The sequence below is a fragment of the Meriones unguiculatus genome, assembly GCF_030254825.1.
Source record: "Meriones unguiculatus strain TT.TT164.6M chromosome 13 unlocalized genomic scaffold, Bangor_MerUng_6.1 Chr13_unordered_Scaffold_41, whole genome shotgun sequence".
NCBI lineage: Eukaryota > Metazoa > Chordata > Mammalia > Rodentia > Muridae > Meriones > Meriones unguiculatus.
The window spans coordinates 1222368-1294456 of NW_026843650.1; the positions used below are offsets into that span (position 1 = coordinate 1222368).

General features: G+C 41.4%; 1 protein-coding gene across 1 annotated transcript; it reads left to right on the plus strand.

The window, feature by feature from the left end:
- The first annotated feature begins 32984 nt into the window (after positions 1-32984).
- On the plus strand, positions 32985-33756 carry LOC132651204 (pro-adrenomedullin-like). The gene is made up of 3 exons (XM_060376456.1): positions 32985-33073; positions 33225-33374; positions 33564-33756. The coding sequence occupies exons 1-3, from the start codon at positions 32985-32987 to the stop codon at positions 33754-33756; spliced, it is 432 nt and encodes a 143-aa protein (XP_060232439.1).
- The last annotated feature ends 38333 nt before the right edge of the window (positions 33757-72089 follow it).

A 72089-nucleotide genomic window follows, 5' to 3' on the forward strand; every position in this document is an offset into this window, starting at 1 on the left:
TCTTTTTCATGTATCATTTACTATACTGGCCTCTTAGTCTGGCTTTCCCCTCTCTCCTCCTCCCTTTCCTCATAAGTCATATCCCCTCTGGACTCTCCCAGATGTCCCTGCATCTGGCTATGCTGTCCCTTTAATCTATAATAAACTTTCTATTCTACCATACGTAGAATCATCCATGTCCTTTCCTACTTCTTTCTTTTTTTTTCATTCTTTTCCTTTTCCCACTCCTTTCTTTCAAATTCATGGTCACTCTTTGCTTTAATTGTTGTTACTGTTTGACTTTGATTTGTTTGGCTTTGGGATTTCTCAGATATGAGGTTGAGATAGCTGTCCTGAACACTGTTTACGTGTTTGGAATGTGCACACAAAGGATCCTGTGACTTGGAAGAGGAACTGTCTCCTTGGAGACTGGAAAGTTGTCCTAAAACACAGATTTCTTAGAGTAAGGCTCTGTGTGCCCCTAAGGTGGAAGGGCCCACCTGGGAAGGCCTCAGATATCTGAGTCATTTAATCTGATTCCCCAGTAGAGGAGTTGCTACTGTCCTGAAGCCCAGCTGGGTGGTCAAAGGAAATGAGGGACTCTGGGCAGACCTACCAATCAGAAGCACCAGTGGGAGGTAGGTAGCTCATAGTTTCTTTCCAGGATTCTTTTCTGATGCAGCTGAAGAGAACTGTGAGGGGGACCACAAACCATGCAATGGTGAGTGTGTGGGCCACTGTCCCAAAACTAGGAGGAACAGGTCTCCTAAGCTCTCAGAGTCTAATATGGTGGTGCTGAGACTGCCGGTCAACTGTCATTCTGGTGATTTATGTGGTGACTTGGGCAGTGGTCCTTGGTCTCTCACTCTTCCTTGAGTGTGGATTCCTTGGGGGCGGTGGGTGGTGGGCTAGGAGAATTTGTCAGCAGCCCTGGCAGTTTAAAGCTGTGATGCTTAAAATACCGCTGTCCAGTATGCACACACACACATTGCTTTTGGTGTGTAGTGGGAAGACAGATTGGAAAACTGATGATCTGCTCTCTAGAAGTTCTGAACCTTCCATATTCAGTTTTGTTTGGCAAATTTCATAAATAGCTTTGAAGCTGGTAGACAGGAGGCAATGTGCATTCTTCAGCAATTTTTGTTTAGAATCTTTTCATCTGTTTTGCTACTTTCAATCACAGTGGTGTGATTCAGGCAAATTTAATTTCAGGACACAAAAGGAATTTCTGAGATGCAGAATTTTTTTAGAGTGTGCATGGTCTTGGATTGGTGGATTATGTAGATTCCATATCTTGTGGCACAATCCATGTTGGAGTAAGAAAACATGAATACATTGACAGCATTGGTTTGTGTGTGGCTTTCAGTGGGGCTGGGTTTGCCTGAAACCACAAGAAGGCATGAGGGCCTGTAGAATCACTTTTTCTACAGACAGCTCGAGAGCATAGAGCATGTAATCTCTCCTTTTGGAAGAGTGATCTACAGTAACTGGTGGGTCAGAAATATAATACTTTAGGGGTCAGTTTGTGTTGCTTTTGTAAGAGTTTTGAAGTCTGTGTTTATTTAACTTCTATACACATATAACCAAAGGTAACCTTGATAAAGTACACAGTTTTCCTGGCAGAGTTTCCTTAGGTCTTTTGAGGCAAACTTGAATATATTTTTAGACTTGTGATTTTGGCATTTCTTTTCGTCTCCTAATTTTCTCACATCTGTTGTACACATTCTTGATAGTAGTAGCTCTGAGATACATTCATAGGTCACAGCTGCCCATGTGTTTACTTTTACTTCATAATCCTGTTCGGAATTCTGTATCATTTTTCATGGGACATAGCTTTGGAATCAGCTTTCCTCTTAGAATTTCATAAAAATTTTCTTTGGATTCTGTTGAATTCATGTTGAAAGAGAAAATAGCCAACATCTTTGTTTTTGAAATACATCATTTTATTGGTGTTGTTTATTCTAGTATAAAAGGGTAAATGATATTATCCTACATATACATTTGTTTAGCAAACTACAGTTAGTATATAAAATTGCAAGTGATATGAAATAATTTACACAGCCATAGAAAGAAGACTTCAGTATAGATTTTACTGACACAAAATATATTGTTATGGTCAGAAAAGCTATTTTACCCAGGATAATTTTAGAAGACAAAAAGTGAAAATAAAACATGGTCCAGAATTAAACAATAAATTTGAATGTGATATGGGATCGTGTATTAGCATACAAAACAAACTCTTGATAGCAGAATTTGTGATTTCCCACGGATATGAACTAAAATTAAGTAACATCAAGTTGTGTTGTTATAGTCTATGTAAAACTGCAAGTATTTAGTGTATGTAATCTGATACATTTGTAGATATTACCTACACCTACACCCCCTCATTAGCAAAAACGGCCCAATAAACCATGTTTTTCACACATTCTCATTGTATCCATGTTTATGTGTGCCTACATTGCACAGAGCTCTCATAAAATGACAGAGTTGCTATGGATCCCAACCGTCTTCTCAGTAAATTTTCATGTACTTTAGGTTAGTTTTAAAGAAGTATCTAAATTCTCATGCTTAGTGCATTTATATATGTAGTGGCATAACTTTTAAAATAAGCTAATTTCTCATTTGTTGAGGTCACACAGAAGGACAGTATGATAAATGAATGAAGACAATAGCAATGGTTAAAGGATTAGACACTTATAAAAGACTCTCACAGTCATTGCTGTATTGGTAATGAAACAGCACATAGCACAGCATAAGCAGTGTCAAATCAAAAAACCTCTCTCTGATTTCAGTCTTGCTGCTTTCCCATTTTTCCATTGGGTAGGAGAGCTTCAGTGATCTTTTCTACTTTATAGTTCACAATAGAAAATGAAGGGCAGAAACAACACAACCTAGCTGAAGCAATCACTTTCAAAGAATTTTTGTAACATATTTTTAGTTGGCATGTGGAGAAGGAAAATCAAATATCAGGCTTTTTAGAGCAAAAGTTGTTATAGAAATAAAAAGCAAATGTACTTTTACAATATGCTATAATAATGCAGAAAGTGGGTTTATTTTGATGGTATAAGAGCTTTCTGCCAATGAGTCATGCTGCATGAAGTGAAAATGAGTTAAGAAACAGAATGACTTTTGTTTGAATTGAAATAATGACAATAAATTACAGTTGAATAAAAATGTAATAGTCTTAGACAAGTAACACTTTTCTTCGTTTTGTTTTGATCAGCTAACCCACCTTAGATGATGATAATTTTATTTGTATTAGGAAAACATGTTTAAACATTTAGCATTTTAAAATATCAGTTTGTATATACTTAATGTATAAATAGTATATAACATTACATACTTATTTCTATTATTGTGAATATTATTCAAATTTACTTTTTTGTTTTTTTAAAGACTATATATTTAATTAATGTTCTATCAGCATTTGTACCTGCATGCCAGAAGAGGGCAACATATCTCAGAATAGATGATTGTGAGCCACCATGTGGTTTCTGGGAATTGAACTCAGGACCTCTGAAGGAACAGAGAGTGTTCTTATCTGCTGAGCCACCTCTCTAGCTCCAAACTTTAGTTTTTATTATAGAGAAGAAAGAGTACTCTTTTGGAATTAAGTGAGCAGGGACTCCTGTAATTCCACATAACAGCAGAAAATTACCTCATTTTACCTGTATGATATATATTTCACATTGGTAAGAGCAAAACATCTGATATCATAGATCTAGATAAGACTAAAGAATAAGCTTGTTAAACTTCTGAGTGATGTTTCCCCTCTTTGCACACAGAATAATAACTGTACATCATCAGTTGTACAGTTGTACAAACCTGGATTTGTGTCCAGGTTTCTTTTGTGGTAGCCTGTACAGTATTGTCTCACCCCAAAGAGACTAGAACATAGGGGTGATATCTTTCAGCCTGCACCTGGTCCACCTCTCCACTTTCAGTGCACTGTGTAGTTTTTGTTTTCCTTGTCTTCATTATTTCACTTCTCTTTGATTGCTTCTCTTCTTTGCATTTTTAGGTAGGAAAATTAAATTAATGCTTTTTAATTGAAAAGGATTCTTCCCTCATACAATATATTCTGACCAATGTTTTCCCTCCCTCCCCTTCTCCCACATCCAGCATACCCCCCTTCTTCCCCATAACTACTTCCTTCCTCTGTATCCATTTCAGAAAAGAACAGGCCTCTAAGATAGGACTGCCAAACAAGATACAAAAAAGACAAGGCCAACAGACCTCACAGTGAGGATGGACAAGGAACCCAATAGGGGAAAAAAGAGTCTCAAGAGCAGGTGAGAGAGTCAAAGCTATACCTGTTCTTAATGTTAGGAGTCTCACAAAAATATAGAATTAACAGCCATGACATCTCAGCAGTGGACCTGGAGCGGACACATGCACACACAATCCTTGCTGTTTATGTCTTGGAGACATTCCTGGCCATCAAGGGAGTGGGTTCCATCTCATGGATTGGGCTGCAAGTTTAACAAAACATTAGCTCACCACTCAAGCAAGTTTGGGTCCATCACTGCCCCTTTACATCTTGCACGCAGTATAGATTTTAGGTGGAGGAGTTTTTATTCTGGATTTGTGTCCAGGTTTCTTTTCTGGGAGCCTGTACAGTACTGTCTCACCCCAAAGACACTAGAACATAGAAGTGAAATCTTTCAGCCTGCACCTGGTCCACCTCTTTGACTTCAGTATACTATGATAAGCTTTCCTCCAGAGTGTGGCCCTGCTGTTGTTTTTCAGAGAGCAATGCTCTCTCCTAACATCAGCCTGGGATTTAGGCATCCTCATACAACCTCCTGGGACAACAACTCAGTTGTGTGAGAAAATACAATGTTGGCTGTATTTGTTTGCCCTCCAACCAGCAATGGAGGAGTGTTCCCCTTCCCCAACACCTTTGTCAGTATGAGTGAGCTGTCACTCGTCCTGTTAAACTTCACCATTCTGACATGTGTAAAATTAAAGTTCAAAGTAGTTTCCATTTGCATTTCCTTAAAGGCTAAGGATGCTGAACCTGAACAGTGTTTCTCAGCCATCTGAGATTCTCCTGTTGAGATTTCTCCATTGAGGTCTGTTCTCTGCTTTTTATTTTATTTTTTTAATATTAGTTACAGTTTATTAATTTTTATCCCAGTTTTAGTCTGCTCCCTCACTCCCTTCCAATCCCACCCTCCCTCCCTCATTTCCTCTATGCCCCTTTCCAAGGCCACTGAGAAGGGAGGTGGTCCTCCCCTTAAATCTTACCTTAGCTTATCAGGTATCTTCAGGACTGGCTGCAATGGCAACCTTTGTGGTCGAGCAAGGCTGCTCCTCCGTGGGGGTGGGGGGAAGATCAAAGAGCCAGCCATTGAGTTCATGTCATAAACAGTTTCCATTACTAGAGAACACACTTGGCTACTAAGCAACCATGGGCTCCATCCGAGCAGGGGTTCTAGGTTATAACCATACATGGTCCTTGATTGGAGATACAGTCTCACAAAAGACCCCTGTGCCCAGATATATTTGGTCCTTGTAGAGCTCCTGTCCTCTCCATGTGATACTAATTCTCTCTTCTTTCATGTGATTCCTTGCCCTCAGAGGATCAGACCCACAGTGCAAGTGATGCTCAGCACAGAACTCACTGCCTGGGGAGATGTTTTTCCAAAATTAAAATAAAATTTCTTAAGCTTAAGAATAAAAGCTCTGATCTCAGAAGGTCTGTGAGGATGGCAACAATGTCTGATTTAATGCACGCATAGACACATACAGATAATAATAAACAGAGGTCCCCGTATACACCCACTCAAAAATCTTATAAAAAATTAGTTATATAAGAAACCCTCCCTTAAACAAATCCTTAAAAGTCTAAGGTCTTGCCAGCCAGGCTTGCACAAGCCTTTAATCCAGGCACCTGAAAGGCAGACACAGGCTTTTCCCTGTGAGTTCAGTGTTGGCCTGGTTGACAAAGAGAGTCCAGCACAGACAGGCCTACATGATGAAACCCGGTCTTAAAAAAACAAAACAAAAAATAAAATTAAAACAAAATCTGAGATGGATTTAGTGGCATAGACCTTGAATTCAAGCCCTTTGGCACAAGAAGCAGGTCAGTCTTAGTGAGTTCTAGGTCAGCCTGGTCTACACATCTAGTCCAAGACAGCCAGGGCTAAAAGGAGAAGCCCAGCTCAAAATACCAAATCATATATACATACATACATACATACATACATTTGTGTGTGTGTATTAGCTGTATACATACAGAGAAATTTATTCTGTCAGTTCTTTTCATGTAGAGAGCCTTCACTAGTACAGCTTTCTGTTTTCTTCATCTTCCCATTGAGGAAGAAGATTTACCTGATGATAGTACTCCAAAGTGTCATGTTTTTCCTGCCTTTCCCCCGCTGGGGTTGTCTCTTACCTTCTAGGAGAAAAGTGGTTGCAGTTTACCTGACCCCAGTGTGAAGGCACAGAACAAAAATCTCCTTGCATTTTCTAAAATTTCTCTGTAATTCTTAATAGTTTTGGTACCCTTCCACCTGTGGAACAGACTGTTCACTCTGATACAGGTTGAATAATGGTTGTGCAATATTCACCTTGATTCCAGGAGGAAGAGGGGAATTGCATCCTGAGTGCTGGAAGACAGAGGGTAGGCTAGGGGAGGATTGGCACAAATGATGATGAAAAGGAAATCTGCAGATCTGAAGAATATTCGGTATGGAAACGGAAGCCTGGGCCAATAATCACTAAGCCTTATCCCTTCAGTACAGTGTAACCCAAAGGGAGGTGCTCATGTCACTCAAGACTCACTGGCCATTCAGGATCTTCCATCCCTCCCGTAGAGGAAGAGGCGCGTTCTTCCTGGTACCGTGGTGCATGTTCTCTCTATAGCTGAGCTGGATTGAATGGTTGGTGTGCTCTGGTATGAGCACAGCTGCTGTGTTCTGTGAGGGGATTTCAGACAAGTTCCAAATTCTCAACATGGTGATTATGTGGTCAGTGTCCCCAACCTTATGGAGCACGAGGCTGAACAGCAGGAGCTGCAGTGTAGGATCTTTCGTAAGGCTGGATGTGAACAAGCAGCCAGAATCAGCCATGGGAGAGGTCCCTTTTCCTATCCCTGAACAGAGCAGAGCATCTGAATATTTTGACTATGTTGGCTTTAGGTTCTGAGCAGAGAAAACTCATTTCTGGAACAGAAGGTTAAAATTAAAACTTTATTTATTGTGCTCAGGGAGGCAGCCAGTTCAGGATCTGAACGGTGCCCTAGGGTAAGCTTTATTGTATATTTCAAGAGTTAATCCATAAGGGGAGGTTCCCTTGGAGAGTCCTGGGTTCATACAATCAAATTTTAACATTGTGGGTTAGACAAGGGAGTTTATGTTGGAGGCTGTGATGATCCAGGCCACTGGTCTCAAGGCCTTTAACTGTTTTCTAAGACATTTGGTCTGGATTCGAAGGCCCTTAATTTATATCTCTTGACATTTGGTCTGGAGCACAAGGTTATAAAGAAAAAAAAAAGATGTGAGTGCTCTGTCTGTAATAAAGCAGGGCTTTGTAAGTGATATATTTTTACAATTTAGGCACGTTGGTTAAGGTAACAGCAAGTTTTACCAGTTAACTGATAATTAAGAAAATGTTTCAATGGGTTCAGTGGGAGATGGCGCTGCAAGGTTTGGAATGTGAAGTTAGTTTAATCTTTCTAGTAAAGTGGAAGAGTTGCTTAGAGAGGGCTGGGACACTGGAGGCTTCCTCCTTACACACTATGGGCTTGCATGTTTACAAAGTATTTGCAGCAGGGGCTTGAACACAGAAATGTACTTGGTAGGATGCAAACTCAGAGAGCCTAGTTTCTAGTATCTTTTCTAAGTTCTGGCCTTGGCATTTAACATTCAGGTATAAGATTCCTTTGGAGTTGATTTTGTGGAGGTTGTAAATAACATATGTGTTGAGTAGCATTTCATTATAAAGTTGTGATGTAAATGCCTAGAATTGCTGATGTAAGGGATTTACCAATACTTAGGTGAAAGGAAGTCACACCAAGTAGAATTTAGCTAAGGGCTAAGTAGATAAGTAGCATGCTAACCAGGCATGCTTGAGATTAGAATGCTAGGAAATACATGTTTGCTTAAGACGATAGTCAACAAATTTGTCTCCAGCCATAACCAGGGAGATAGCCCTGATTCATATGAAACACTGTCCCATGTCTGTGTCAAAGAACAGGCATCTAACAAGCTGCTTAATTGTCATTACAGACTGACAGCCAGCATTAAAGACTGTTGTGCCATAAAGTTGCAGTTTTCTTAAGAAAAGCATAGCTCTGTCACATGGGGAAGACATCTGGTGAAAACCAATTGAACAGGGAAAACACTTCTCTGACCAAACAAAGCTTTTTCCAAGAGCCTCATGTATGGAGAGTGACCTAACTTCTCACACTCCTCACGTATGCTTGGCAGAGCCAGATCAACCTGTGGCCTAGACTTTGGGAGATTTCCCCAAGATTATGAGGTATTTAAAATAAAGCACTGTTCCTTTTCTAAAACCAGGAATAAGGTGAGCTGCAGGGTCAGGACATTTGAGGGGGGTTTCCTTCAGATTCTGAGAACTCAACTCTTTCTAACACCTGGAGATACCCTCATCAGTTCCAAAGTCACTGTGGTCTTGGTAAATAATGTTCTTGATATCATGTGTTCCCCTTGTGCAGTGTTGTTTTATTAGACTCCTCATGGTTTTATACCATTGTATGAGAGTGTCTGATCAATTCATAGATGTCTCCTGTTTCCTTCCATTTCTCCCCAAGAAGGAGTCTACAATATGCTATGCTCCTTAAGAAGCTTACTTGGGATAAGATACAGTTTGTGCAAAACCTTCCCACCCTAGCTTCTACATTTTCTACCTTCTACTTTTCCTAATATTTGAAACCTCTGAGACATCACCTATACCATGCCACTGAATACCTGCTGTATTAGAGAAGTGGAGTACATAAATTATTCTAAGAATATGTTTGCTATGTAAATCTCCCAATTGGCTCAGTGGCTAGACTTGAACTCTCTAGTCCATATTGAAATTGTTTAATATGTAAACTGGAGCCTAAAAAAGACTTAAGGAAGACTGCATGTATGGAGTACAAAATCAGTTTTAGGCTGTCTTCTCTTATAGCATTAACTAGAGCCAGATATATGCTACTATTAAAGAAAACTTTTTAAATTAACCATTTAATTGTGTGCGGTGTACATTCTTCCTGATGGTGGATATTAATTCTAGAATAGCTGCATTTTCATTCTTTGGAAAAATATTTCTGAGACAAGTGTTGTTGGCTAAACCACATTTATCCCAGTCTCTTGCTCCCCAGATGCATGACTTTGCTTTCCTCTTGGTTAAAATTCCTAAATTCTCAAGTTAAAGGGTGTACACATCAGAATCTTTAAAATTACTCATTTGAGACATACGATGAGCTGTTTATTGTGTGTGCAGTAGGAAGACAGCTTGGAAAAAAATGAAAGTCAGATATCTGGAAGCTTTAAACATTGTTTCCCAATTCAATTGTTTTGTGATAAATGTTACAAGTTTACAAATCAGTTACAAAATGGTGTCAAGGTAGAAATGTAGATCAGTCTTCAGCAATATTTGATTAGCATCCTTTTACGTTTCCACTAACAGCAGCCACGATGATGTGACTTAAAAACAGAATTCCAGGATTAAAAGGACTTTCTGAGCTGCAGAGATGTCTCAAGTGTACATAGTGTTATGCAGTTACATAGGACAGATTTCACATCTTGTGCAGGAATATATGTAGCAAGAACGAGGCATAAAATTACTATTTAACATTGTTTTGTTTATAGGATTCAGTAGGACTGTGTTTACCTTCAAACACTAGGGGCACATGAGATACAACCCCATAGCCCACCTTTCTGGTGACCTCCATTTACAGATAGAGCATGGGTATTTTCTTTGAAAAAGAATCAGTTGTATCTAGAAGATAATTTGAACAGTGTACAGGTCACTTTGAGTTATTTTTGTGGGTGTTGTGATGTTTCTGTTTATTTAATTTCTATATGTATACTATCATAGGTAACATTGGTCTACTTCAGAATGTTCTTGGTTGAGTTTCCTTAGGTATCTTGATGAAATCTTGACTATATTTTTGGGCTTATATTCTTGGTATTTTTGCTTTATTCTTTCACAAAAATTGTGCACAATTTTCATTGTTTTGGTTGTAAAGTAAGTACAGAAGTCATATTTTGTCTCTGTGTGTAATATATCTTTATAATCCTGCTGAGAATTCTGAAGTTTTTTTTTTTTTGCACATGGTAAATTCAGTTGGGAGCATGCCATCATAAAATGGCTTGTTGCTACCATCTAAAGAGCATGCCTGGGCTAAACCTAGGTACCATATGCATATCTAGCTGATGGGCAGCTTTGTCTTCATGTTGGTCACCTAGCATTTGAAATGAGAGCTGTCTGTGACATGGACACAGTTGTCTTTTTATGAGTCACTTTGCCCTAGCTGGGCTACCTTGTCTGGCCTCAGTGGAAAAAGATGCACTTAGTTCATATGTACCTTGATGTGTTGAAAAGAGTTGATATTGGGAGGCTCCCCTTCTCTGAGAAGAGGGGGAGGAGGGGTATGGAGATAGGGGAAAGGATGATACCAGGAAAAGAGGAGGTACAGAGCTGCAAGCAATGTATAAATGGAAAAAATAAATAACTAATAGAAAATGGCTGGTTTCTATGTAAGTTTAAGATTGTGTTCACTAATGATTTCTATAGATGGCTCTTCAATTGAGGGTGACAGTATCCCTGAGCAAGTGTCCCTGGGCTGGATAAGAAAACTAGATGACACATGAGACGATGAAGAAACAAGAGAGCAAGGCAGGAAACAATATTTGCCATGGTTTTTGCTTAAGTTTTCTTGAAACTTGAGATTCTATCCTAGGATTCCAAAATGATGGAGTCTGATCTGACAGGACCACAAGTAAACTCATTCATGGCCTGAGGTGTTTGTGGTTAGGGGATTTACTCAGAGCAGCACAGTAGCAGATTAGAAGAAAAAAAATGTATGCCAAAAGTGACCTTGCTCCTGGAAAGACCTGAGAATGCTCTCTTTTTTGAGGAATGTGAGATGGCAAAAATCCAAAACTTTATTGGCTCTTCCTGTAGTACCTGGAAGTTCAGAATATTGAGTGTAGTGAATACAGAGGAAGAACTCAGTGGAAAATAGGCTCCATGAAAATTAAGCTAGAGGTCATTTGTGTGGTAATTTGGCCTCAAATCGTTCTTATTCTACTCATGATCTAAAAAAATATGTAAGGGAGAATTAAATTTTGGGGACTGATTTCTTAGATGGTGATGTTTGTTTTCATACCTGGCTTGGATGTTAGTAATTAGTCAAAGCTACATTTGAATTCTTGATTCTCATGTGTCAGCTTTCTGAGTACAATTGCAAGGATGGAAAATGTAGTGTACCCCCAATGTGTTCTGTTTTGTCAACATATTTTACCAATGTTAATACTAAAATGCTTAATAGAATGTATATATGTATTGTTTGAAGTTACAGGCTTCTTTATGTTCTCATTAGTTACTCTATGGCACATTATGCTGAAGTTCTGCATTGTACTAGAATTTTCTAGAGGTTCTATATGCCACAACAATGAGATTTGTTTCAAAGAAAGCATGTTATATGTGTAATATGACTGTGTTCTTAGGTTATGACAGATATATGAAGATTTAATGACAGTTTTGGGGGTTTCTTTTGACCATTCTAATTTGATGGTCAAGGTGATGTTGCCAGTTTTCCCTCTGAATATTTCAAAGAATGTGTTAATATTAATCTTTTTTTTTCACTTTTACTTATTACATTTATTTTGTATCCCACCTATAGCCCCCTCCTATATCCCTTCTCAAGCATACTGTCTATCTCTCTTAGTGTATTAAAATTTTTAAAGAGATTAGTTTGGTTTTTTACTTTACATCCACAGGGCAATTCCTCTTTCCTCTGCTCTCAGTCCATTCTCACCCTTCTTTCTCCCCTCCCAGAAAAATGGAGCCCTAGTCTCCCTGTATCACCCCATTGCAGCACATCAAGTCACATCAGGACTGAGCATATCCTAATCCACTAAGACCAGTCAAGGCATTCCTGACAGGGGGGAAGGATCTAAAAGCAGGTAGTAGAGTTCACCTCCACTTACCACTCAATCCACATGGACCAAACCGCCCTTAGTACAGATAAGTCCAAGAGGCCTAGGTCCAGAACATGCATGCTCCTTAGTTGATGTCTCATTTTCTCTAAGCTCCCCTCCCCCGGGTCTGGTTTACTTGTTGCAATTGGTCTTCTTGTGGCCTTCTATCACCTTCAGGTTCTTCCATCATTCCCCCAGTACTTCAATAAGACTCGCAGAGATCCACCCCATGATGAGTTGCAAGTTCCAACATCTGTCTCCAATTGCTGCTGGGTGGAACCTCTGAGATAACAGGCATGTTTAGGCTATTTCTACAAGCTCAGCAAAGCAACATTTACAATATAATTGGCTGATTCTCTAGTGTAAAGTAGGTCTCAGATTGGCCCAATTATTGGTAGACTTTCCCTCCGTCTTTGTTCCATCATTATCCCTAAACTTATTGTAGGCAGAGTAATATTTGGATCATGAGTTTTGTGGTCCAGTTGTTGTTCCTTCTCTCCACTCGTCCTGACTGGCTAGAAGGTGCTCACTTCATTTTCTATGTCTCTTTTCCCCTGCCAGCAGTAAAAATAATGACACAGAGGCTTTTTAATATTTCAAAGCTTAGGCACTTTAACTGGGTAGATTCTGAACCCTTTTTTCCCCTGAACACAAACCTATCACAGTGTCCGAATGCATGGCCAGCTCTACTTTGTTCATGGTCATGTCCATCTGTGAACCTCACTGTCATGTTGGTGAACGGTGTGTCATTTGCTTTCTTCTTCCCAGCAACCCTCTCTCACTCAGAAGTTCTGTCCTCCATTTTGTGCCCTTCTATCACTTGTTAGCTCTTTATTATTTCCAATAGATAAGTAAGGAAGGACAAATGTTTACAAAATATATGACAGGTGATCAGCCATAGAACTAACAATACTATGATTTCATCAGTATTTAGCTGATTGCTGGCTCAGCAAAACAGCCAGTAGAGGAGAACAACGTGAATATAAAAATAATGATGAAAACTCAAAATGTAATTCTTCTTTACCTTTAATTCAAACTGCAAAATTAAGTCATGTGGCAAAACATCCATTAGTGTAATGAATGTGGAAAAGCTGTCATATGTGCCAATTATCTTTGCAGGTATGAAAACAATCATTGTGCTGACAAACTCCCTGAAGATACTGAATATGAAGTCTTTGTACATCACAGTAGTCCCCACACGTGTAAAAGTATGCATACTGGTGTGGATCACTATGAGTGTAGCCAATATGGTAATGCCTTTGCACATAAAAGTCATATCCTAAGACATAAAAGTATACATATAGGAGAGAAATCTCATGAATGTAACCGATGTGGTAAAGGCTATGCATCTAACAGTGGTCTCCTAAGACCAGGAACTCACACTGGAAAAAAAAAAACTTATGGAAGTAATCAATGTGGTAAAGCCTTTGCATGTAACAGTAAACTTTTAGTACATAAACGAACTCACACTGGAGAGAAACATTATGAATGTAACCAATGTAGTAAAGCCTTTGCACAGAAGAGTAGTCTCCTAGTACATAAAAGAACTCACACTGGAGAAAAACCTTATGAATGTATCCAATGTGGTAAAACCTTTGCATGTAACAGTGATCTCCAAAAACATAAAAGAACTCACACTGGAGAGAAACATTATGAATGTAACCAATATGGCAAAGCCTCACTCATCTAGTACATAAAAGAACTCACACTGGAGAGAAACCTTATGAATGTAACCAATGTGGTCAAGCCTTTGCATGTGACAGTACTCTCCTAGTACATAAAAGAACCCACACTGGAGAGAAACCTTATGAATGTGACCAATGTGGTAAAGCCTTTGCAAAGAACAGTTCTCTTCTAGTTCATAAAAGAACTCACGCTGGGGAGAAACCTTATGAATGTAACCAATGTGGTAAAACCTTTGCACATTACAGTGTTCTCCTAAGACATAAAAATCGTTGTTGTAGAAAATTCTTATGAATATAACTAATATCATGAAGTCTTCATGTAAGACTTATCTTGAACAAGAACATTTATTGTAGTGAAACCCTATGAATATAATCAATGTGTCAAAAACTTTGCATGCCATAACCTTCATGTATGTAGAAGAAGCACAATGGATAGAAACTTTATCAATACAACCAATGTGATAAAGCATTTTGACATAATAGTAATCTCCTATGACATAAAGAACGCATACTAGAGAGAAACCCTATGAATGTTACTAAGGTGGTAAAGTCATTGCATGTAACAGTAGTCTCCTAATAAAAAAAAAAAGAACTCACACTGGAAAGAAGTCTTATGGATGTAATCAATGTGTTAAAGCCTTTGCATGTAGCATGTAACAGTCATCTCCTAATATACAAAAGTCCTCACCCATGAGAGAAACCTTAATAATGTAATCTATGTGGTAAAGCCTTTTCACATAACAGTTATCTCCTAATAAAAATTTGCTCTTCACAATCATCTTCAACGTCATGAGAGAATTCATACTGAAACAAAAGTCTATGAGTGTATTTGCATGGTGAAACTACTCCACATTTGTATAATCTTCGTCATCATGAAAGAATTCATACAGAGAGAAAATTTATGAATGTGTTAAAATGGGAGGCCTTTACACATATCTATATTCTACATCATCATAAAATTTTTATAAAGGAGAGAAAAATCTGAGAATATAATCAATATGGTAAGGCTTTTGTGTTCTTCTGTCCACTGAATCCAATATAACTCAAACAGGTCAATACAGATAAAAAATATATTGTCATCCTGTTTGATGAAGGACACATAATGTTGAACTGTGATGCCTACCCATCCAATGAGCCAGAAAGTTACAGAGGTTCTGAGCTTGAAAACCATGAACATCTTTACTGTTTTACAACTGAATTATTTCCATCAGTCATGGTTTAGGGATATGGGATTTGTTTATGTCTTTGAGGAAGTCACCTGATGCAAAATGTAGGTTTAACAGTCAAAACAATCATATCCATTTGTTCTTTTGTGGTTAGGAAAAGGTATTATGTTTTAGTAAAGAGAATCTGTGGTTTGGGTCAGTCATTGTTAGGGGACCAGAAATCATGGTATGGAACAGTCATGTTTTGGGCAACAAAAGCTAAGTAATTAAAGCCGGTCAGCTATTAGGAAGTCTACAGCTTTCCTAGGGACTATGAACTTAAATCCTATAAATCAATGAATGATGGTAACTAAAAGGAAATACTTAGGAGAAATTGCTTTTGCATCTTCCCACATACAATTTGCATTTACATGTTTTGCATATAAAAATCATCTTCAAGTATGCAAATGAACAGATAGTAGAGAGAAACCTTACACATGTCTTCAATGTGATAATGCCTTTTCTTAATACAATTATCTCCATATACATAAAAGAACATACACTGCAGTGAAACCCTCTGAATAAGCAATGTGGTAAATCCTTTTCACGGGGTTTTCTTTGAAATCATGAGAAGAACTCATGCTGCAGAGAAACCCCACAAATGTAGTCAGTATGGTAAAGTTATCTGCTTCATGCTACCATTATATAAGAGTAAAAGCTTTACTCTGTGGGCTATATCTGAAAGCCTTTACATATCACAGTAGTCTTTGAGAACCTAAAGGAACTCATTATGTAGAACATCTATTAGAATAAAAGATTTGTTAAGTTCTTTGACCCACCAACTTGCATTCAATTACACTAGATTATTTTGGAGAAAATTCTAACAAGTGTCAACAATGTACGCATGTGTTTGTGACATCCATCCTTATTTTGTTTCCAATTGAAATCTCATGGACCAAAGGCATATGAATTGAAACAATAAGATAATCTATTTTTATTTCACAATTCACTTTAATTACATGAAATAAATCATCCAGTTGTAAAATTTATGTGTGCACATTAGTGCATTTTCTGTGACCAAACACAATGTCTAAGGAAACTTCCAAATGTGATGACTTTGCCTTATGATATGGTAGAGGATATGGGATCACTATAAATTGGGCAAGACAAGTGTCATGCGTGTCTGCTAAAGTAGGAAGCTTGGAGCTCACAACCTTCATCTGCAGCATGAAGCAGTGAGTGGGAACTACAGATGGTATGCAGCTGAAAACTATCAAGCCCACCCCAAGTAACATACTTTCTCCAGCAGGGATACATTTTTTTAAACATTCCCAAAGGATACCACCAACTGAAAAGGATTCATTTCTCTGATTTCAAACCTACATGTTTGATTTCTGTTACATGAAGGAATTCATGATGAAGACATTTGTAGATAAGCCTGTAGTTGCCTCAACACCTGAGTTCAGTAATGAATGCTTATACAAGTAAAACATTCATGAGTAAAAATATATTTAAGAATTTGTTTTAATTTCTCTTATGTGATAACAGTTTTTCTTTGTTTGTTTATGTGCCTGTCCATTCTAGTTTCCAAGTAGACTAGACCCACTGATTTTCTCATACCGGAATTATAGAAAGTTGTCAAAAACCTGACCTAGGTCCTGGGAATGAACTTGACTTAACTGCAAAACCATGTATATAGTACTGTAAATATCTTAAATCTTAATATATCACCTTTATGTCAGGACATAGAAAAGAATTCATAGAAGAGAGCAATCTTATTTATGCAAATGCGTTATTACTTTGGACATAAAAATGTATTCATTTCCAAGAATAGAAACTATTTTGAATCTGTTTTTAAAAGAGCCTCAGAGAAAGTAATTATTTACCATGTTCACTTCATTATAATGGAGGAGATCACCAATTGTGGTTGTGGACTGAATTTTGAACCATTGGAGTAGCTATTGAATTTGCTGTGTGTGTAGCAAATCCATTCACAGATGTTTATTAGGTTGTTCTGATATTCCCTATGTGGCAGCTGTTCATCTTCTAATGCATTTCCACTTCGTGATAGTTATTTTTCTGCTGCAGTGTATAGAATGGAATCCCCATCTTCTATGTGGTCCATTGCTTATTTATATCAGGCAGTGTGAGATCATAGTTTTCAAGGAAGGGTCTATGAGAACTTGTACTTTTTTATGTTTTCACAAATTAATTTAAGATGTTTGTTTTTAAGCCTTTCTTGGATATCAATAATTAATTGATGCTTTATAGTATGTGTGTACACAGGTATGTATATATTGTTTGAAATTTCATGCTTCTACATGTTCCCATATTTACTATACGGCACATCATCTTGAAGTATTGCCTTTATAGAGATTTATCTAGAAGTGATAGTTAATGTAATAGCAACACGATTTATTTCAAAAAGACATGTTATGTATGTGATGGACTATTCATTCTTAGGCTATGACAGATATATGAGGAGTGTGAGATCTATTTTCGTCATGGTTCTATGATCTTCAAGGTATGTTGTCTCTTTTGCATACGACAAACACTCCCCACTAAGCTCATTGAGACTCATAAAACTTACTTGAAAAATTACATCAGTACAGTATTGTCTTCTATTCTGATTATGAATATATTGTCATCTGAGGATGGAAGAAAATGAAATTATTTGATTAATAAATGCTACTTGCAAATGAAAATTATACACTCCTGTCTTGTTTTGGAATGTGTTAGTTCTTTCTTAGGAGTAAAGACTTATTCTTAAGAATTTCTCAAAACTGCAAGTGAAGGTCAGAGAATTGTCTCAGTGGGTAAATTTAGTTATTGCTAAGCCTGATGATTTGCACTCAATCCCTGAGTAGTCCATATCACTGTTAGAGATTTTTCTAATGTTTTTATAGTTGAGCTACTGTGTATGCAAATTCACACACTAGTAGATATGTTAATATATTTTCACGCTAAATAAGGGCCAGTGTAGTCACTGGCCAAAAGACTCTTTGTGTTCCATGTGAAGAACTTATATATGGGATGTAGAAAATAAATAGCAATAAGTTGTACTCTTAGTAGCATGTATACACCATAACTTATGTATGTACACACAAACACACTCCAGCATTTTTAAATTATTTTTATTGATTACAGTTTATTCACTTTATATCCCTGCTATAGATCCCTCCTCATCCCCTCCCAATCTTACCCTCTCTCCCTCTTCTCCTATGCTCCTCCCCCAGTCCACTGATAAGGGAGGTACTTCTCTCCTTCCTTCTGAACCTAGTTTATCAGGTCTCATCTGGACTGTCTTCATTGTCTTCCTCTGTGGACTGGTAAGGCTGTTCCCCCCCACAGGCAGAGGTGATCAAAGAGCCAGGCACTGAGTTCATGTCAGAGACAGTCCTTGTTCCCATTACTAGAGACACTAAGCTGCAATGAGCTGAATCTGTCTGGGGTACTACATTATCTCCATTTGTGGTCCTTGCTTGGAGTATGAGTCTCCAAAAATCACTGTGCCCAGATATTTTTATTCTATTGTTCTCCTTGTGGAGCTCCATTCCCCTCAGGTCTTTCTATCTCCCCCTTCTTTCATAAGATTACCTGCACTCTGCCCAAAGGTTGGTTATGAGTCTCAGCATCTGTTTTGATACCCTGCTGGATAGTCTTTCAGAGGTCCTCTGTGGTAGGCTCCTGTCCAGTTCCCTATTTTCTCCCTCTTCTGATGTCCATCCATTTGCCTATTTGAATGAAGATTGAGCATCTTACCCAGGGTCCTCCTTCTTGATTAGCTTCTTTAGCTGTACAGATTTTAGGGTGATTATCCTATATTATATGTCTAATATCCGTTATAAATGATGAAATTAACAAAGCAATGCAGCCACTTATAGATGACAGAATTATTTGTAGAATTTGAAGACTTATTGCTGCTCATTAAAAGGAAAATAGTTCCTTTGTACATCTTATTTTATCCTTTAATTCATTGATTCAAGGATAGAACACTTAAAAATCATAGCTTGGCTCAGAAGTGCATCCCTGTAATACTAAACCTAGGATTCAGTGGCAGGTTGATCTCTCTGAGACTGAGGCCATATTGTTCCACAGAGTGTGTTCTTTGATTGTTTGTTTTTGAGACACAATTTTTGTGTAGCTTTGGCTGTTCTGGACTCACTTTGTAGACCCAGCCCTCCTCAAAATCACATAAACCTGTCTGGCTCTTTCTCCTTGAGTGCTAGGATTACAAGTGTGTGCCACCATGCCCAGCTCCATGGACAGTTCTAAAACAGCCATGGTTATGTAGAAATATGATGTGTCAAAATGATTTCAAAATGCAGACTATATTTCAAGCTATAGATTATTTTTTTCCTGAGGGATAGTGTACACAGGGATGTTAGAAGTTTCTGTATTTGTGCTCTCTGTCCTTTGTGTAAGTGAGAACTGTAGCATTGAAACATCTCCTCATAGATCAGACATAATAATTACCAGATGGCATTGCCTCCTGAGCAATCTAGTTTCATGGCCTCATTTACCTCATTTTCAGTTAAGAACTTGTGGTCACAATTAAACATCTCAGGGGCATTTCTGTCCATTTTAAAAATTTTACATATATTTCCCCATGACTTTGAGCCAAGAGTGCCTTTATGTCTCTGATTTTACATTATGTTCACATTCAGTATAGGACTTAATTTAGCATGGCTCTGAGTAGGGAACCCACATTTGAACATATCCATATGCCCTAAGTTAAATCCTGGTGCTTGCTTTGTTCAAGAAAACCATTGCTTTGGAAAGGACACTTATGCTCTTTTTGCCTGTGTCAGGAAAATATCTTTCTCCGGTCTTGTGTCTTGGCTGTGTAACAAAACACCAACAGCACAGGCTCTAAGGGCAAAAATCAATAAATGGGACTTCATGAAGCTGAAAAGCTTCTGTAAAGCAAAGGACACTGTCTACAGATTGGGAAAGGATGTTCACTATATCTGACAAGAGGGCTAATATTCAGAATATATATAAACAGATGAAGTAATCCAATTAAAAACGGGATACAGAATTAAACAGAGAATTCTCAATAGAGGAATGGCAGAGAAACACTTAAAGAAATGCTCAACGCCCTTAGTCATCAGGGAAATTCAAATCAAAACAAATTTGAGATTTCACCTTACACCCATCAGAATAGCTAAGATCTAAAGCTCAAGTGTCAATACATGCTGAAGAGGATTTTGAGAAAGGGGAACCCTCCTCCACTCCTGGTGGGAATGTAAACTTGTACAATCACTTTGGAAATCAATGTGGCACAGAAAATTAGAAACAGTGCTTGCTCAAGATTCAGCTATACCACTCCTAAGCTTATATACTAAAGATGCTCAAGTATACAACAAAGACATTTGTCCCACCATGTTTGTAACAGCTTTATTTGTAATAGTCAGAAGTTGGAAACAACCCAGATGCCCCTCAACTGAGGAATGGATACAGAAATTGTGGTACATATACATAGTGGAATATTACTCATCAATAAAAAAAAGAAATCATAAAAATTGCAGGCAAATGATGGGAACTGGAAAAGATCATTCTGATTGAGGTATCCCAGAAGCAGAAAGAAACACAGGGTATATACTCACTCATAAGTGGATATTAGCTATATAATATAGAATAAATATACTAATATCTGTACAACTAAAGAAACTTATGAAGGAGGAGGACTCTGGCTAAGATGCTGAATCCTCATTCAGAAAGACAAAGAGTATGGACATCAGAAGAGGGAGAAAACAGGGAACAGGACAGGAGCCTACCACAGAGGGAATCTGAAAGGCTCAACCCTGCAGGGTATCAGAGAAGATGCTGAGACTTGTAGCCAAATTTTGGGCAGAGTGCAGAGCACTTCATGACAGAAGTAGGAAATAATAAGCCCTAGAGAGGACAGGTGCTCCACAAGGGGAGCAAGAGAACCAAAAAAAAAAAAATCTGGGCACAGGGGTCTTTTCTGAGACTGATACTCCAACAAAGGACCATTGATGGAGATAAACTAAAACCCTGCACAGATGTTGCCCATGGCAGTTCAGTGCCCAAATGGGTTCCATTGTAATGGGAACAGGGACTGTCTCTGACATGAACTGATTGGCTGCTCTTTGATCACCTCCTCCTGAGAGGAAAGCAACCTTACCAGACCACAGAGGAAGACAGTGAAGCTATTCCTGATGAGCCCTGATAGACAATGATCAGAAGGAGGAAGAGGAGGACCTCCACTATCAGAAGATTTGGGGAGGCACATGTGTGGAGAAGGATGAGGGAGGATGGGATTGGGAGAGGAGAAGGGAGGGGGCATGGAGGGATTCAAAGTGAATGAAGTGTAATTAATAAAAATATTAAAAAATGAAAAGAAAAAAGATACAGAAGCCAGATATATATGTCTCATTGGTCAAATGACAAAACAACTTAAACATCAAAATGATCTGCATATCTATGTCCTCCCAAAATTCGTACGTTGAAGTCCTGAAAGCCAAAGCAACAGAACTGCATGAGATCTTTGGGAGGTGCTCAGGTCTGGGAGGTGAAGCCCTTATAAATAGGTTCATAACCTTATTGAAGAGATCCTATAAAATCATGTGGCCCTTTAGAACACTGAGTTTAAAGTGAGAACAGGACTGTAGACAAGCATGGCCCAACTAGACCTTATAATTTAACTTTAGACTTTCCAGAGTTCACAACTGTGAAAAGTAAAGCCTGTGTTTATAAATCATTTGTCACTTAGCTCCAACAGACTAAAATAAACAGTAACAGTCCAGTCCACTACAGAAGGCACATAAATCATGAATCCATATTGATGTAAGTGTATGGCAAATGCATTAACATTCTGATGAGGACCAAGACACAAAGTGTCAAGGCACTCATGGGGGTGCAGGGTATTATCTCTGTAGTAGAAAATCCTGGAAAACACTGATTACAAGTAATCAAAGTCAAAATATGTACCACCTGATAGGACACAGTGTGTTATACTTTTGTGATACCCTTGTCCCAGTTTATGTATTGATCTATGAGAACACAAAGAGCTTAGAGAGAGTCTATAAAAATAACTAACCTGGGATATTAGCCATATAGCACAAGATAACCATGGTACAGCCTACATACCTAAAGAAACTAGGTAACATGGAGGGTAGAAGAAAGGATACTTGAATCCCACTAAGAAGGGGACAGACATGGGAAGTGGAGTGAGAGAAGAAGTGGGTGGGAGAGGGGGGTGAAGAGAGGAACAGGATGGGGGATCATGTGTGGGTAAAGTGGATATGGGCTGTAAGAGGGCTAAGAGAGAAGGGAAATTGGTGTTGAGGCATCTCTGAGACAAGATGAAGACCTGGAATTTTGGAGGTGCCTGGGAAGAGATGAGGTTGAACCTGGTTGAGACTCCTAGCAGCAGGGATATTGAAACTGAAGTAGACACATCCTGTAGCCAGAGGAGGGAGGGGGACCCCAACCAACTCACAAATCCCTCGACCCAAATTTGTCACCTACAAGATATGCAGGAATAAAAGATGGAACAGAGATTGAGGAAATGGCCAACCAGTGACTGGCACAACTTGAGACCCAACCCATAGAAAAGACTCAACTTCTGACACTATTAATAATACTCTGCTATGCTTGTAGACAGCGCACTAGCATAACTATCATCTGATAGGCTTCATCCAATAGATAATGGAAACAGTTGCAGAGACCCACAGCCAAAGAAACATTAGGCAGAATTTGGAGAGTCTTGTGGCAGAGTTAGAGGAAAGATTTAGGGAGCTGGGAGGGGGTAGTACACCACAAGACTTACATAGCCAGCTTACCTGGGACCATGGGCCCTCATAGAGACTGAACCACCAATAAAAGAACATGCCTGGACTAGTCCTAGGACCCCTTCACATATGAAATTGATGGGCTGTTTGTCCTCAAGTGGGTCCCCTAACAACTAGATCAGAGGCTCTCTCTGTCTTGGGCTCCTATCTCTGTTGCCTCCCTCTGGATCCCATTTTCCTAGCAGGGCTTCCTTGTCTTGCCTCAGTGAAAGAGGAGGTACTTAATACTGATGTAACTTGATGTGCCAGGGTGGGTTGGTTGGGGGCTATCTGGGGAAAATGGGCGAGTGGGATGAGGGTGGGAGTGGGGTTGTGAGTGGGATGTAAAATGAACAAATAAATAAATTAATGAAGACAAAATCCAACTGACCCACAGTCATCAAAAGTGACAGGATCATGAAAAAGATGATGGAACTATTCCATATTGAAAGAGACTAAAGAGATAAGGAAACAATACAACACTTAAATGTATCAACTTCCTTGACAATTATGTGAGTAATAACATTGTCAACACAACCCAAATTAAATGCAATACTGTGTCAGCGTGAATTATCAATTTTGATAACTGCACTGTCATTATGTAAGACAAAGTTCTTGTTTGTATAAAATCAACACTAAACCATTCTGAGTGACAGGGCATAAGAGCAGCAGCTTCCTCTCAAAATGTCCAAAGTAAAAGTGCAATTAACTATACATACTTGGAACTATCTTCAAGTTTGTTATTGTTTCAAAATCATTATGGGGAAGCTGCACGTGGTCTTTAACTCCAGCACTTGGGAGGCAGAGAAAGGAAGATCTCTGTAAGTTCAAGGCCAGCCTGGTCTACATAGGGAAGCCCAGGACAACCAGGTTTCTGTAGAGAGAATTTGGGTCAAAAAACCAACTAAATAAAATTGTAAGGAGAACAATGTAACTGAAAACTGAACAAGATTAAAAACAATGCTGATTCTCCACACTGGCAGTCTGGGTAAGACTATGTCTGTAAGAGACTGAAAAATGAAATGACATGACATTTTGGAGCAGCAAGAAGATTCTCTAACTACAGCCCACAGTCTTTTTTTTTTTTAATTGTGTATGTGTGTGTATGTGGGGGGGAGAGTTCATGATGCAGGTAAAGGATGAATACTAGTGAGCACATGGGAAGGTCAGAAGACAACTGTGCAATCATTTTTGCCTTCCACCTTTTCAGGAATTCAGGGATCAAACTCAGGTTTCCAGGCTTGCCCAGCAAGAGCCTTTATCTGCTATGTCATCCTACTGACCTGCAAGCGATTCTCTTAAATGACCTCAATTGGGTAATAGTGAGAAAAAAATGTGAAGGGTCCCTTCTCTTAAACAATTTCTTAGGGATGAATAAATAATAAAAAAGAGATGAGTAGAATATTAGTACATTACTGCTATCAACGACTAACAATCATCCAAACACAACCTAAGCACCTCCTGAGACAAGGGGCTACAGGGCTGGTAGCTAAAATTCCTTGCAAGTGTAAAACTGGAATAAACCTGAAATAAAAGAGCTTTCCCAGCTCTACAGTAACCTTGTTATTACATCCTGATTATCTACACATAGCAACCCAAAGAAATACAAATAGGAAAATAAGTCCGCATGAACCCTGTATACTCCTGGTAGTGCAAGTCCATCAAAGTATAAACAGCAGTGTATCTACCAAACTGTTCCTTATGAAGAATTCTCTGATGAATAAAGAGAACAATTAAATCACGGGTAATCTAAGTGAGAGAGAGCACCTGCAGTGGCTGTCTTTACTTAAGAAGAGTCATTTCATTCTGGAATGCTGGCACATACGTCCTGAAAAACTTTTCCTAGAAATGTGCACGGATCCTGTAGCCTTTTTAAGTACATTTTTAAGGCATTCATTCGACTGGAATGTCCAAGCTCCCCCACTCTACCCGACGTAGGGCAGGCAGGAGGCAGCACCGGACTCTCTGCACTTCCATTCCTGGAGGACTGACCCCAGCATCACTCTTCCTCAGGATGCAGGGCACAAGTGTATCCCTCGGAACTCCACACACTGTGCTCCCGCCCTCCCAACCCCTGCGGCTAGAGGACACAGTCTCGGGTACCAGCAGCCAGCACAGAAGCTCTTGTCTGAATGCTGGCAGGCTCTCCCGACCCACCCACCCCGCCAGCCCCCGGTTGTACCGCCCCGACCTCGCCCCACGACCTCCATCCTGCGGGTCCCTCACACACGACCACAGCCAGCCAAGCTCGACTGCACCGGGATGGCTGATACCCATGGACCTGCTGCTCCTACACCTCGGGATCCAACACTCTCTCCTTCCCGCCTAGCACCACCTAGCTCACTGGATGGCTGCTGGGGGCTGAGGCAGAGCTCAGAGGCTGAGGCGGGGGAGGGGGGAGCACAGGGAAAGGAGGCGGAGCACGAGGGCAGCAGGAGACATAGCCCGGAAAGTAGAGAGGCAGAGCCCGGGGATGGAGGCGGAGCCTGGTAGGGCGGAGGCAGAGCCTGGAGGTGAAGGAGGCAGAGCCCGAGGAGGCGGAGGCTGAACCTGGGGGCGGAGCCTGCGGCAGAGGCGGAGCCCGGGACGGGGCGGGGACAGAGCCCTGGGGTGGAGGGAGGATCCCGGGGCCGGGGGTGGAGCCCAGGGCAGAGGCGGAGCCCGGGGGCGAGGCAGAGCCCTGGGGCGGAGGAGGAGTCCAGGGGCAGGGTTGAATCTCAGAGATGGAGGCGGAGCCCGGGTGGGGGAGGCAGAACCTGGGTGGGCAGAGGCGAATCCCGGGGTTGGAGGCGGATCCCGGGGTGGAGGCGGAGCCCTGGGGAGGAGGCAGAGCCCAGGCGGCGCCCGCCCCACAGCCTTACCTGGCTTCTCCCTGTCTCTGCCTACCAGGATGAAGTAGTCCACTAGCTGAGCCGCAACCACCGCCACCGCGCCCGGGAAGCGGGTTCCCGTTGCCGCCCTCGCCACCACCGCCCACCAGGCCTGGGAGGAGCTCAGCGTTTTTACCTTCAGCGTCTGTAGCCATAACAACAGCGCTTCCATCACGCATGACAAGGGAGGCGCTCACTGCGCCTGTGCTGCACCTCGCGCAAGCCCCTCCTCCACTCCACGAGTAGGTTCTGCCTTCTGGGTCTGGACGCTGTGAGGCCTGAAATTTCTGAAATCTGTTATTAATTCTACAGGACAAAGGGATCTTTGAGATAAGTGTACCTCAAAGCATTTCTCTCCTGTTTTCAAACCCCTTGTCTTAGTTACTTTTCTATCACTGTGCTAAGATATCATGACCAAGGCTGCTAATAGAAGAAACGGTTGGTTGGGTACCTAGAGTTTCAGAGGGTAATTCCCTGAGCATCATGGCAGGGACCATGGTGGCAGACAGGAATAGCAGACGGAGCATCAGAGAGAACAGTGGCTGAGAGCTTACATCCTGATCTACAAGTATGAAGCAAAGAGCTAACTGAGAATTGTGTGGGATTTTAAAACCTCAAAGCCCATCCACAGTGACACACCTCTTCAACAAGATCACACTTCCTAATTTTTCCACCAATGGGGGACCATATTTTCAAACATATGAGACTTTAGGGGTCATTTTCATTCAAACAACCACATTCCTTAATAGCTTCCTATGTAGCCAAGAATTAAGATAAAATATTTGAATGTCCCAAAGCATCCCAGGCACTCAGATTCTTGTGCTGTTTTGTTGTTGCTGCTGCTGTTTTGTTTTTAGGCAGAGTTTCATATAGTCCAGGTTGACCTTCATTCCTGAACTTTCTAATGCTCCATTTACAGGCATGTGTCAACACACTTGCTTTATGATCTTGTTTATTTTTGTATTGTTTTGCTTTATTTTCTTGTTATTGTTTTGCTTTTCAAGACAGGGATTTTCTGTGTAGCTTTGGCTGGTCTGGACTCACTCTGTAGACAAAGATGGCCTCAAACACAAAGATCTGGTGGGTGCCACTATGCCTACTGACCTCCTTTTTTGAAGGGGGGGTATTTTTAAATTTTGTGTAGATCAGTGATAAGAGTATGTTACTTGTATGAATATAAGTGTACCACATGTGTGCTTTATATTCCAGGAGGTCATATGGCATCAAGTTCCCTGAAACAGGAACTAGAGGAGATTGACAGCCACCATGGACATGCTAGGAACTCAGGAAAAAAAAGCAAAGAATGTTTTGTTTTGTTTTAAGATTTATTTCATATACAATGTTGTGTTTGCATGTATACCTGCATGCCAGAAGAGGGCACCAGATTTCACTATAGATGGTTGTGATCCACCATGTGGTCGCTGGGAATTGAACTCATGACCTCTGGAAGAACATCCAGTGCTCTTAACCTCTGAGCCATCTTTCCAGCCCCACAGAAAGTATTTTTCATCACTAAGCCATCTCTTCAGTCCCTCTGGCTTCCTTTTCAATTATTATTATTATTATTATTATTATTATTATTACTATCATTCCTTTCTCCTTCCCTAGTATATTCCAAACAAATTCACTTTCTTTCATTTCCCCTACTGAACTAAAATGTTCTTACCTCTAGGCCTTTTAATATATATATTCTTTATCCCTTTTGGGATGTTAAGTACCTCTTGCTTTTCTTTAGGTTTCATGGTGTAATTTGTAGCAATGTCAGCATTTCTACGCATTTCTATAGGTTTGTTTTTGGTAGATTACCCCACAAGACTGTAAGCTTATAGAGAAAAAAAAATGATGTTTGCATGATTCATTTTTGTGTGTTCAGGACTTAGCATAGTATTGTGTACCTAATTCACAAACAGTAACTATCTGCAGAAGGACAAATAACCTTTTAAATAGTAAATACCTTTAACAAAGTCTTCATAATCTGAGAGTAATACAGAATTCTCACCTAGAGGATGGGAGCATGTAGCATTTTATTTGGTAATGCCAGCCATTGTGCTATCTGTAATAAACTTCTCCTGAAGTCTTTTTATCTTGTTCTGTTACTGCCATTACTAGGAGAGCCTCCTCTATGCCTGTTGCCTTCATTGCCTTCTCTGTGTTCTCTTTTATTTATCCCCTAAAACGTTACTTCCTTTAAGCTTTAGTGAGGTTTAGAAACTGGCTTTATTATATCCAAAGAGTATCTGTATTTTCCTGTTTTGTACAGAAGCTAGGAATACAGCTCATAGGTAGAATATTTGCTTCACATATAAGAGATAAGGAAGGAGGAGGAAGGGGAGGAGAAAAAAAAAGAAACAGGGGAAGCAAAGCATTGCTTTCATTATGCAGATGCACTGCCTTAAATACAGGGGTTAACAGTCTTCTTGTCTCTGCATTCCAAATAAGGTAGAAATTCCAGATACAGCAAAAGTGATACTTATTTGGTGTTAGTTTTTAACCTTGTCACTCTCCTGACATTTACTCTGTACCTGCTTTATATGTAGTTGGTTTTATGTACATGTTCATTTTCTGGGAAGAATCTATATTTTCATTAGGTTTTATGAGAAGTCATAACCTCTGAAAGTGTCCTGAGCTTTGAATCCTACCATAGTTATCCCTAGGAGACCATATCTGCAAAGGTGATTATGCCCTCTCTGTACATCATTTGATGTTATGACTTCAGGATGCATCTCGAACCTTGTTTTCAAGAGAATGTTATAAACAAGTCTTAAACTTGACAGACATTTGTGCCTCATGAAAAAATTTTCATCATAAAATGTCCTGTCTGAAAAGAAGATCTGAGAACATTGTAAAATGCACTCTGTTACTTTCATTTTAGTCATTAACATTATTAGTACTATTTACAGTTTTTCATTATTTTGTTAGAGACCCAAATATGATGACTCTGGTGTAAGAGACTGTGTACACACTGTTAACTAAAAAAAAATAAAACCACACATTCAAAACAAGTAAAACCTCCAAATATTGATAAGAATTAGGTTTAGATTTAGTGCCCAAAAATAATTCAGTTGAAATGTGGGAAAGATATTGAAAGACCATTATTCAGCAAGCGTTTAGAGTATATATGTAAATATGATGAAAGGATGTACACATAAACACAACCTAAGAATATAATATAGGATAAACCTACTAAAATCTGTACATCTAAAGAAACTAATCAAGAGGGAGGACCCTGACTAAAATGCTCAATCCCTATCCCCAAAGGCAAAGAGGATGGACATTAGAAGAAGAAGAAAACAAGAAACAAGTTAGGAACCTGCCACAGAGGGCCTCTAAAAGGCTCTGCCCTGCAGACTATCAAAGCAGATGCTGAGTCTTATGGCCAAATGTTGAGCAGAGTGCATGAAATCTTATGAAAGAAGTGGGAAATAGTAAGATCTGGAAAGGACAGGAACTCCACAAGGAGAGCAACAGAACCAGAAAATTTGAACACAGGTTTCTTTCCAGAGACTCATATTCCAAACAAGTACCATGCATGGAGATAACCTAGAACCCCTGCACAGATGTAGCCCATGACAGTTTAGTCCAAGTGGGTTACATAGTAATGGGAAGAGGGACTGCCTCTGACATAAACTTATTGGCCTGCTCTTTGATCACCTCCCCCTGATGGAGGAGCAGCCTTACCAGGCCACAGAAGAAGACAATACAGCCACTCCTGATGAGATATGATAGACTAAGATCAGAAGGAAAGAGAGGGGAACCTCCCCTATCAATGGACTTGGGAAGGAGCATGCATGAAGAAGGAGAAAGGAAGGTGGAATTAGGAGGGGAGAGGGGTTATAGGAAGATACAAAGTGAATAAAGTGTAGTTAATAAAAGTTAAAAAAATAAAAAATATTTAACACAAAAAAATAAATAATAAAAAAATTCTTGAGCACGCACACAAAAGGTGGAATTTCATTAAGCAGGATATTTTTTTTTTCCTTTTTGTTTTCTTGCCAGGAAAAGTTTGAATATGTTTCTCCCCTCTCCTCTTTTTTGTTCCTGTCCCCTTCCACTCCTGCCTTCCTTGCTCAGTGTGAATTTACAAACATTGCACTTGAATGGATGCAATTCTGATTCTGCGAAAGCATTGCCAAAAGGACCCCTGAAGCCTCACTTCTAAACCTTGAACCCCAAATGCATTCTAGCTATTTTTTTTCTTGCACTGGTGATGCAACTCATTTTCTGGGGGGGGGGTAGATATCCAGACATGGTGAATTCCTCATCTACTCCTCCCCTTTCCCCATGCTTATGTCCTTTAGCACTTTGGGAAGCACATTGACAGAGGTTCCCCACCCATGCAAACCACAATCATACATGTGCTTTCTAAGATTTTCTAACAATTTTTTTCTAGTTGCCAGTCTGTTACCTCGCCTGAAAAATAATCAGCTTGGTTCTCAGGTGACAATCTCTTAAGTGCAGCCAGGCTAATAAGGCAAGTGTCAAAGCACTCAGATGGGTATTCTTGGCACATTGCCAGTAAACTGGCACAGACCCAGGAGCCCAGTGGAGTCAAGCCTTCCCCATTTGGGTTCAGTTCACTTCCTTATTGAAGCCACCTAAGGCTCAAAAAAAAAAAGTTTGAGGGATTGAAGGTGTAGCTCAGTTGATAAGAGGCAGAGCAGAAGGATCAGACATTCAAGGTCATCTTATAGCTGTTTAGTTTCAGGCCAGAGTAGGCTACAGAGAACCCTATCCAAATAATAATAATAATAATATTAATAACCACAATACGTTTTATCTAAGAGCATATTTGGCGATCATTGTTCGAAGCCAGAGCTAACCTCAAGTCACCTACTTTCCTCAGAGAGGAAGCAAGGAGGCAACGAGGTCCGGCCTGGCAGGATTTTCTGCACATAGAACCCTCAAGATTGGTAGAGGCTGGAGAGAGGAGTTCAGCTTATGAGACATGTCCTGGCTGTGAGCCAACATCTGGCTGTCCTTGACTTGGATAGACTGGACCAGGGAAATGAAAGTAAGACCTGATGTGGCTCAGGCCCAGATGGAAATTCATGACAGGTAGGTCACATCCTCAGAGAGACTGACAGAGGGTGCATTGACAGTTAATCCAGTGATGAAGTGAAAGGAAGGGCGAAGAAAGGACAGAAGCCAGACAAACTATAGTGAAGATGGTGCAGACAAACCACCACCTTAGTGGGGCTGCTGCATTGACTGTCATGGGACCCAGAAGGCCCTAACGAGGGCCAGTTCATCAAGATCCATATCTCAAGCCCCTACCAGAAGCAGAACCTGGAATCTGTCCCCTGCCCCAGGTGGAACTCAGAACTCCTCTTCTAGGAAGATTCCCAGAATAAGTAACCTCAGTGCAGCCATTTATCCCCTTGGTTCAAAGTTCATGGTTTATTCTGGAGAGTGATAACTGGGCTGAGCCAGCAGTGCTCAACCCAGGCCTTGCTTTGAGCAATGTCCATGGGACACAGTGGCCAGCTGGCTTTGTGTGTGGTCTCAGATCTGGTAGGAATGTTGGAGATCTGCTGGCCAGGATATGAATCAGACAGAGCTTATCTGTGTCCAGATCACTAAGACTTGAGGCTAGCAGCTGGGTAGAACATATCTTTAACTTCAGGGACCTTCTAGGAAACTTGCCTGCAGAGTTATGCCTTGTTTCTCTATTTGGCTCTAGAAGGGAAGAAAGTGAACTCAAGGATCCATGAAGATTACAAATCAGAGGCAAAAGTGTTTGAGCTGATTCATCATGAATTAGCACATACCTCTGGGCGGGGGCAAGAATTTTCTTCTTCACCCTTGATGAGAATGATGACCCCAGCCAGAAAAAATACAGCCCTCTCACCCACACTGCTGTCTTTCAAGTTTGGGCTCTAAAGCTTCCCACCTTTAGTATGACTGGGCAATATACTTCCAATCTTTGAACTTTACTTTGATACATGAGAACCCCAGTTCGGGAGCATGTATAAGATCAAAAGAGACAGCAAGTAGCACACATGTAGTACTAGTGTTCTCCCTGTCAGTCAATCCTTATGTTTGCAAATGGGTGAATGAAGGTAGTCAGGCCAATTCTCAGGTCACAGCCTTATAAGGATATAGCATTATGAGGAAAACAGAACTATCTGTCTTCCTAATTTTGGCTATTCCTGTATTTCCAAATAGGAATGTGAGTTCTCAATCTTCAGATAACTACCCTCTCCAAACCCTAATTTTCAATTCAGCTGTTTCCAGCTTTGCCCTTATTATGAAATCTTGCTAGCCAGGACCTAACCCTTCCAGGTATACTCTGTATGAAGAGGTAGGGATCAAGGCTCAGCCAGGTGCTAAGTTGGCAGGGGGCAAGGCCCATTTGAGGCCTCAGCTCCCCAAGTCTAAGGTCTAGGTTAACCACGTGTCCCGCCTGTCCCCCAGTTCTTGCAGCTCTATCCTGAAAGCGCAGACCAGCACCCTGGGTGTAGTCTCTCAAGGAAAAGGATTCCTCTAACCCAAATTGTTCTGGCTTTCTTTTCCTTCTCACTGCATGAGCCCTAAGCCAGGAAATAGGGCAGCGGAAGTCCTGCACCAGTCTAATCTCTCAACACCGATCTCCGAGATGCCTGGCCACAAGGGACCTCTACCCTTACCCCTATACCCACAGGCAAGCTTCTGGGCAGGCCTTATCTTAGAAGCCAGCACACTGGAGGAAAGAGAAGCCTCCAGGGCAGAGCAGGCCCTGACAGCCCCTTAGTGTATAAAATGCTGGAGCTGGCTTTGGATGTTCAGTGGTTTATTGGTGACACTAGGCAGGAGAGCTCCAGCGTTACCGCTCCTGGTGTTTCATCGCAGTGAGTCTTGGACTTGGGGGTTTTGCCAGAGTCAGCCAGACATCTCAAACTTTCTCCTATTGCTTGACAACTTACTCCTTCAGCAGATAGGGACCGCTGTTCTCCAGCGTGTTGGGGAGTGGGGTGTGGCTTTGCCAAATCCCCAAAGCTTGGAGACCTGGACAAGTGGATCCCACAGGGATCCACTGTAGAGCACACCTCATGTCCCAGGTCTAACTCATGCACCCTGCTCTATCTCACCTGAAATCTGTGGGCCAGGATCCTAGGACTTGAGTTGGAGACCTCTGGAAGCCTGGCACTCCGGCTTCCTTTGCTTTGCTTGTCACCAACCTGACCAGCCAAAAAGCCTCTGGGTGCCTCTCTGCTCCAAGAAGAGAAAATCAGCAGAACCAGGCAGAGCGCCTCCAAGATGCTCCTCCTCCTGCCACTGCCCTTCCTTCTGCTCCGGGGCTGTGCAGCTGGCCCGTTTGAAAACCCTCAGCTTCTTGCTCCTTTCCAGGGTATCTGAGCATCTGCACAGAATGAAGCTGGTTTCCATCATCCTGATGTTTCTGGGTTCACTCGCCTTTCTAGGCGTGGATGCTGCACAGCCAGAGGATGTGTCCTTGCAGTGAGTTTGGGGCAGTGTTTTCTTCAGTCCTAATACATGGCGGTCATGGAACAATGAGTGATGGCCTGGAGGGGTTAGAAGGAAGTGGAGATGGGAGCTGGCCGGGACATCACTTGAACTCAAGCCAAACACACCTGCTTGTGTTTTCTAGGTGGGATAAGCTGGCACTAAGTAGTGGAGAGATGGAACTGCAGGCATCCAGCAGCGATTCCTCAGAACTCACTGGTGGGGAGACAGTTCCTATGGAGACTTTTGTTCTGGACCAGGAGAAGGAGAGCACATCTAAAACTCCACAAGCCAGGTAACTACACCCTCTGCAGAGGATGTGCCCTTTCGACTACCCAGGCCCCGGGAGGATTGTCCAGGCCAGACTGCAGCTCTGGTGGAAGGAGCAGGTCACAGGTCCTCAGGTTCTGTTTGGCCCTGGTCCGAGGTGCTTAGGGCCAAAGCCCTGGTTGGTTAAGTTTCAAGTGTCCTTCCTTCTCTGCAGCACTCCAAGCTCAGCCCACTTTCGAGTCAAACGCTACCGCAAGATGATGAACCCTGGCTCCCACAACTCTCGATGCCGCTTTGGGACCTGCATGTTGCAGAAATTGGCCCAACAGATCTACCAGTTGACAGACAAAAGGAAGGACCCTGTTGCCCCCAAAAACAAGATCGGCCCTCAAGGCTATGGCCGTTGATGCTGGCGTTCCCTGCCGGAGGTCCTCCAGGCCCAGTCTGTGATGTCCTCGCAAGAGCAGACACAGGCAACCGCAGCCTCCGGGACCCACTGAGTCATCCCTAAGCGCTTTAGGATTTAGTTAAGGGTGGCAGCATTGAACAGTTGGGGTACTTTCCCTTTGGCACCTGCTTTGCACCAGGGAGGACTGAGTCAAACCTGCAGAGATCTGCCTGGCTGCCCCTAACGGAGGTAGAGGAACCCAAGATCAAGCCAGGCTCACCACACACACTGAGAAGTACAGACTGTTACTCTTCGGGCAGGGTTCTGAGCCGCTGCCTAGCCTGCTCACAAACTGGTTTCTCACGGGGATAATAAGCCTCATTACTACTTGAACTTTCCAAAACCCAGTGAGTAAAAGTGCAACGCTTGTTATACAAAAGTAACTGTCATATTTAAGTTTGTTTGTATCAAGAGGTGCTTTTTTATAACTTCAAATATGTAGAGATATTTTTGTACATTATATGTTGCATTAAGGGCATTTTAAAGGAAATTATATTGTCACCATCCCCTACTTTAAGAAGTGAAGGTCTCAGCGAGCTATAAGGTTGTTTGGTTGAGTATGTGTGAGTGTGTGTGTGTGTGTGTGTGTGTGTGTGTAAAGTGGAGAGTGCCTGATTACCACCTGTGGAAGAAGAAAAGACATTATGTCTCTTATAATCTATTTACTTAAAATATGTGACCTGGGAAAAAGCAAACCAATAAACGGTCTCAATGCTGATATATTTTCAGTTCATGCATCTAAGGAAGGGTGGTCTTGGTTTGGGTTGGCCTGTGGGTGCTGGTGTCTTGCTTCTTGTTTTGGGAAGACAGAACTTCAGTGTGGGTGTAAGCCAACATTTCTTTACACGGCTTTATCTGTCATGAGTTCTGTTGTCCATATGGGTGTACAAAGCGCGTGTCCTGGGTTCACCACCTTGTGTGGCGGCCAGACCAGGTGAGATAGGGTGAGCCCCAGTAGGTAGGCAAGCCTGGGCTTCTCAGATTGCACAACACACTCCCAATTTTATGGGGTTGCTCACCGAACCTCAGCTAAGGCATTCTTTGGAGACTTTCTAAGTAGAGAGTTTATGCTGCAGCTGCAGGTATTAAATAGCTACTCAGGCAAAGCCAGCAAAATGTTTTCAAGTCTCTGAGAAACTCTCAGCTAGGAGCCCAAGTCCTCACTAGACTCTAGCATCCATGAGTGGGGCTGTATCACCCTCTGCTGTTTGTCACGCATCGTCCCTGAGAGTGGTGGACAGTTTAATAAGTGCAGTTTAATAAGTTCTCCTATGTGGGAGTCAGCACATAGCCTTAATGAAAGAGGAAAGAAAGAAATAAAAGCGGTTTGCAGATACCAACTGCCCCCCCCCACAACTACATGATGGCTTGCTGTGCCAGGACAGTTACTCAGTGCCCTCATGCTGTGCAGCGAGCAGCTGCTGGCCAGAGACCAAAAGACAGACAGACAGACGTGCAGCCAGAATCGTGCGCCTCTGAGGGCCTGAGACCTTCAATGTTCCTTCTCCCCCTCCAGGCACCTCTTCCTTTCTCTTTCCCAAGTCTTTTTCATGCTCCCTTCCCTTGCCTCTCTCTCCCTTTCCTTTGTCCTTGCTTTCTGTCACCTCCAGAGCAGGTGAGGAGTGCTAGATTCTAAGCTTGAAGGGCAGGTGGTGCCATATACATGCCTACCTAGTAGGCTGTGTATTGTCTTGATCAGCCAATCCTGGAAGATCATTTATTGTGCTTTCCTGAAAGATTTACTGGCCATTTGGAAACTCTGAGTTGCTTGTGTCTCTAGCTAGTTTAGAATATCTGGAAGCTCTTTAGTTTGAAGGATGGAAGTGTCTGAGAATGGCATTAAAGAGCCCTAGCTAAGGGGCAGGATCTTTTCTTCCTTGCAGAAGAAGTGAATTATACACAATGAAAAGAACCGGGCCTGGGTCTGAGTCTGCACACAACCTGATAGAGGCAGCTCCTGCTTCAGAAGAAAGTAGCCTACATAGCATGTAGAATTTCCCCACAAGGCTTCAATTGTTGAACCCTTGATATAGGTAGTATCAGTCCCATCCAGTTCCATGCCCTATTTGATCTTAACAATTTCATGAGGCTCCCAGTGAGAGAAGATCATAAATTCAGCAACAGACCATCCTGATCCCAAGTACTTCTTGCTAAGCAGTAACTCAGAGCTGTGCCAGGCACTGAAGAGGCACAAGGCATGTATGGAAGAGGAAATGACTAGAAGCTCCAATCCTGTGCCAGTGGGTTCACAGTGGTCTGAAGGGCCTATGGAAACTGACAAGAGCAAAGACCACTTTGGCTTCATTGACAGTGGCCCAAGCTACTCACTCATTTCCAAAGTTTGTCCCATAGCCACAGAGACATCCAGCCAAAACCTCACTCTGGCAGAACTTCAACTTACCAGACAAAGCTGCCAAAGACCGGTTGGGCACCAGCTTAAGGGCAGCTGCAAGCAAGGAACAAGCATCTAGCCTCCATCTGAGGGAGTCTAATGACTTCAGGGAATTCAAGGCAAGTATAAGCACTGTGGTTCAGCTGCTCAACTAAAGTCTTTCCCATTGCTAAACCTGTGACTTGAGACATTTTGGAGGAGACAGAGACCCTCTTATGACCAGCCTGGTACAGTATTAGGGATTACCTAAAGGTCTTCACAAAGCCTTGGACCCTACTCTGGAAGATGTTCAACTGACTTTATGGATATATATCCATCTGTATACAACAGCATTTTCATTTCCTGCATGGATTATCATTAGATGAAAACATCACAATTTGTTTAACTGTTCCTGTCTGCTGTTACACAATATAATTTCCTTTATTTTTCCCATTAAAAACTTTTCTTTTGCATTTATTTTTGGGTCATTTTATGACTTATTTAGGATAAATAATTGGAAGCAAAATGTTGGTGGGGTGAGGGGGGCAGAAGTAGGAGGATCTCTATGAATTCTAGGCTAGTTTGATCTACAGAGCAAGTCCCAAGCCAGCCAAAGTTACATAGAGAGACCTTATCTTAGAAAGAAAGAAAGAAAGAAAGAAAGAAAGAAAGAAAGAAAGAAAGAAAGAAAGAAAGAAAAGACTATGATTTGTATGATTTGGGCTTGTGGGTGTGGGCATACAGGTGGGGGCAGAAGACAGCTGTTGGGAGTTTGTTCTCTCCTTCCGATGTAGGCTGGGGGTCAGTGGGGAGAGTGCAGGAGGTCAGTCCTGTGCAGGGCTTCTGCCCACTGATCCACCTCACAGGCCCTTATGGTTCTCATACTGTCCTTTATACCTTGAGTACTTAAAAAATCCTTAATTTATTATCTTGCTCTAATAACATGGTTATAATTGTCAGCTGAATCTTCTTCATGCTTCATTTCCTACTATAATCTGAACTTTCTGGTTCATTTTATTAAAGCTTGATCTGTGTTGTCTGTGTGGACTGGACAGAGGTGAGTCACTCCAGAGAGGCTGTTTGCTTCTTTTTGACTGGTGTGTGTGTGTGTGTGTAAAATATAAAATAACTTTTTCCTTCTATGGAGATCAGACAATGTCTTGATCCAATTATTTCCTATTGTATGGAACACTAACATTCAGCCTGTGTCTTGCCTCAAATGGTTCAAATAGCAGTAGGATACACTTTGAGTGCAAAAGCTTAAACAGAATGACTCCATGTCTTGTTTGTGTAAGTAAACAACTGGCACAGAGAATGAAGCAAAAACTTATAAATAACACACACAGCAAATACTAGCACCTATGAAGTTATCAAAGTAAATTGGGAACACATGGATATATCAAAACCCTGTCAGAATAAAATAAAATAAAACAGGCTTGTGAGTATACCAAACACACAAGACCAACAAAGGATGCAAACCTTCAACTGGTTCATGTAAAAAGAGGAACTCCTTGCCCTGGGGAATGGCACTCATCAACCTGTCCTTAGACCATCAGGTATGCACGTCTTCAAGGAGCACCTGAATGCCAGATTCCTTCCCCAGGGCTTCTGCTCTGTGCTGGATCAGCTTTGTGACTGTAGTGACACCAGTTCTTTGCAATAACTCTGGGCTCTATCACTAAGGTCATTGGAGTCCTGTTGTCCTTTTAACCCTTTATTTACAATTCTGTAACATTAAATATATGTGTGTATGAGAAGTGTAATGTGTGGTCTGAGAGTTAAGATTAATAATTGTGGTTGGAATAAAAGACTTGTGTTTGCCCTTTTAAGGCTTTGGCTACCGAGTGATATCTGTAATACTTGGTGATATAACACCAAGGGAACTGATATAGCTGTTAATTTGTTATTCAATAATTAAAAGCATCCATCTGTATGTATGTATATATGTGTGTATGTATATATGAGTCGCTATGAAGGGCTGGCTTGCTTGGAACTCAAAGCAATAGCCTGCCTTTGAATCCCCACTGCTGGGATAAAGGAACTACAAACTGGCTCAGGGATAATTCTGACATAGCTCCCTTCTGCCACCTTCATAATTTACATCTTCAATGGTCTATATGCAGTCTTTTTCTGCCTTAATATCTTAGAACATCCACTTTTTAAAATAATGTCATGTTTTGTTTTGTTTGTTTGTTTGTTTATTCTTTAAACATTTTAATGTAAAGGAATTTATTTTTGCTTATGATGAGAGGCAGGGATTTCTCTCTCCAAACTGCCAGCCAGTTGTTTAGCATGCATATGAAATAAGATGCACACAGCCTTGCAAGCTGCTTTCTTCAGTCTCCACAAAGAAATCTGAAGTTCTCTGGGGTGACAATGGGGAGAAAGCTAGCCAGGCTCTGTCTTCTACTTCCAGGAAAACAGCTCCACTCCTTTTCTGTTTTATATGTTGGGGCTTCATGTCAGGTTTACATCTGCTTGTAAATGGGTGCTATGATAACTTCTCCAACAGTAAATAGTTGAATGTTTCTGTTCCTCTCGTTCTCTTCTGTTGCTCAGTTTCTCATTTCCTGCACTACCTTAACAATATTTGAAAGCTTATTCTGAAACTGTTCAAACTCACGCAAAAGGTACAGATGATAAAATGAAGATTCTTATATTATTAAAACCCAGCAAATAAAGTTGGTTGTGGTATGGGCCAGCATCCTGTCAACTCTATTCTTTTGACTGCAGGAAGACTGACTGTCATCCACAGCACCCTGCAGGTCCTGCTTCAGATGATCCCAGAGTGACTGCTGAACACCACCCTCCACCTCCAATCCAGATTTCTCTACTCCACCAAAGACAGTCATGAGCTACCCTCACATTGTTAGACAGGCGGTGGTGGTGCATACCTTTAATCCTAGCACCCTGGAGGTAGAGGCAGGCAGATCTCTGAGTTTGAGGCCAGCCTGGTCTACAAAGTGAGTTCCAGGACAGCCAGAGCTATACAGAGAAACCTTGTTCTGAAAAACAACAACAAAAATGCTCACTCAAGTTACACAAGTTGCACATGGTCCAGGATTGCCAGGCTCTTGTTGCTTTTTCATTGAGCCTAGTTGGTAACCTTTGGTGTCAGTTTGATGGACACCAGTTAGAACAGCGATCCTTAACCTCTTTAGCCTATTACAAACACATGAACTTTGTAGAAACTCTGATAAGACCACCTTGCCAAACTAACTGAACTGGATGCTCTCTGGGCATGGCATGGCACCATTGCTATTTCGAGTGTTTAGCTCCTGAGACCACTCCACTTTGTTTAGCTCATACATTGTCATACCTAGGCATCTCCAAAAATGGATCCATAACAGATTAGAACAAAAAGTGACTGGTTTATTTGTTTTAGACTCAGGGCTTCATCTAGTGGAACAGCCAGAAACAAAAGGGTTAACTGCAGCCAGAAGGGCAGGTGTTTAGAGAGAAGGCAAGCTGCAGCAATGGGAAGAAAACCAGCTTGTGATGAGGCAGCATTCTGTTCTGGTGGCCTGTGCAGGCATCCGGGAGGAGCTGCAGTGTGCTACTGGGCACCGGGAACAGCAGAGAGCAAGTCAAATTGTGTGAATTTGTAGTTCCAAGCCTCAGGCAGGAAGACTGTAGGTTCAATGCCAGCCTGGGATGCATACTGAGACATTGCTGCAAAAATCAAAGCAACAGCACAAACTTAATAGTAAATAAACAAATGAAAAGAATGAAAGAAAGCCTTCTAGAAGCAAGCACACCAAAAGAAGTCCTCCTTGGAATTCAGAAAAAGAACTGGAAGTACTGATGAATTGTATCCACCATTCATATGTTAAACTCTTAACCTTCAGACTCTCAGGACCTGACTTTGAAAGGAAATTCAGAAAAAATTAAGAGGGCTGGAGCCAGGACTCAGCAGTTAAGAGTGCTGCTACTGCTGCTGCTGCTCTCATAGTAAAACCAGGGTTCAAGCCTGCACATGCCTTCAATCCCAGCTGTAGGCAGGCAGAGGGAGGCAGATCTCTGTGAGTTCTAGGCCATTCTGGTCTGCAGAGTAAGTTCCAGGACAGCCAAGGCTACACAAAGAAGCCCTGTCTTGAAAAACCATTTTTTAAATAAGAGAGAGAGAGAGAGAGAGAGAGAGAGAGAGAGAGAAGAAGAAGAAGAAGAAGAAGAAGAAGAAGAAGAAGAAGAAGAAGAAAGGAGAAACGGAAAGAAAAGAAAAGAAAACTTATAGTGAGTATCACAATGCAATATCCAGATTGAAACCAGAGAGTTGGGGGTGGGGAAATCAGCATTTGAATTAACAAGGGTAAGGCATATACATTTTAAAAGAACATTATACCAACATTTCCCCCTTTAAGTCCAATAAAAGGCTCCTTTTCTTTCAATACAATAATAATTATGAAATTATGAAAACTGTTAGGTAAGATCTACACGTGCAATGTCTAGTCCATGTGTATTTAGCACATGGAGAGGGTATCTTAGGAGAAAGTGTCTGATTATCCTATCTATCTTGACAAGTTTAAAGTTCTATACCTAAATTAACTTTTATCCTTATTGGTATTACCTATATAAAAAGATTTCTTAATTTCTAAACAACTTAATCTTCCTGTCTCAACTCTTGTGTAAACAGGACACAAATAAAGCAACTAGATACAATGTTGTGCAATGGGAGGAGCCAGAGGACAGGAAAGAGGGGAGGAGCTGGAGAACAGGAAGGGGTGAGAAGGAGCTTGAGGAGAGGAGAGCATGAGGAGAGCAGAGCGGGAGGAGAGAGCTTGGAGGTCTTAAAGCATGAACCAGACCTAAGATTTCACAAAAAGCAAGTAAAATGTGGGAAATCTAAATGTTAGGAAACTGAGGGCTTGGAGGTTTAGGAGGGAGTAAATATTGCCCAGCATTGTGTTCTAGGTTAACTAAAAAAAAAAAAAAAAAAAAGAAAAGAAAACTACAGTCTATTCCCCACCATCCACATCATGGCTCACAAACATCTATAACTTCAGTGCCAGAGACTCTGCTGCCCTTTTCTGCCCTCCAAACCCAGTGGCACCTAGCATGAATTTGGTGTACATGCACACACACAAATGAACACTCACACACATAAACTTGAAAAACGAACAAACGAATAAATGAATGTTTAAAACAAGAAGAAAATAATAATATGAGTGTGTCTTAATCTAATCTGTACCTTTTTGTTTCTATTTATTTTTGTGGCCATGAATTTAAGACTCTTTCAGCCTCCTGAGTGCTGGGATTAGAGATGCGCCCACCATTTTCTGTGTCCACAGGAAGGCCCATCCCTAAGTACACAGAGAGAAGTTAGCTATCTGTAAGCCAAGGAGAAGGGACATCCAACCCACAGAATCACAAGAAAACATATGTCTACTGCTTAATTTACCAACCCTTAGTATTTTGTTGTGGTCCCAACAATTCAATACTTGTTGAAGGAATTTGCAGGAACAGGGCATAGCTAACACCTCAGAGACATAGTACTGTGGCTAGATCTCAGACAATTATGTGACAGGGTCACTAATTCAGGACAAATAGAATTTCGTGTGTGTGTGTGTGTGTGTGTGTGCATGCTCACATACATGTGTTCCCATGATTATGCCAGAAGACTGTCCAGTGTCTTTCTTTATTGCCCTCATTTTTGAAACAGAGACTCTCATTGAACCTGGAATTGACCAGTTCAGCTGGACTGGCTGAGCAGGTAAGCCCTAAGGTACCCCTGTCTATCTTCTCGGTACTGGGGTTAAAGGCATACTGCTACTCCTGGCATTTTATATACAAGTTGGGAATCTGAACTCATTGTACAGCAAGCACCTTACCCACTGACATATCTCCCCACGCCATGGTTTTTATTCATTCATTTAATAATGTACAGCCTTTGCATATACTTTATACTGGGTCCTGTTCCAGGCATCAGGTATATTGCCAGTGGGATGCTCCAGATGAGAGAGGATGTTGGAGTGGATTGGAGTGATAGAGAATGAGGTATTGACATTGGAACAACTAGCCATGGAGGTGATATTTGTTAAGTCAGCTTGGCCTTGAATATACTGCTCACAGAGGGGATCAGAGACCCTATTTACAAAGAAGAAACAGAGAGTTGGATCAAATGGGTTATCTATACCCATTCCAAGTATACTATTTTTTCCTAGAGGAGGAAGCTGATTTTCTGTGCCTATAGTTTCCATTGGCCCTAGGTGAACAAACTTAAATATTCCCAATGAAGGCTCCATTTCGTTTCATTGATTTTATAAGCAATATTACATCTGTATCTAAACTTTGCTGGTTTTTCTGAAAGGCCAAAGCCCCCCCCCAAAGTGGGAAGCTGGTGTTTCCATGCAGTAATTTCCATGCCACTGTAGACATCTGTGCCACTCTAGACAACAACCAGATACCCTAATACAGACCACACTCATGGTCCAGCACTATATGACCTGGATTGAAGAAAAAAAGGACCAACAACAAAAATGTCCACCAAACTAATAGTTTGGTTCCAGATAAAAATCCATCCAAAATTCTCTCCACCACTTTTTTATTACATGATAGACAAATCATTAACACCAAGTCAGAAGACTCTCACTAGTATCTAGGAAGCTTTAGAGTAAACTATCAGGTTAGACCTGACAAGCTGATAACAGGAAATAGCCAGGCCTTTAAGATCTTGCTCTTAGACACAGGCACCCCTGTCTGCTTTATCACTGTGGAGGACTCTTCACTCACCTCATTATTTGAAGCCCTGAATTAATGTGAGAGTCCAAGAGAGCCTGGGTGACTTATACTCTGGCCTTGTTTCATTTGGCAGTCAGTAGAGAGGACAGTAAAGGGGTTGGGTGTTGAAATCAGGCAACCTTGAATTTGAACACTGACTCTCCCTCCTCCCAGCCCTGTAATTGTGGACAAATGCCTTTAACATCAGTCTCTATTTCATTAGCTATAAAGCCAGGGAAATCATGTTTACCTTATGGGCTGGTAAGGGTGAATGATACAAGGTGTAGGAAAGCTTCAACCCCTGGTTGGCAGTACAGTCAATGCTCATTAACTGGCCACTTTTAAAAGTAGTAACAACTAAGGATGCCCTCTCCTAAAACAAAAGGTGTCTGTTCTTGTGTGTGTGTGTGTCTGTGTTTGTGGTGTTTTCCTACATTGATACAGGTGCATGTGCCTGGTGATATATGTGGAAACCAGAAAAAGAGTTTGAGTGCCTTGTTTTGTCCTTTCCCTTCTCAGTTTCTTGAGACAGGATCTCAAGAGCTATGCTGGCAGTCAGCAAGTCCCCATCATTGTTCTGTCTCCCTCCCCACCATTCTCCCAGCACAGGCACACTGGATTTTCACATGGTCCCTAGGATCTGAACTCAAGTCTTCATGTTTGCTCAACAACCACTCTTACCCATTAAGCCATCACTCCAGCCCATTCTTGTTCTTTTTCCAACTGAGAAGAGAAAGCTGAAGCAGTTGATAGACTGGTTTGGCATAATTCATATGCAAGAACCAGACTTGAGGATTTCTAACACCCCACCCCAACTCCAATATTCTAAGATATTTCATTCAGGGAGAGATGAATATCAAAGAGACACAGAAAAAGGCAGTCATGTTTTCTAAGCAGTTCCTCTGGAGACATGCTCCCCAGAACTTCCAGTTCTACTTACAAGAACCAGTTATTCAAAGAGACCATGGCTTGGAAAAGGAAGTCTGGACAGAGAAGACCAGCTAATTTCATGAATTTCATGGTGCAAAATGATTCTTTCTTTGTAGACATTTGACTCTTCCAAGATGTTTTCTTGGAAGGTATGCACACAATCTTGTTTTCTGAGAGATCCTTGAAAAAAAATCTGGTGTATTAATGATCCCTCTTAAAATACCAAATATGGTGGCCAGAAGGGAACTTTTCTTTCTGAACAATAACCAAGAAGGGAATTCTAATGAATATTTTGGCACACAGATGTCATTTTCTGGCTCTTTCAGGACCCAAGAGCAGTAGGTCATAATGAAAGCTGCTGATGGCAACTCTAGTCAATCCAAATGTTTTCTCCATGCTATCAGTTCTCTACATGAAATGATTTAACAGCATGTTTGTGTAGTTGAATGTATACACAGAGTGAAAATTAAATGTTGATATGAAGTGTGGAACATTTCTGTGAAAGATATCGCTTATTACATTCAATGGATTTGTATAGAGTTTTCCTCAGCTGATAAAGTGAAATGACCCTTTCCATGAAGAGAGATGAGAAGTTCATCCTGAAGATGAGGCCTATCTGCTTCCCTCCCTCTTTGCCTTCCTCTTCACTTCCTTCTTTTTCTTGATAGGATATCTTGAAGTTCAGTCTGTCATTGAACTCTGTATATAGTGGAGAGTGACCTTGAATATCTCACCCTTCTGCCTCCACTTCCCAAGTACTGGGATCTTGAGAATGTGTTGAAACCCTGGTTTCATGCAGTGCTGTTGATTCAATACTGGGATTCAGATGCTAGGTAAGTACTCTACCAATTGAGTCACACTCCCAGCCTCAAGACCATGTTTGATGTAGGAAAGTAAAATAAGCTCATTTGTTTGGAGTCAAAGCCACACAATAAGGCAATGAATGTCATCCCCATCTGGTATACCACCTATCCGGAGGCTCTTCTATGAGCTATTGATGCTGTATGTTCGTGCTTGATTGTGTAACTTAAAAAAAGGTCAAGGCTGCTCATTTTTCAGTTTGCATTCCATGCCAGAGTCAAAAAAAAAAAAAAAAGTAACCCTCTGCTTCCACCTGCTGTTTTCTTTGAAATACATTTTGTTGGTTGATCTTTGTCAAATGTCTTGAAGAATTTGGGGGCTGTGAAATGTTTGTTTATATAGCTCTGTACTAACAGATCTGATATGTTATGTTAGGTGCTAGGATAAATTGTATGGTCCCATGGATGCTTACTCTATGTTAAGCTAGTTTAATGGCTATGTGCACCATCCACTAGAATAAGCTTGCTGAGACTCAAGCGGACCTAGGGAGTACCTATAGGGTCTTGCCCAGTGAGACCCCCAAGCAAGGTCCAAGACTTAAGAGTTTGGGTATCTCTTCCTCATGGAGCATCGATAGCATAAGAGGCATAACTGAAGGAAGCCATAATTGGTTCCCACACAGGACTGTTCTCTGATGGGTATGTCAAAGGTTAGCATTCCCATCCCACCCCACCCTGGAAGCAAAAAATGCTCTTTCTAGTAGAACTGGCTGGCAGGCTTCAGATGGAGTTCACTTGTGATGTCTTCGGGTGTTTTATCTTTGTCTTCTTTGAGGAAACTGAGGCAGATGAAGGAAGAAGCATTTTCCGGGAAGTGAAGATAACACTCCCAGGTGGAAGACTCTAGGTTACATATGGAGATATTGGTAAAGAGTTCACAGTCTGGAGAGCTGGACTGGCCTGATAGGGGCTCTTAATCATCTTATGGGAGTCATAGAGGATAGAGATGAGCTATCTTGACTGTTCTAGAAAGTGGGATTTTCCTCTTTACCGTCTTCGGGAAGATGTAATCATTTGCAAGAGTTTCTTTCTTGTTGTCCCTTAGGAGTTCTCTAAATTGTAATCTTTTTATTGGCAGAGATTAATGTGCCTGATAAATGGTTTTTTTGTAGTATTCTTTTTAATGTCACATCTAATATTTTTAAAATGACATAGAGCATTAAGGAAATGACCTTGGAAATTTTCTCCTATCAGATGGTGCCTGATAAAACAAGGTATGAGTTATTGCACTCCTGTGTCTTGCACTACAGCTCATACACAAGGGCACATTTGTTGAATACCTGAGCCCAATCACCTTTCCACATATCTTCAGAAGTCCTGGTGTGGGTGGAGGTAGGAGGTAGGAGTAGGAGGAAGCTTCCCAGGATAACTGAGACGGACAGTTCATGGCAAACAAACCCTGAGTGCTTGAGTGTGATAAGGAGAGGGAAAGCCATACTGTATAAGCTTCAAAATACAGATGCATTTCCTACAGAGTAAAAATGACTCTCAAAAAACTAACAAGAAAGTCGTACCATAGAAAATCCCTTCCTCCCATGTCTGGTTCTCCAACTCTTGCCCTTGTTAATGTGGTTCACAAGCCTGCTCTTTATACATCATACATTTTCTTGTTTATGTCCTGTTTTTCTGTAGGGCTGTGTAAAAGCTTTGGGAACTTTCCAGCCTGGCACAAGCCATGTCAAGAGGCCAGTCATTAAAGTAGTATTTTCTTGGAGGGTGGGAGCAATGGGATCATGGAAATGGAAATTAAGAGAACCCAAGTTGAAGGAAAACTCCTGAAGGTCTAAGGTAATGACTCAATTGTCCCCTCCTCCCAAGGTACTCTTGACAGTTCTTATTTCTAGAAGATTCTGGGTTGTCTCACTTTTCTTTTCCAGTCAGGGAAACAACTGTTCAGGTGAATAATAAGGTGAGTGCTTACTGGTATACTTGATTTGAGAAGTGTGGGAGCCCACTATTCCTTGCATCTGTTGTGTCCTTGGCTTACCCCAGAAGCCTTACCCCAAACTCAAAGCTCCAGCCAGAAAGCGCAGCCAGCTTCCTCACTTTGAGTTTGTTGGGAGAGTAGAGACAGCTATTGCTGAGAGAACTGAATATGAGCAGTAGGTTGTACAAATGAACCGATTAGTCATAAGGTCACCACAGCTGCAGCCTGAGAAAGGTTTTCAATAGAAGGACATGGGTAGGATCCATGATGAACAGCTGGACAAGGCTATGCCTTCTTTAGCAAGTTTGTCTGTTGATGAGCAAGAAGTCTGTTGGGCAGTGTTAAGGCAGGATTGTTTTGTAGTGTTTGCCATGCCAGCTTTCATGTCTCTTGTTGTGTCTGGTGAGTAAGATGCTGTCAAGAAAATACAGTGAGGCTTCTCTGAGCTGAAAAAGAGCACTTTTGCAATTTGCCTTTTGTCCCTTCCGTCTGTTCAGTCTGTAATCTTAGTCACTACAGACTGTTTAAGTGAGTCCCCTAAAGCAAAGCTGCAGATATGCTATTATTTCAGCCATAACAGGTTTGACATGCAAGCCAGCTCCTAGTTATCACTCATGAGGGAGCAAGGGACTGTAGCTATACACTCCCATGTATTTTGAGGCCAACTTTAAGAACATCCATAAAGCATGAAATGCTTCAGATGATGCATTGGTACCACACATCTTGGAAATTCAATATGCTGCAGAGGCAAAGGGTCTTTGCAAGCTCCACATTCCTCAGGACCCAAAACACATGAGGGTTTGCCCTCATTCATTACCTCTCCCTTTGCCCCGTCCCCACATGAGTGTGTGCAGAACCTTAGGGAAATTTCCTGGAGGCCACACAAAGGGGTTAGAGGACTTTGAGAATGCTCTGAGAAGGAAATAAAAGCCTTAAACAGAACATTGTACCATGCCTTGAAAAGTCATCTAGTTCACACTTGTGTCAGAATCTAAATATTGTCTGAAAAATGGCTAAATTTGCCAGGATCGTGAGCACTGAAACCACTCAAAATAGCTCTCAGGAATCTTGAAATCCAATGTGGCTCTGGTAGGGAGTGGCACTCCAACCCATAGCTGCTTATAGGAAGGATTTACTCTGAAACTCTTGGAAATGGCAGATGCCTCTCATCTTCAAGTGAGTCAGTCTCTCTTTCATCAGCTTCAAGTGTGGGAAGGGGACTTGTGCCTATCAAGTAAAGTCCTTAGTACTGTAGGCTCTGAGCCTTTTCTCCCAGTTGTGTCAGAGTGTTGTGTCTTAGTATGCAGCAACAGCAGCTACCAGCTTTCCTCTGCTTCTGACCCCACCCTGGATTGGCTAAATCCAGGTTCTCTTCTGCCAGGCAGCTGCAGGGTAGAATTCCAGAGCTGCCCCAAGGCAGTTCCCAGCAGTGGATGGTGCTGCACTACAGAAGTCAGTTTGCAAGTCCATCCTTTGGAATCTGGAAGACTGTTCCTCAGGAGAACGTTATGCAGTTTGGCAAGGTTTCCAGGCTAGCCCAAACCACTGAATAAATCCAGAATGGAGTTAGAAGGAAATGCTCTGATCACACCATTGTAGGTGATAGAGACATTTCCTGTGTCCTGTGGGATGCACTGTGATGTGTGATTTTAAAGTTACCTGAACCCCTGCTTTGTAGGGTGTTGACATAGTAGCTCCCACACTGCACTTTCCCTTGGGCTCAAGTACAGACTGAATCATAAAGAGAAAAAAAAAGCTGATTGCTGGCACTTCTTTCTCTGCTTCCTGACTTCACACATGATGTGACCAGATGCCTTATGCTGTCACCATAAACTTTCCACCCACAATGGACTGTACTCTCAAACTGTGAGCAAAAATAGATCCTTCCTTCCTTAAACTATTTTAGGTGTTTTTGAAATTTATTTTAATTTTATGTGTGTGGATGTTTGGCTCACATTGTATCTGTTCACCACATGCATGCACATAGAGGCCAGAAGAGAGAAGCAGATTCCCCCAAGTTGGAGTTACATATTGATATGAGCTACCACATAGGTACTGTGGACCCAACCCAGGTCCTTTGGAAGAGCAGCCCATGATCTTAACATCTGAGTCTGCCCCCGCTTTTTATTCTTTGTTAGGGACTCATGTCATTTGCTGCTTCCAGCTCTTGAATGCTGAGATTAGAGGCAGAGATTCAATGTGTGGCTCCTTCCTCTCTCTCTTTTTCTCCTCCTCCTTTTCTGGTATTCTCCCAACTTCTCATCAGGGCAAGGATAGAGAGGGAAGTGAGAATTGAGACAGATCCCTGGGCAGGGAATAACTATTAACTTGAAGGGCAGAGAGGAACTTCTTTTAGAGAAATTATTGTTTTACTAATTATAGTTTATTCACTTTGTATTCCAGACGTAGCCCCATTCCTCATCCCCTCCCAACCCCACCCTCTCTCTTTCATCTCCTCCCATTTCTGTATGCCAGTCCACTGATAGAGGAGATCCTCCTCCCCTTCCATCTGATCTTAGTCTATCCGTTCTTATCAGGATTGGCTGCATTGTCTTCCTGTGTATCCTGGTAAGGCTGCACCACCCTCAGGGGGAGGTGTTCAAAGAGCAGGCCACTGAGTTCATGTCAAAGACAGTCCCTGTTCCCCTTAGTAGGAAACTCACTTGGACACTGAGCTGCCACGGGCTGCCTCTGTGCAAGGGTTCTAGATTATCTCCATGAATGGTCCTTGGTTGGTGTATCAGTCTCAGAAAAAGCCCCCTTGTGTCCAGATTGTTTTTCTCTCCTTGTGAAGCTCCTGTTCCCTCTAGATGTTTCTATCTCCCCCTTCTTTCATAAGATTCCCTCCCTCTGCCTAAAGTTTGGCTATGAGTCTCAGCCTCTGCTTTGATACCATGCAGGATAGAGTCATTCGAAGGCCCTATGTGGTAGGTTCCTTTCCTGTTCCCCGTTTTATTCCTCTTATGATATCCATCCCATTTGCCTTTTTAATGAAGATTGAGTATTTTACCCAGGTACCCCTTCTTGCATAGCTTCCTTAGGTGTACAGATTTTAGTATGTTTATCTTATATTATATGTCTAATATCCACTTATAAGTGAGTATATACCAGGTGTGTCTTTCTGCTTCTGGGATACCTCACTTTGGATGATCTTTTATAGTTCCCACATTTTGCCTGCAAATTTCATGTTTTCCTTGTTTTTAATTGCTGAGTAGTATTCCATTGTGTAAGTGTACCACAATTTCTGTATCAGTTCCTCAACAGAGGGACGTCTGGGTTGTTTCCAGCTTCTGGCTATTACAAATAAAGCTACTGCAAACATGGTTGAACAAATGTCCTTGTTGTGTACTAGAGCATATTTTGGATATATGCCTAGGAGTGGCATAGCTGGATCTTGAGGAAACACTATTCCTAATTGTCTGAGAAAGCAGCAGATTGATTTCTAAAGTGGTTGTACAAGTTTAAATTCCCACCAGCAGTAGAGGAGGGTTTCCCTTTCTCCACATCCTCTCTAGCATGTGTTGTCACTTGAGTTTTTGATCTTAGCCATTCTGGTGGGTGTAAGGTGAGATCTCAGGGTTGTTTTGATTTTCATTTTTCTGATAACTAAAGATGTTGAACATTTCCTTAATTGTTTCTTTGTCATTCGATGTTCCTCTATTGAGAATCAGAGAGGAACTTCTACAGTTTTGTTCTGGTAACAACTTTGCTCACAGCATCCTAGGTTTCAGACTAAATGGAAGATTTAGAGTCCTACAGAAGTTTGGTAAGACTGGTCTCTTGTGTCTTTGGTGGAAGTAGGAATCTAGGAAGGACAAAATGCCTGGTTAAGATTAAGGCATGGGAGTCTGGAGTATATATAATGACTGAAAAGCATGACTTCCACATTTAGGCCCAGGTTCCAAATGAGAAGAGACTATAATAACAGAATCACTTAACAAAGCCAGTATGGTGGCATTTTCAGGAAAGAACCAGGTTATCTGGTTAGTACCACTTTGTTATCTTTATATGTATAGTGTTTTGTTATATTTCTTTGTCTGTTCTCACATACTGTTTTCAAAAACATGCCAGAATGGAGAACAGAAAAGGCATGTGAGGAAACATTTCTTCACAGTAATGAGGTCAAGCAGGGGGTGGAAGGATTGTGAGATGGCTCCATGGTTAAAGATGCTTTTTGCCATACCCAATGACCTGAATTTAATCCACAGAACCAACATGGAGAAAGCTGACTCTCAGAAGTTGTCCTCTGACCTCCACATGAGTGCCATGACACTTGTATGTGAATGCAGAAATACTTCTGAAAAATAAATAATTGTATAAAAAATGGTCAAGGATGCCGAGTTCCAACAGGGAAATGGATGCCTCACTGTGAAAATAGTGTGTGGTCTGCCTAGAACAGGATCAAAATGCCACCATCTTATCTGGACTGTAGATTTATGGCTGTGTTGAAGAATTGCCCTAACCTTTGTTTTTATCAGCCACATACCTTTAATGCCTCAGAACAAATTTGTGGTCAATTAAAAGCCCAGTTGTTTTTATTTTATTTTATTTTATTTTATTTTGTTTTATTTTATTCTATTATTTTATTCTTTTTTTACATGAATTACTATCAATCCAGGTATCCCTGTGAATCTGTGCTCTTGAGGGTTTTTTGTTTTGTTTTGTTTTGTTTTGTTTTTGTTTTTTATTCTGTTTTTGTTTTTTTTTAATTTCTTTTTGGAAACTAAGTGCAAAAGTTTACAATGGTCCTCATTGAAAAGCAGGCCAGCTCACATCTTGCGTCTTTATCCAGCAGCTAAATTTAAACTTTTTCTTACCTTTGTATAAGTCAGACTTTAAAAATGTAAGTCGGGGCCGGGTATAAGACAAGTGACTGGGTCACATGGCAGGCTCCTTTGTGGGGCATCCAGTGTATCAACTTCTGTAGGGAAGGAGATTCAGACAGCTGGAAACCCAGCTCATAATAGCTTTATACCATTCATCTTCTGGGGCTCTGTCATCTCTGACTCCAGAGAGACTTTGTGTAGTATTTTAACATGATCAAGTAACACTACCCTTAACATTTCTACCTCTGGAATTTTGTCCCTGCGCTCAATTCCTTGCAGGTAGAGGATGCTCAATAAAAGTTTGTGGAATTACATTGAATCCTGTGACTGATAAGTCTCTCAACCATATATTTACAAAGGGGAGCAGAGGTGCATTTATCTTGTTTTTTTTTTTGTCTCCTTTTTTTAAAATTAAATTTTTATTTTTTATATTAATTACAGTTAATTCACTTTGTATCCTGGCTGTATCTCTCTCCCTCATTCCCGCCCAATCCCACCCTCCATCCTTCCCATGCTCCTCTCCTCCACTGATAGAGGAGGTCCTCCCCCCTTCTGTCTGACCCTAGCTTATCAGGTCTCATCAGGACTGGCTGAAAAGTCCTCCTCTGTGGTCTGGCAAAGCTTTTCCCAGCCTCAGTGGGGGTGGGCAAAGAACCTGCCATGAGTTCATGTCAGAGACATTCCCTGTTTCCCTTACTAGGGTACCCACTGGGATACTGAGATACCATGGGCTACATCTGAGCAGTGGGTCCAAGTTATATCTATGAATGGTCCTTGGTTGGAGTATCAGTCTCAGTAAAGACCCTGTGCCCAGATATTTTGATTCTGTTGCTCTCCTTGTGGAACTCCTGTCCTCTCCAGGTCTTACTATCTTTCCCTTCTTTCATATGATTTCCTGCACTCTGCCTAAAGTTTGGTCACGAGTCTCAGCATTGACTTTGATACACTGCTGGGTAGAGTCTCTCAGAGGCCCTCTGTAGTAGGCTCCTGTCCTGTTTCCTGTTTTCTCCTTCTTCCAATGTCCATACCTTTTGTCTTTTTGAGTGAGGATTGATCTTACCCAGGGTGCTCCTTGTTGCTTAGCTTCTTAAGTGTATAGATTTTACTATGTTTATCATATATTATAGGACTAGTATCCTATAAGTATCCACTTATAAGTGAGTATATACAATGGGTGTGTTTCTGCTTCTGGGATACTTCACTCAGGATGATCTTTTCTTTTTTAATATTATTTTAGTCATTTTATTATATTTGTGAGATAGAATTTTATCCTGTAGACCATGCTGATCCAGAACACAGTGTGTAGTCCAGGTTGACCTTGACTGCACAGTGATTCTCCTGCCTCTGCTTCCCAAGTGCAGGGGTTGAAGGTACAAATTATGACCTCTTTTTGTTCTTATAAAACAGAGTTTCTCTGTGTAACCTGCGTCCTGTACTCACTTGTAGACTAGGCTGGCTTTGAACTCACAGAGATCCGCTTGCCTCTGCCTCCCTGAGTGCTGGGATTAAAGGTGTGCACCACCACTGCCCAGCTTTATTTCATTCTTAAAAGGTCACCATTAATGAAGAGTGTACTTATATATGTCCACTAGACAAGACTCAAATTCTTTAAAGAATTTTTAAAATTATGTTTATTTTATGTGTATGTCTATGCACATGTGTATCAGGTCCCTGAGGATGCCAGAAGAGTGCAATGGATCTCCTGAGACTGGTGTCAGGCAGTTTTGAACTGTTATGTGGGTTCTGGGAATTGAAAATGGGTCCTTTGAAAGAGCATCCAGTGCTCTTAGTCACTTAGCCATCTCATCTCACCAGGCCCCCTAGACTCAGATTCTTAAATGCTACAATAGGTTAGTCATCTATACTGTAATTCCCTCCTGCTTTTATGAAATAGGATTTATGGATGCACACAAAGTGGAACAAATAGTGCTTAGCTCCCAGTTCCACTATTTTTAAAACTTATTTAGTTTTTTTTGTTTGTTTTGTTTTGTATTTTTTGAGATAGGTTTTCATATAGTCCTTGCTTTCCTCAAACTTTTTATGTAGTTGAGAAAAAAGCTTGAGCTATTGATTCTCATGCTCTGGCCTTTCAAGTGTTGAGATCATGAACACACATCACCACACCTTCCTTCTGTTATTAACACCTTAAATCAGCATGGTGCATTTGCTACAACTACTGAATATCATCCATCCAACCATCCATCCATCCATCCATCCATCCATCCATCCATCCATCCATCCATCCATCTGCAGTACTGAGGGTTGAATCCAGGTGTCACTTGTGCTAGGAAGCTGTTTCAGTACTGAGCTATATCTTCAGCTCCTGTTACTTTTTAATTTATTTTGTTAAGGGGTTTTATGAAACCCAAGCTGGCCTTGAACTTGCCACATAACTAAGAATGATTCCAAGTTTCTGATCCTCCTACCTCCATCTCCCAAGTGCCAGTTGCCAGGCTTGTGCTATTATCCACAGAATACATGGTGCGGGTGATCAACCCCAGGCTTTGTGCTCCTGAAGCAAGCATTCTACCATGTAGACGCTATCCCCATCTCCTTTCCCTTGCTCTTTATGCCCAGGTCTGCAGGCTTCTACTGGCTTTTGTTTCCTTCTCCTGGAAGTGCAAGCTTGCCTCCCTTCAAGACACTGAATTCACTTTTTCTAGGTGGTCCAGATAGAAGATGTCTTCAGTCAGGAATTAGAGAAGAAGAGGAAAAGTTTAGAGAGCATTTATGTGGTGATTGGTTCTATGTAAAAGTAAGGGAATCTGTGAGACCAGATTATAAGTTTGAGGTCAGGCTGGTCTACATTGAGAGTTCCAAGATAGCCAAGGCTACATAGCTATCTAAAAAAAGTCTCATTTATTGTTTTGTTTTTTTTTTTTTTTTGTCTTAGAGCCTGTGCTGTTGGTGTTCTGTTCACGAAGTTGTCTCCTGTGCCAATGAGTTCTAGGCTCTTCCCCACTTTTTCTTCTAACCAATTTAGTGCGTGTCTGGTTTTATGTTGAGGTCTTTGATCCACTTGTACTTTAGTTTTGTGCAGGGTGATAAATATGATTTATTTGCATTTTTCTACTTGTAGACATCCAGTTGTCCAGCACCACTTGTTGAAGATGCTGTCTTTTTATCACTGTATCATTTTGGCTTTCTTGAAGCTCACTTTGTTGGCCATGCGACAAACTGGACTCAAACTCACAGACATAAGCCTGACACTGTGTCCTGAAGGCTGGGATTAAAGACATGAGCCACTACGCCCTGCCCTATCCACACACTCATATAAAACTTGAATTTTTTTCTCTTCTTGCCTTTCATTAGCCTGCATTATAATTAAATCTGTTTATCTGTATCCTGCCCTACAGGGAAACAAACAAAGCTTGATAGAATAGGGTCTATATAGGCAGTACCTATTAGTTTATCACAGTGCTCCTTTACATCTGGACACAGCAACTTTTTTGATAAGTAATTATCATATAGTTTCTGGAGAGGTTTGTGTGTCTATGAAGTGATTATTATATAGAACTATGGTAAGATAATAACAAACTACAGTAGATGCTGGATTCAAGTCCTCACTCTCAATCAATCATTTAGAGCCACTTTTGGGGAGTGCCACAAATATTATGCAGAGCTGTCTTGAGACAAGCCCTAGAGTCTCTTCCCCATCTAACCTGTTGTACAATACTAGGAAGAGACCACAGATGCAACCGAAGGGAAGAAGCATTGTTAACCTTTTCTTATGCAAAGTATTTATCCCTTCAGGATTTCCATGTTCCTGATTCATGTAAAGCATTTTCATTTAATAATGGAACACTGTTGAAAATGGCCAACTTTATGCCTTGGAGGGCTGGATGGCACCCAATTTATAATGGAGAACTTAGCTCCCCTTATAACTTGGTGATTTGTGGTCACGCATCTACAGTCATTCTTCAAAACACTTCTGTCACACACATGAAAAGATAAACCCACAAAGATCTCCAGTGAACAGCTAGGATTTCTGTCACACACATGAAAAGATAAACCCACAAAGATCTTCAGTGAACAGCTAGGATTTCTGGGAAATTGGTTGCTTGTTTGGAGGGAGGGATGTTGGCTGGTTGCTTTGGGTTGGGTTTAGTTTTTTTTTTTTTTTTTTTTTTTTTACAGGTTCTTATGTGGGTATCCTAAACTTACTATGTAGCTGAGGCTGGCTTTGAAATACTGAATCTTCTGCCTCCATCCCCAGGCTCTGGGCTTACAACCCTATGTCAGTCATGTTCTATTCCTCCTGGGAGCAGTTGTCTGGTACAGTGACAGGGTGAACTTCCAGAGATTTGGTTTCAGTGAGGATTGGCTAAAGCCCCTTGGAGCACCATCTTCTAGGATGTTACACATGTGTAAATTAGATTCACACATGTTGCTGTATTTCTCATCACCAGTTTTTAGGGCTCCAAGAATCAAGAATAGAGATGTTTATTTTTAACTATTGCTTTTAGCAATTCACTAGGAATTTGTTTTTTCTTCTTGCTGCTACCACTTTAGGTTTTGCTGGCCTACAGGTCTTATTGACAAGGCAGGAATTGGGAAATGGCACATTGGCATGTATTTGAAGGCCACTTGGGACTCCTAAGTTGAACAGGGATGAAGAGCTCTCTTAAGTTTTTGAAACAGGATGTCCTAGTTAGGCTTACTATTGCTCTGAAGAAATACCACAACCAAAGCAACTTCAGGAGAAAAGGGTTTATTTGGCTTACATACTGGCATCATTTATTTATCGTTGTATGTGTGAATGAGTGTATGAGTGTATGAGTGCTGCCAAGCAAGAGAAACTTAGAGAAAAGTGTTTTAGACTTCTCTCCTTGCTCTTTGGAACTGGGTGTTTAATTCAGGTTATCATGTTTGGGCCAGTAAAGTGCCTTTATCTGCTGAGGCATCTCATTGGCTCTTATTCACTCATTTTTGAGATAAGGTCTCACAGAGAGTGTGCTGCCTGAGGATGGCCCCTTAAGGCCTACCTGGGGTATTTCAGCAACTTCTTCTGGGCTGGATTTTATTCCCATGCTCCATGTGTGTCTGACTCTGTGGGATATGCTGATCCTGGACCCAATTTCTCACAAGCAAAAATGAATGAGAACAACAGTGCTGTTTTCCTACATTTATTATATCTGGAAATTTGCCAATTATCTGTTACATGATGAATTTAAACCCGCGGCTCATGAGGGTTCTACTTGAGGGAAAACTAGATATTATGTTTGTTTGTTTGTTTGTTTGTTTGTTTGTAAAGACTGGGGATTTTTTTGCATGGTCCTTGTAGACCAGGCTGACCTCGAACTCACAGAGAGACCCCTGACCTGTTTCCCTTAGTGCTGGGATTTACAGGTGTGCACCAACATGCCTTGATATTATAGATATTCTTGATATTGGCTGAGTATTAAGGGAAATACCAATTTATCCCTGTGGGATAGGACAGAACTAAGGCTGGAAGTCCACTGAACAGACACTGGCAGGTATTTTTTAGGACACATGATCTTCCCTCCTTTACTACTTGTCCTGTTTAGAAACCAAACTGTGTGCCTTTCCACCGTTTCTCCTAACAGTGTCTTCTGTGAACAAGAGGCCACCATCTCAGTGATCCTAATTTATCCTTTCTTGTTTACCTGTGTTGATGCGTCTTAGTCAGGATTTCTATTGTGGTGATGAACTACCATGACCAAAAGCAACTTGGAAAGGAAAATGTTTACTTCAACTTAAATTCTGTAGTTACTAGACAGAAATTCATGATGAGAATTCAAGGCAGAACCTGAAGCAGAGGCCATGGAAGAATGCTGCTCACTGTCTTTAATTATCATGACTTGCCAAGCCAACTGTCCTCCTCCTCCTTCTTCTTAAATTTTTAATGATGGAAACAAAAATGCACCTAAAAGTGAAGCTTCTGGAGAAACCACTTGTTCTTCCCTGTCTTGTATCTATCTTCAAACTTGACCTTGGCCTCCCACCTTGCCTTGTACATCAGAGCTACATCGCTAAAAAAAATCCCTGTTGACAACAGTCTTGTCCAAGGGGATGTCCACAGTGCACCTTGTGGGCACAAGGTGATTGTAGTTATAAATTTTCACAAAGGCTTGATCTTTCATCTCTTGGCAATTTTTGTCTTCTCCATGGCAGCTGTCACTTTTGGGGAATAGCAGTCAATTCCAGCCCCCAGGGCATGGCTGTAAGAGCTCTCTGAGGTGTCATTATCAATATTCTTCACAACGATGGCTTTGCATCTGGAGTGGCATCCAGTCAGGACCAGCACCACTTTCCCAAGTTTCATGAACTTTCCCATTTCAACAGCAAGCAGCCAGGACCCAGCAGAGAAGAAAGAAGGACATTTTTTGCTCGAGCCAGCTTTGTAACAGCATCCAGGACCACCCAGTCCAAGAATGGCACTGACCATAGCAGCCTGGAGAGACCCCATATGGACCATCATTTAAGAATACATACCACAGGGCTTGCTCACAGGCCAGACTGGTGGAAAAATTTTCTCAGTTGAGGTTCTTCTTCCCAAATGACGCAAGTTTATGTCAAGTTGATGTAAATTAGCCAGCACACCTTTCAGTATGAAGAGGATTACAAGGAGGATTTCTACTAAGCCAGCAAGACATCTCAGTCAGTAAAATCACTTGTTGCTAGGCCTGATAAACTGAGTTTAATTCCTGGGACCCACATGGTGCATGGAGGGTAACCATTCCCTCATGCTGTCCTCTGACCTCTGTGAAGGAGAGTCTCTGGAAAGAAGTTGTGTCTGCAAAGATTCATTGCTTAGAAATGCAGTGATGTGCAGAGATGGGAAAGTTGCAGCCCGGTGCCAAATTGTATCTTATCCTGCAAGTAGTTTTTGCCTTCCATTAGCTATTTCCTTGCCCACCTATGTGTTGGAAGAAATGTCCTGTAATTAACAGATAAAAAACATCTGCTCAGTTAACTGAGCAGACCACTAGCATCCACCAACCCTGAAGCTGATGATGTCATCAGATAGCATCTGATACCTGGGGAAGTGACTCCAGCATCTTGCTGTCACTGTCTCTTTGATGAACCCAACAGTGTATTTTAAATTGGCTCTGGTTTTAGGGTTTTCTTTATTCTGAAACTATAAAACATAAACATAAAACTACATTGGTGAAACCTGGGCTGACTTATCTGCATGTTTCCTGGGCCTCTGTCACTCAAATTTGGCTCCAAAATAAAGTGAGGTTTTTTTTTTCCTTTGAGGCCTGAGCTGTGCTTTTTGTGTCCATGTATGCACCACTACATCCTTGTATCTTTATATTACCTCTCCTGCCTACACAATAGGAAAATGAAATGTAGTTTCTACAAAAAGATTTATTTAAATTTTTTTCTATTATTTATTTTATGTGTATAGGCATTGTTCCTGTGTATCTGGGCACTTTGTGCATGTTTAGGGTCTGTAGAGACCAATAAAAAATAATAATAAGATTCCGTGTAACTGGAGTAATCAGCATTTGTGAGGTGCCATATGGGTGTTAGGAATTAAACCCTAGCACCCTGGAGGGACAGCCAGCATTCTTAACATTCAGGCCATCTGTCCAGCCCAAGACCCAGTTTAAAAAAATGTCTATATGTGTATGTATCTGTATATATGAGTTTAAGAAGAGGTCAAAGAGGCTGTGGGATGCCCTGAAGCTGGAGCTACAGGTTATAAGCCCTCTTTGGTGGGTGCTAGGAAGTGATACATGCTTTTAACTGCTTAGTACCTATTTTACTCCAATAAAATGTAATTTTCTTTTCTTAATTTTTATTAAGTTTATCCACTTTGTATTCCAGCTGTAGTCCCCTTCCCTACATCCTCCCAATTCCACCCTCCCTCCCTCTTTTTCTCCCATGCCCCTCCCCCCAGTCCAATGATAGGGGAGGTCCTCCTCCCATTCCATCTGATGCTAGTCTATCAGGTTCCCTCAGGACTGCCTTCTTTGTCTTCCTTTGTAGACTGGTGAGGCTGCCCCCCACTCAGGTGGAGGTGATCAAAGAGCCAGCCAATGAGTTCATGTCAGAGATCGTCCTTGTTCATATTATTGGGGAACCATCTTGGACACTGAGTTGCCATGGGCTACTTCTATGCAGGGGTTCTATGTTATCTCCATGCATGGTCCTTTTTTGGAGTATCAGTCTCAGAAAAAAAAAAAAACAAAAAAACAGTGCCCTGCTTTTTTGCTTCTATTGCTCTCCTTGTGGATCTCCTTAAAATGTAATTTTCAAAAGCAGGTGACTCATGGATTTGTAAATTAACATAGTAAAAATTATCAAAAGCCATTTACAAATTCGATGCAACCCCAATCAACTTCCCCTCCATTTCTTTCTTCATGGAAACAGTAAAACAAAAACAAAAACAAACAAATGAACAAACAAAAAACAAAACAAAAACTACCTTAAAACTCACATGGAATCACAAAAGACCCTGGATAGCTGGAAGAACCATGAACCATGCTGAAGGAATTTCCATCCCAGATCTCAAGATACATTACATAGCTATACTACTAAAACAGTATGCTATGGATACAGAAACAGAACTGGAAACTAAGGGAATAAGACTGAAACCCAAACATGAGTGTATTTAGCTGCAGCTATCTAATATTTGACAAAGAACCCAAATAACAAACAAACAAACAAACAAACAAGCAGCAATCAATCACTGGAGAAAAGACAGCATCATCAAAAGATAGTGCTGGGAGAAGGGGATGTCCACAGGTACAAAAATGAAATTAGAGCCAAACCTATTACCTTACACAAGAACTGACTACAAATGGGCCAAAGACCTAAATTTGAATCCGAGAACACTGAAACTTCCAGAAAAAACAAACAAACAAACAAACAAACAAAAACCAGGCAATATCCTGCATGGTGTAGGTGAAAAAAAAAAGACTTTCTCAATAGGACTCCATTTGCTCAAAAATTAAAGCCAACAATTAGTTTTATGAGTGGGACCTAGGAAAACTCAAACGCCTTTGCACAGCTAAGGGAATGATGGAGTGAAGAAGAAGCTCACAGAATGGGGGTGTTGCCAGTTATACATATGACAGGATTAATATTAAGAATATTTGAAAAACTCAAAAAATAAAACAAACAAACAAACAAACAAAAACCAAAGAGACAAAAATAAAACAAAAACAAAGTATTCATTAAAAAAAATTTGGGTCTCATTAGGAGTGGCTGCATTGTCTTCTTCTGTGACCTAGTAATGCTGCTTCCCCCTCAGGGGGAGGTAATTAAAAAGCAGGCCAATCAGTTCATGTCAGAGACAGTCCCTGTTCCTATTACAATGGAACCCACTTGGATACTGAACTGCCATAGGCTACATATGTGCAGGGGTCTTAGGTTAAATCATGCATAGTCCTTGGTTGGAGTATCAGTCTCAAGAAAGAAGGAAGGAAAAGAAGACCTCCCCTATCAGTGGACTTGGGGAGGGGCATGCATGGGGAGGGTGGAGGAAGGGAAGGATTGGGATGGGAGCAGGGAGGGAACCACAGTGGGGATTCAAAGGGAATAAAGTGTAATTAGTAAAAAAAAAAAATGGGGCCTGGGACCGAAACAGAGAGTTCTCAAAAGTAGAAAAAAATGGCTAAGAAATATCTCAAAAATATATATTATTCCAAGTAATTATGGAAATGTGAATCAAAACAACTTGAAGTTTCATTTACCCTACTAAGAATGTCTAAAAGCAACAAAACAATAAACAAGAATGCTAGAGAAATGCAGGGAAAAATAAAGCCTTATTCATTGCTGGTGAAATTGCAAACTGCTCCAGCCACCCTGCAATTCAGCGTGGAGACCCTTAAAAAGTTAAAAACCAACCTACAGTATGAGTCAGCTATACTACTCCTTGACACATGCCCAGAGGACTCACATCCTACTCCACAGATCCCCACATAGCCATGTTCACTCACAATAGCTAGGAAATGGAAATACCTCCGCAGCGCAGGTAGCCTTAACTCAAAAACATCCTGCATCAGCCTCCCTAGTTCTGGGATTACAGATATGTGTTACCATGCCTGGCATTTTCTTCTGAGTGTTTTCTATCTGCAGCCAGTTGTCTCTTTGAATATGCAGAATGTGGTTATGCAGCCAGACTCTCTTTACCACGTACAGCATGATGTTTTGAATATACATGTGTAAACACACACACTTATGGAATTATTCAACTGAACTCATTAAAATAAAAATTTCTTCACATATTTGTGTGTCTGTTTAATTATTAATTCCTTCACATTTATTTAGTTACTGTGCATGTGCACAGGCAGGCATAGAATCCCAAGCCAAACCAACTTGAGACAAGCAAGGAGTTCACTGACAGAAGTGTTTCCTCGAATTCAAGAACAAGTTTGCATCAGCCCTTAGGTACTGGCCCAGCTCTGCATCTCCTGTCCCCATGCCCTACTGTTTACCACCATCATTCCCAGATAGGTAGTTGGCTGAAAAAATTGCTGGGTTGTTTTTCTTGTCAAGGTTGATTTGCTTCTTTTCTTAAAATTTGTTTTATTTTATTTGGTGTGTGTGTGTGTGTGTGTGTGTGCATGTGCCCATGAGCACATATGTAAGTTAGGCCACAAATGTGTGGAATAGATGCCTTCTATCTGTATGTGGGTTTCTGAGTCTTGAACTCACTGTGTCAGGCTTGCACAGGGCATCTGCTGAGGGATTTCCTCACCTTTGGTTCAGGCTTTCCACTTAATAATAATGACAGCAAATATAAGCTAATTAACAATAACTAATATGTTATTCATTTTGTACTGCCACCCCATGCTGTGGGGTTTGGCACAGGATATGGGGACTTCATGGGTTGTGTATGCATACATGTGTTGTATTTGTAGTCTGTAAGGTAAGTTGAACTTTAAATTTTTATTTATATGCAGTAATTGTACAAAATAATTGGTTTCACTGTGACATTTTCATATTTACATATATTGCACTTTGATCATAGTTTCTTCCTGGAATTGTAATTTAAAACTTGTTTAGAAATTAAATATAATTCTTTCTTTTTCCTCTTTCCCTTCTCTCTCTCCAACTTTTCCCTTGTACCCATTCCCTTGCCTTTTCTCAAATTCCTGGCCTCTATTCTTTCATTGTTGTTAGCTATTTGTATATATATTCCTAAATTTATAAATACAGCATGCTTGCTCTACATAACATAAGCTGTGTATATGATTTCAGGACTGACCACTTGTCATTAGATAACCAAATTGGAAGCTCTTCCTGAAGAAGACTATTTCCCTGCTCTCAGCATTCCTTAGTTGGCTGTAGTTCTTCTTGCATTGGGGCCCCTTGAGCCCTCCCTCTTGTCTACATGTGTTGTCCTTGTTCAGGTCTTGTTTAGGCAGCCATGTTGCTGAGGCTTCATTGATGTAGCTTCTCTGACATTTCTAGGAATGCCTTGTTCCTCCTACTCTTAAAATCTTTCCACCCAATCTTCCACTATGATTCCTGAGCCTTAGCTGAAGGAGTTGTGCTTTAGATCATTTGTGGCTCAGCTCTACATCTCTGCATTTTGATCTGCTGTGGTTTCCTATAATGGTCTGTTGCAAGGAGATGTGTCTTTGCTAAGAGGTAAGTTCTATGCTTATCTGTGGGCAAAAACATTAATTTTATCCATGCCTTATCAATGAGGAAACTGAGACTAAGAGAAAAATAAGTAATTGATTCATGTAAATGGCTGACTTAGAATTTTAAGCTAGACCTTCTTGTTTTTAAAGACGTTTGTTTCTTCTTTTCTCTTAGCTTTTTGGGGCTGGGTCTCACTATGTGTGCCTGAATTATCCTGGATTTCACTATGCAGGTCCAGGTTAGCTTTGAATTCTCAACCATCCCCATGCTTCAGTTCTGAGTAAGGATGTGAGTCAATACACCTGGATTCCAAGGGCTAACTTGTCAGGTGATAAGATAAGATACCTGCCTCACCTTGACCTCCCTTTAGTTCTGCTTCTCCAGGATATGCTCACACACCCAAAGACTTCCAGGTGTCAGCTGATTTGCTTGAAAGCCAAGCTGGGATGAGTTAGCTACTTTTACTGATTTTACCTCTGGGTTTGGTGTGCCTGTCTCTGTGGGATTCTCTGACCCTAAGCCCAATTTCTCATGTATAAGAATAGATGATTCTGAGAATCATGGAAAGTCATTGAAGCAAATGGTTTGGTCTATAGTGTTCACCGCCGACTTCTGCCTCCAAATTTGACCCCTTGTCAATTAATTATTAAAGAATGTGTTTTTTTTTTAAACTGGTCTCCTAAGAGTCTTACTAGAGGGATAATTAATTGGATATTCTTATTTTCTGCTACATATTATATTTTTGTTTGTTGGTTGGTTTATTTGGCAAGAGATATGGAAAGATATGGAGGAGGCTGCGTTTTGGCCCAGCAAGATGGCTCGAATGTAAAAGCATTTATCTCTAAGCCTGAATACCTGAGTCCAATCCCTATGACCCACATGGTTGAAGAAGAGAATCCACTTTCTCAGATTATCCTCTGACCTGCCATGTACACAAAATTAACAAATAAAATGTAATATAAATGTAGTTAAAAGCTGGATGTGGTGGTGTGCATCTTTAATCCCAGCACCCTGGGAAGCAGAGGAAGGCGGATATCTGAGAGATTGAGGCAAACCATGTCTATAAAGTGATTCCAGGACAGTCGAGGCTACACTGACATACCCTGCCTAGAAAAAACGTTAAGCATTTTTAAATTATGGGTGTACTGTTTGTGCACATGAATGGAGATGTCTGTGAGATCCAGAAGAGAGAGCCCCTGGAGCTGGAGTTACAGAGGTGTGCTAGTCCTCCAAAATGGGCTCTTGGAATTAACTTGGATCCTTTTCAAGAGCAATAAGTGCTCTGAACTGCTGAGCAGTGTCTCCATCCCCAATACAGTATGATTTTAAAAAGGAGGGTATGTCCATGGAGAGAGAGAGAGAGAAAGAGAGAGAGAGAGAGAGAGAGAGAGAGAGAGAGAGAGAGAGAGAGAGAGAGATGGGGATAAGGTTGTGGGTGTATGGTAGGAAATTCTGCTCTAGGAATTTTAGAAAGATTAGAGATGGAGCAAAGGGAAAAAGAAGACAGTGGAGACAAGTGATTAATGATTTTTTTATTTATTTAGCTTAAAAGTAACTTTTGAATATACAGTTTCCTCTTGATATGCACAGTTGTTTAGTTTAAGATTCTCCCACACAGATCTAAATCTTTGGGTGTCCCTGTCACATTTGCTTATTAATTTTTTAGGCTAGCAAGAAAATGTACTGGGTTTCACCATGGCATCTTCAAACATATTCCAGTCTTTTACATTAAAGAATTTAGCATTTGTGTAAAGCAAACCTTTTACAGACTTTAAAGTTGAAATAATCTTCAGGTGTCACTGTTACATAAGTAGTCACTTGAGTATTTCTTAGGAAATAGAAACAAGTAAAGATTGTCTGTGCATATTCAGAATACATGAAGTTAAAAAATGTCCTTCCTCCTTCATTTCCTTTCTGCATCTTCTTCTCCCTCCTTTCCTCCCTCCTTACTTCACTCTCTTCCTTCCTTTTACCCCTTCCTTCTATTTTCTTTTTCTTGACAAAGCAGGTCTTGCTAAATGTAATCTCTTCTCACTGATGCTCACTGTATAAACCTGGCAGCCTTCAACTCCCCTGCTCCCCCCCACACACATCAGCCTCCAAAGTGCTGGGATTACATACATGGGCCACAGACATGAGCCACCATGGCTGCTTTTGATTTTCTTCCTCAGTATTTTCCACCTGTATTCAGTTGACTTTGAAGATATGAAACATGTGGGCATGGAGGGCAGGCTGTCTTTAGGATGTTCAGCATGAAGCAGTTTAAATATTTGTACTTTTTGGAATGGCTAAATATTGTGATTAAAATATTATATTACTTCATATATTTTTAGTGATATATGAAGATTTAAAAATTATATTCTTCCTGGGTGGTGGTGGCACACACCTTAGTCCCAGCACTTGGGAAACAGAGGCAGGCAGATCTCTGTGAGTTTGAGGCCAGCCTGGTCTACAGAGTAAAGTTCCAAGACAGCCAAGGCTACACAGAGAAACTGTGTCACGAATAACCAAATATATATGCCAAGCCATTCTCTGAGGACTCTGTTGGATATCCTGGCAAAACAGTGATCTGTGGAGATGTTTGTCTGTCTTCACTACAGCTGTCATATTACATGAGGCTGTAGCAGAGTTCTCTCTCTCTCTCTCTCTCTCTCTCTCTCTCTCTCTCACACACACACACACACACACACACACGCTTTAAACACAGCACTCTTTAGCCTGCTTGGGAGACTGCTGAGTAAGTGTTGATGTAATCTGTTTTTTTCAGAAACTATAACATGCTTCTGAGTTAAGCATTTGCTCAACTGGTCTTTGCCAAAGACAGCTGGTGCTTTCTGTCACTTCCTGTTGACAATGACTGTGTTCTAGACTGACTAATTTCTCTTTTGCGACATCATGAGGCTTGGGAAGGCAGGAGCCTCTGACTTTCTGATTGTCATCTGCCTGCCTCTTAGCACAAGGTAAGGCACAGAGAATGCACTGGCAAAAGCTTATGAAATGGATAGATCTATGCAATGATTCCTGAGTCCTCTCTTTCCTAATTCTTTACACTCCTTAGCACAGGCCCCTGCTCACCACAGGTTTCTCCTAAGAGCTTGGAAATGGAAGTTCACTTTGAAAGCAGCTCCATTGTTTGTCCGGTTAAACCTTCAGCTGATCCAGAGCAACTGGCTGCATGTTTGGACACTTTGTACACACGGTGTTTTTGTGATCTGTAACATTTCCTTTCAGATTAAGTACATAACTGAAAGAGTCAGCACATCCAGAGTAGCTAGGATCCTAGGTTTCAGCTTTTCCTACTCTCCATTGGTGTAATTCAAACTATGACTTCCACAGACCCTGACTTTCCTCTATCCAGAAAGATGGAACAAGTTGTGGGTGGATGAGATTGGACCTAAGGATTTTTTTAATTTAGGTCTGGAGAGATGATTTCATGTACTATGTTGCTCTTGAGGAGAACCTGCATTTAGTTCCTAGCATCCACACCAGGAGGCCCATGACTGCCTGTAACTCAGCTCCAAGGGGTTTACTGCCCTCTTGTGGATTCCCCAAGCACCTGCATGCACATGTACATACTCCACCTCCATTAAAAATAATATAAATTAAAAATAAGGTTTTGGATCACCTTTATGGAGAATGTGAAACAAAATAAAATTTTCATTTGTAAGAATTACATATCAAATTAATCAGACCCAAAGTCTAAACAACTTAATGAACTTATACACAGTTAGGACTGGCATTAAAAGTAGAAGCTGGTTTAACCTACTAAAATCTCTACACCTAAAGAAACTAATCAATAGGGAGTACTCTTGCTAAAATGCTCAATCCCTATTCAGAAAGGCAAAGAGAATGAACATCAAAAGAAGGTGAAAAGAGGGAACAAGTCAGGAGCCTGACACAGAGGACCTCAGAAAGGCTCTGCCCTGCAGACTATCAATGCAAATGCTGAGACTTATGGGCAACCTTTGGGCAGAGTGCAGGGAATCTTAGGAAGGAAGTGGGAAACAGTAAGATCTGGAGATGACAGGAACTCCATAAGTAGAGTAACAGAACAAAAAAAAATCTGAGCATAGGTGTCTTTCCAGAGACTCATATTCCAACCAAGGATCATTCATGGAGATAACCTAAGACCCCTGCAAAAATGTAGCCCATGGCAGTTCAGTATCCAAGTGGGTTCCATTATAATAGAACAGGGACTGTCTCTGACATGAACTGATTGGCCTGCTCTTTAATTACCTCCCCCTGAGGGGGAAGCAGCATTACCAGGCCACAGAAGAAGACAATGCAGCCACTCCTTATGAGACCTAATTGACTAGGATCAGAAGGAAGGAAAAGAAGACCTCCCCTATCAGGTGGACTTGGGGAGGGGCATGCATGCAGAGGGTGGAGGAGGGGAGGGACTGGAACAGGAGGAGGGAGGGGACCACAGGGGGGATACAAAGTGAATAAAATGTAATTAATAAAGAATCATTAAAAAAAAAACTAAACAAAAAAGTAGAAGCTCTGGGGGCTGAAGAGATGGCTCAGAGGTTAAGAGCACTGGTTGCTCTTCCAAAGGCTCTAAGTTCAATTCCAGGCAACCATATGGTGGCTTACAACCATCTATAATGAGATCTGGTGCCCTCTTCTGGCATGCAGAGATACATGCATGCAGAACATTGTGAACATACGAATAAATACATAAATCTTTTTTTTTTAAAGTAAAAGTTGTGAATGTTCTCAGTATATTTTACACTTTTAGCATGAAATCCATTTTATGCATGTATCCGCCATCCAAACCAAAAAGTCCAGACAGGGTCTCATAATGTAGTTCTGGTTGGCCTGGAGCTTGCTTTGTAGACCAGCCTGGCCTTGAATTCACAGAGCTCCACTTGCCTCTATCTTCTGAGTTCAGGCATTAAAACCATAACACCACCATGCTCTGCTATGTTTTGATTTTTAAAGACAAAGATAGTGGCAAGCCATGAACTCCTAACCTTCCTGCTTCTACTTCCTAAATGTTGGAATTACAGCTATGAACTAACCCATACTTCATGCTTTTCCTGCTGTGGGCTGAACCCAGAGCTTTGTTCATGCCAGGACAACACTGTACTGGCCATGCTCCAGCTCTAGCCATAAGAAAACAAAAACAAGCAAAAAAAAAAAAAAAAAAAAAAAAAAAAAAACAAGTAAATGAAACCTTAATTCAGAATGAGGAAGTTCTAATAACTTGGCTCTAAGAACCTGACATTTTTGCTTGGCAAAATTAGGTCAGTTGTTGTCATGAATTATAGGGTTGACTTTTCCAAACAGCTTTGTCATAATTTTATTTTGTTGCTGTGATAAAACACTTTGACCAAAAGCAACTTAAGGAAGAGATGGGTTTATTTCAGCTTGCACTAACAGGTCACAGCCCAGAAACCATTGGCGCCTCTGAGGATTGCGCAAGTCTTTTCCTCCCCCTGCCAGCTCGGTGGCATATTTCTAAAATCCCCATCTGCACAACATAAAAAGGAAACTTGCAGCAAAAAGCCTCGGCGGTGCAAATTCCAAGCTTCCAGCCCAGGACGGGAGAATCCCATCCGCGCTGCCAGTGGCAGACCCCGCACCCCTCCATGCACTTCTCCCTCCGCTGCAAAAGGGAGAGAGGGTGGAAGGAAAGACCCCGCTCCAGGTAAATAGAGAATAGGGGAGGGGGGCGTTGAAGCAGAGGCCCGGCCTCTAAGAGCTCCGCCTCGGTGGCAAGAAAGCACCCTGCCGCCCACTTCCCTAGCAGTGTGTCTGAGCGGCCTGGGAGGGACCTGAAGGCCGAGCCCTCTCGGATGGGGCGGAGAAGGGGCAGGCGCGAGGCGCAACGCAGGCGCAGTGCGCGCCTCCATTGTCAAGCGTGATGTAAGCGCCATTGCTATGGCAACAGCTTCCAAAGGGAAAAGGCTGAGCTCTTCCCTTTGGGTTGCTGCGGCGACAAGGGTTGGCTACTGGAACCCGCTTCTGGGGCGCGATGGCGGCGGTTATGGCTCGGCTGGTAAGAATGTGGGGGGGGGGGGGCGCAGACTGGGCTCCGCCTCCGCCCTCTGCCTCCGCCTCCATCCCCGGCTCCGTTTCTGCCCACCCAGGCTCCGCCTCCGCCACCGGGCTCCGCCTACAACCTTGACTCCGCTTCCACCCCCGGGCTCCTCCCCCGTCTCCGCTCCAGGCTCTGCTCCCACCTGCGGGCTCCTCCCCCTCCTCCACCTCTGCGCTCCGCCTCAGCCCCCAGCAGCTACCAGTGTGCTAGGTGGTGCTGGGCCTGGGATCGCGGCTGGGAGACGGGGAGGAGAGAGGGTTGGGTCCCGAGGTGGAGGAGCGGCGGGTCCACGGGTATCAGCCATCCAGGTACAGCCTAGCTTGGCTGGCTGTGGGCGTGTGTGAAGGACCCACAGGACCGTGGTCGTGGGACTAGGCCTGGGCGATGCAGCCGGGGGCTGGGCGGATCGGGAGAGCCTGCGCAGGTTCTGCCAAGAGCTTCTCTGGAGGCTGCTGGTACCCGGGACTCCGCCCTCCTGCCTCCGGGGTTGGGAGGCGGGGGAGTATTCTGCAGTGGCCCTAGGGATATACTTGCGCGCTGCATCCTGAGGAAGGGTGATGCTGCGGCCAGTCCTCCAGGAAAGGAGGCACAGAGAGTCCAGTGCTGCCACAGCCTGCATGTGGGTTCCTGCAATTAAACTTAAGTCATGAGGCCTGACAGCAAGTGCCTTTTTCTGTGGAACCATCTTGCTGTTACATATTTTCAGTTACATATTTTTTTCCTTTTTTTTTCTTTCCTTTTTCTGAGACAAGGTCTTACTATGTAGTCCTAGATGTACTTGAATTATCTATATAGATGACACTGACACTCATACAGACCCACTTGTTTCTGCTTTCCAAGTGCTGCAATTAAAGGTGTGGGCTTGTGTACACACACACATGAAATGGGGAAATCTGAATAAGAATGGTGGCTTCTTATATGATACCAGCATCCTAACAGTGATACGGCACTGTAAGGATGCAGCTTGTCTGCTGAAGATAACGTGGTAAAGGGATCCATGGTGTCTCTTATTCCTTTAAATGTTGGTAAATCTACCACTTTATCAACATAAAAACTCCAGAAACTCACCATTAATCCCAGCACTCAGAAAGGTAGAGGCAAGTGCATCTCTGAGAGTTCAAGGCCAGCCTGACCTACAAAGCGAGTCTAGGACAGCCAAGGTCACACACACACACACACACACACACACACACAAATGTTCTCTTGAAAAACAAAGAGTCCAGAAACCATAAAGAAGATAAAATGTACTTTAAGCATCTTGATTTTTCCTTGACATTGATGAGATAAGGAAGTTCTTTGTCTATACAATTTTGGAAAAACATACTTTTTAATGATAGAATCATATATCTGAGGATCAGCTTCATTGACTTTATTACTATTGAATACTTACTGCTTTCAGTTTTGTGCTTTTTATGCTAATGTTATTATTTACAAGGACAAAGCTTTAAAATCACTGATTTTTATGACAGCTTGATAATTCATTATTTAAAACTATATTTTTGGGGGGCATGGTGAGATGGCTCATTTGGTAAAATAAGTGGTTGTTGTGTAATGAGGGCCTAATCCCTAGCACCCATATAAAAATATCAAGGCTCAGTGATTCACAGCATCTGTAACCCAAGGGCTGGGGAGGCAGAGACTCCTGGAGCTTCCTGGCCACATAGTTTAGCCGCATCAGTGTGCTTCAAGTTCTGTGAGGACATAAGGTTGACAGTAATGGAAGAAGACACCATATCTACCTCTGTTCTCTTTACTCATATACCCACATACATTATCCCCCCCAAAAAAAAACCTCATTTAACTTTATATTTGGATGATGGTGGAAGTGTAATTTGTCTCTAAAATACAAAGTTACTTATTTAATTACCTTTACTTTTCTTACTCTGTTACTTTGTTTTAGTTTTATTGAGATTTGTCCTTCATGTTTATTTTTTGTTCTACTGTTTTAGAAATAACCCATCTAACTAGGGATGTATTTTAGTAACAGAGCTCTTCTCTAACATGTGCAAGGTCCTAAGTCTTAAGAAATGGCACAGGCTCTTACTATTTCCCAGTTCTTACCTAAAATTCCATTCACTTTGCCCAACAGTTGCCCATCAGGCTCAGCATCTGCTTTGATAGTCTGAAGGGCAGAGGCTTTCAGAGGCCCTCTGTGGTAGGTTCCTAGGCTGTTTCCTGTTTTCTTCTTGCTTCCATGTATGTGGACCTATCTGCATTGCCCACATGGCACGCCTGGGTTGACTACCCAGAGGCTATTTAAGCTGTGGGCTGGCTTTCCCCAGGGTCCGAGGATTGTTCAAGGTTTCTGAATAAACTGCATTGAAAAAAAATAAAAAATAAAAGCCTAAAAAAAAAAGAAATGGCACAGGCAAAAAATTATTTGCTGGCAAAATTATAGATTATATAGATATAAAATTATATATATTATTAAACTACATTAATTTTCATTAATATTCACTTGAAGTCCTGTATATTCTAAAAATCAGTTGGCTTCAGTATATTAGAAAAGTACTTGAAATGGTTTGCAACTATTAAGCAGTATATTGCAGGTGACATAAGCAAAAGTATGTTCTTCCATAAGCAAAATACTGTATTTTGAGACTGAATTTGTGTGTGTGTGTGTGTGTGTGTGTGTACACCGCGGCGTATGTCTAGATGTGAGAGGACGACTTGCTGGAATGTGTTCTCTCCTACAAAACACGTTCTGGAGATCATCAGGCATGGCTGCAAGCACCTGCTGAGCTGTTTCTCTGGCTTTGAAAATGAGAGTTCTTAAGAACCAAGAATTAACAAAACTGTGACTCAAGTGGCAGTGAGCTGCACACAGAAGGACCTGTGTGAGGAAACTCAGGAGTACTTGCTGTGGAAATAATGGTATGGACGCTAGAATTAGAAACCTGAAATTAGTAAAGCTTCATGCTAAATTACTATGAGGGATGAAGTAGGAAAAGTGGTTGAAAGTAACAAAGATTCTAACCTCGGTAACTGGTATATAAATTCAAGCAAGGGGAGAAAGGGGAGAAGTAACTGAGTTTGATTTTGGACGT

Coding starts and splice junctions, on each gene's coding strand:
- LOC132651204 (XM_060376456.1), top strand. CDS start 32,985: ATGAAGCTGGTTTCCATCATCCTGATGTTTCTGGGTTCACTCGCCTTT. Junction 33,074..33,224: donor CCAGAGGATGTGTCCTTGCA/GTGAGTTTGGGG, acceptor TGTGTTTTCTAG/GTGGGATAAGCTGGCACTAA. Junction 33,375..33,563: donor TCTAAAACTCCACAAGCCAG/GTAACTACACCC, acceptor CCTTCTCTGCAG/CACTCCAAGCTCAGCCCACT.